The 72,089-nt window shown below is 33.9% G+C and overlaps 3 protein-coding genes and 1 long non-coding RNA gene across 7 annotated transcripts in view; all 4 read left to right on the top strand.

Annotated features, from left to right (window-relative positions):
* LOC127878858 (leucine-rich repeat-containing protein 74B-like) overlaps window positions 1–10,308 on the top strand; it is a 10,748-nt gene extending 440 nt beyond the window's left edge. The window contains exons 2-11 of the mRNA XM_052425383.1: window positions 867–1,072; window positions 1,470–1,577; window positions 3,085–3,178; window positions 3,702–3,751; window positions 4,354–4,435; window positions 4,918–4,997; window positions 5,967–6,161; window positions 6,963–7,058; window positions 7,511–7,715; window positions 10,298–10,308. Of these exons, the coding sequence (XP_052281343.1) occupies window positions 867–1,072; window positions 1,470–1,577; window positions 3,085–3,178; window positions 3,702–3,751; window positions 4,354–4,435; window positions 4,918–4,997; window positions 5,967–6,161; window positions 6,963–7,058; window positions 7,511–7,715; window positions 10,298–10,308 (1,127 nt within the window). The remainder of the gene's footprint in view (window positions 1–866; window positions 1,073–1,469; window positions 1,578–3,084; window positions 3,179–3,701; window positions 3,752–4,353; window positions 4,436–4,917; window positions 4,998–5,966; window positions 6,162–6,962; window positions 7,059–7,510; window positions 7,716–10,297) is intronic.
* Window positions 10,309–11,189: 881 nt separating this feature from the next.
* Window positions 11,190–13,100, top strand: LOC127877277 (uncharacterized). The gene is made up of 2 exons (XM_052422965.1): window positions 11,190–11,324; window positions 12,717–13,100. The coding sequence occupies exons 1-2, from the start codon at window positions 11,275–11,277 to the stop codon at window positions 13,021–13,023; spliced, it is 357 nt and encodes a 118-aa protein (XP_052278925.1). The 5' UTR covers window positions 11,190–11,274; the 3' UTR covers window positions 13,024–13,100.
* A 22,446-nt stretch (window positions 13,101–35,546) lies between these two features.
* LOC127878027 (uncharacterized) lies at window positions 35,547–40,758 on the top strand. 4 transcript variants are annotated; one of them, XR_008048716.1, is made up of 7 exons: window positions 35,547–36,863; window positions 37,479–38,115; window positions 38,225–38,390; window positions 38,726–38,954; window positions 39,314–39,493; window positions 39,891–40,225; window positions 40,340–40,758. It is a non-coding gene; the product is annotated as an uncharacterized LOC127878027 (long non-coding RNA). The 4 variants fall into 4 exon arrangements; XR_008048718.1 differs by having other exon boundaries at window positions 35,549–36,863; window positions 39,891–40,019; XR_008048717.1 differs by having other exon boundaries at window positions 35,549–36,863; window positions 39,891–40,027.
* An 18,389-nt stretch (window positions 40,759–59,147) lies between these two features.
* LOC127878035 (uncharacterized) lies at window positions 59,148–64,921 on the top strand. The gene is made up of 9 exons (XM_052424427.1): window positions 59,148–59,323; window positions 59,812–59,948; window positions 60,161–60,404; window positions 60,631–60,747; window positions 61,340–61,976; window positions 62,126–62,291; window positions 62,590–62,818; window positions 63,142–63,319; window positions 63,448–64,921. The coding sequence occupies exons 1-9, from the start codon at window positions 59,318–59,320 to the stop codon at window positions 64,101–64,103; spliced, it is 2,370 nt and encodes a 789-aa protein (XP_052280387.1). The 5' UTR covers window positions 59,148–59,317; the 3' UTR covers window positions 64,104–64,921.
* The last annotated feature ends 7,168 nt before the right edge of the window (window positions 64,922–72,089 follow it).

Raw genomic sequence — 72,089 nt, 5'->3', positions numbered from 1 at the left:
TTTATGGAATTTCTTGTTTAAAGGAAGTTTCTGTTAAATGAGAATACAGTCTTAGCGGAAAGTGTCGTCCTTGAAAAGTAATTGTGGACGGTTCATGCTACCGTGGGGCGACACTGACGCACATGCATAAGGCCATTTATTAGAGAGCGATGCTCAGTTAAGACTACCATATGTAACAAGTTTAATCACATATGCCTAGCGTCTAGAAAAAGGCCTTGACAAACAGCGTAGACCCAGATGAGACGCCGCATGATGCGGCGTCTCATCAGGGTCTGCGCTGTTTGCTTAAAGGAATTTCTGTAATATAGAAATAAATATACTAGACTTTCCTAATTTTGGAAATAAATTAATCCAATTAAGAAGGATGGGAGAGTCCACTAGGCATAAATGTGTTAAATTGATCTATCTTCATATGATATGCGATTATACGGACTTCCTGTATACATTCAGAATCAACAAAACTATATACAGTATATAGAGGTTGTAATGGAAAGCCTTGACTGTCTTATACGTACAAAATAAAACATGTATATAGTCACTTTTTCAATATATCGAGTCAATATGTAATTATACGAAATGCATTTGTGAATATTTAAAGTTTGAACGCTCTTATACAGATTCAACAAGACATTATACCATTTCTTTGTAACTTGTTATAAAGTATATAGGTCATTATAAAATGTGCATTTATCAATAAAATTAGTTAAAGCAACAATATATTGATTTAATAGGATACTACAGGCCTTTATAACCTTATATTGAGTCAATATGTCATTATATATTGTGCATTTGTTAATAAGCTATGTCAAACCGTTATAATATTATAAACTACAGAGAACTATGTAAGTAACTTTTGTCCTTTACAGCAGAAGAGCCGGAGGAGCCACCCCTCTATCCGCATCTCGTTCACAAGCCGGGGACCTACGCCCAAGAAATGTATCTAAAGGCGTGCCGCCTCCAGGGCATCACGCGGTCAGCACGCTGCTACAAAATGCTCGCCGGTGAGGCCGTTGTGCTTCCTCGGCAGGGATTAGGGCCCGACGACGTGAAGGCGTGTGCAATTGCCCTAGCCGTGAGCCCTTTTTAGCGTTTGGATTTTTTATATATTATTTTATCATATTATATGAAAATTTAACATTTCCTGATTGCATGGTCAAATCTTTATCCAAAAGGTAAAATTCCTCAAGTATGAGTTTTGTGATAAGCACACAAAACATTAATTGCAACAACCTTTACCCTTTTCCTACCATCGTTATATTAAGAAATGAAGCACTTTATTCAGCACAGTAACTCAGCTTGTAGGATGAAGCGAATGAGGATTGTATTTATTCCATTAAATTAAATACAATACTAAAATAGTATTTTGCCCTTTGGAAAATACGTCATGTTTGTGTCTCAATGGTAACGCGTTTCGTTTTTGTTTGTCTTAGTAAATACGTCATATTGTCTTATTTCCATGGTTACTTCAGGAGACGATGAACATTCATACGCTGGACTTTACCGAAAACATGATCGGGACGAAAGGAGCCGAGTACATCGCATTACTTATTACCGAAAACAATTTCATTAAGAATTTGGTATGGTTTTGAACATAACATTTGTGTTTACACGTCTGTTTTGTAATTAATGCCGGGTTATTTGCGTGGTCCCCTAAATTAGTTAAAGCCCCAGTGGATGTATTTTATTGATTTACCAACAAGTAACTTGACTTAAATAGACTAACGGAGAGTTAGACCTATTACTTTATTGAGGGACGTTAACATTTTAAAAGAAAAACTCTTATTATAGTTTTCATAAAAGGTATCAATGAAGAATTAACCCATTTATGCCTAGCGTATAGAAAAAAGGACTTGGCAAACAGCGTAGACCCAGATGAGACGCCGCATGATGATGCGGCGTCTCATCTGGGTCTTCGCTGTTTGCTGAAAGGAATTTCTGTAAAAAAAATATAAATATAGAAATAAACATACAAGGTTTCCCTTATTTTTAATATAAATTGATCCAATTTAGAAGGATGGGAGAGTCCACTAGGTATAAATGGGTTAATAACCCGCGCCATCTGAAAATGGATGTAATGTCGCATGCGGTCAGCGTGGCGCCATACCAGCCTGCGTTATCCCAGTTTTCTAAGAACGCGATTCAAGCACATTAACGTCAAAACGATTATAAGAATTATACGTTTTTTAATTCTCGCTTTTCAGCTTACATGTTAAATACAAACGATTATATAAACTGTTACTATTGTATCAAAAATATATATTAATACATATTTGCGGTATTTGTTGTTTTCAGTCGAGTTAATAAGGTGTACTTATCAAAATAGATAATATTGGGTTAGTATGGAATACACAGTGGTTATTTTGTAAGGCAAAGAAAACCTGAACCATGAGTAAACAAGACCAATATATTGGATACAGGACACGTCTAAATAATTGGAAAGAAGCGATTTTTATGTGTTATACATACATTTCAAATGAATCAAAGGATTTGTAATTAGAAATTGATATGAAAGAAAATATACTATGGTATCACATTGTTTACTATTTAAGATAAATGGATTGCAAAGTGACATTATTTTGACATGAAGACAGCCATCTTCGTTGTTGTTTTCAGTTGCAATAGATGTGCAGTATACTTGTATATTGTTTATAAATTCATCATGCATTTTACGTAATCTTTTTTAACGGTACATACACAGGGTCAATATTATCTTTAAATGCATGCACCTTCGGGCTGCATTATATTGGAAATGAATACCGTAACCGTTTGACACACGTACACATGAGTCAAGTTCTGAGAAAAAGGGGGCATAATGCATAGGCGTAAAGTGTCGTCCCAGATTGGACTGCACAGGCTAATCAGGGACGAAACTTTCCGCCTAAATAGAATTTTTGATAAGAAGAGTCTTCATTTAAACGAAAAAAAGCGGAAAGTGTTGTCACTGATTAGCCTGTGCGGACTGCACAGGCTAATCTGGGGTGACACTTTACGGACATGCATTAAGCCCAGTTTTCTCAGAACAAGGCTCAAATATATTGCTAAAACGAGACTAACATATGTATACTAACTAATACAATGTTTTAGAATCTTGCCGATAACAATCTTGGTCCCGATGCCGTGAAACTAATAGCAGACAGCGTAAAGAAAACTGACTCATTGAGTTCCATCAGCTTGGCGGGTAAGAACAGTGACAGGTATTCCTGTCACTGTGTAATATTGCATTATAGTAAAAATACAAATACATGCAGATCAAATACATACCAAAGAAGTTTTACTCAAAGATATTTACACATTATATAATACAATAGTATTTTAAGCAAATGTTACTAGTTGATTCATTTGCCATAATTCTAAGCTTTCATTGCAATATTTAACCTTACAGTGGACTAAAAATACTGGTTGTGACTATTATTTCCTTTTCTTGTGAATTGTATGAAGAAAGTACTTCGCTATTTTTGTTTAACAAAAGCATGAGGTATAGAGGGCGGTCTTGAATATTTTGACTATGTCATGTGCATTTATTCATTGAAGTATTTTTTTCACAACACCAATTTCTTTCCTTGATTCAAACTTTACTTCTGAAACTGTATAATACATTCCAAATATATATATATATATATATAATATATATATATATATATATATATATATATATATATATATATATATATATATATTTGATATGTTGTTTTATGTTGAAGGAAACGGTCTGAGTGGCACGCGCTGTGTTGCTGTTAAGTCCTTAATCGAGGTAATGTTTTTACTAAGAGATTTTATTACTTAAATGAGATAACTGGTATTTAAAAACCAAAACCGTGTAAAAGTAATCTGAACATAATTGAATCATATATAAACAGGTCATCACATGTCCTGGTAGATTGCTTGTTTAAACTACAGTCTTGGTTTCGAACACAGAACTAAGAGTAACGTATGCGTGCCTGTATTCATCACCAAATGTGTCGCGTTCTGAGAAAACTGGGCATAATGCCAGTGCGTAAAGTGTCGTCCCAAATTAACATGTGCAGTCCGCACAGGCTAATCAGGGACAACACTTTCCGCCTAACCAAGATTTTCGGAAAAAAGGTACTTCCTTTACACGAAGAATACCATAAAAGCGGAAAGTGTCGTCCCTGATTAGCCTGTGCGGACTGCACAGGCTATTCTTGGACGACACTTTACACACAAGCATTATGCCAAGTTTTCTCAGAACGCGACTTAAATGCAGTTCAAACGCAAACTAACATTTTGTTAGGTAAATGAATAGTGGAGGCTTGTTGTAACAGTAAAGATGGAATTCATAGCACGTAGAGATTAAGTATACCGCATCCATCTGTACCTCGCCGTTTATTGCAGGACTCGCTAAATCTGAAAGTCCTTGACCTTTCCAACAATGACCTTGGTGACGTAGGGGTTGATATTGTGGCTGAATCGCTAGGTGAGCTACCATTTGAATGACAAGAGGAATTAAAGGAAATGATGTTTGCCACAGTAGCTCACAAACTTGGAGGCAAACACATTTAATTGGTCATGCGTTGTGATGAACTTTCACCGCGATTTTTTATTGCGGCGTTTTAAACTGCCGATGTGTCATTCTCATTAAATATGACCGTGTCATGAGAAAATGGGCCTCATACCATATGCGGAGAAATCAGCTCCCGAGCAGACTTTACGAATGCTGTCTGTAAACGAGACTACGGACCATTGCATGACTTTATAGCGAACAATGTATGTGCAATTAATATTTAAATTAAACACCTTTGCCTTTACTTAAAGTCCCCCAAACAACAATATTGACATGTGGATGTCAAATAAATTAAGTTTATTATTTCTTGATGGAGGAACACCTCGCAAATCCTATCAATACTTATCCTGGTATTTTTTAAATACTAAACAAGGGCATTGTGTTTTTGTTTTCAGCATTTAATGACACCATAGAACGGCTGGATCTTGGTAACAACCAGGTGACCAACATCACTAAACTTGCACAAACGTTGTCGGTATGTTGCAGATTGCTCGTTATTGGGGTTAAGAGTATGAATATATTTGATGAATATGTAAGTTTGTCCCATTTTCAATGTAGTTCTTGACAAAACGCAATTGTTTATAAACATATAAGTGTTCACGATAGCCTTGATTAAAGTTCCACATTGCTGTTCTGGTTATCAGGTCATATGATTAATGCGTTGTTTTGAACAAATCTGGTAGCATAAATCCAGTCCCATATATTTTTCATTGTTTATTGCTGTCACTGTACTCAACGGATTGCAATTTAACATTTTTCTTTACTCCGATCTTACTTTGATTTGAATACCGATGAACAGACGTTTGAGTTGTTTTTAAGTCGTTGAGGTAACAATGTTTTGTTTGTTTTTAGCTGTCAGTATACGCATAAACAATGTATCACTCTTTGCCAAATAATCTTTTTAATACCTTAGTGTCACAAAATGAGTCGCCAACAATAACGAAATGCTGTGGAGTATTTTTAGTTTTGTGAGCGCATACTCATACATGTTTTATAACAGGACTCTTATCAAGTTTCATAATGCATTATGTTGAATTACGCGAACAATAAATGGACGTTATCTCAATATTCGGGAAACACATGTTATCTATTCAAACAAATCCCACATTTTATATATTCACAAATTTGAAAAAAAAAACGTAAAATACATGGTTTTGGTTGACTATGGCAATGGTTAAGTATAGCTGTGTTAATATAATTGGGAATCTAAGATTTTCGACATGGTTACTAAAATCTTTTTGTGATAATGGTTTTTTTCTACTATACACAGAAATACGTTTAATTTTGAATTACATGTCCTCCAAAATTACTATGGAAATGTTCAAAAATACCAATTAACTCTACGCTACGGAATACATCAAAGATTCACACAAGAAATATATTTGTTACTTGGTATACTATATATACAGTAAAACACACTATGGAAATAATTCATGCGTTGCAGAAAAACACAGGTTTAGTTCAGCTGAACTTGTCCTCCAACGGACTACATGTATCAGGGTGCCGAGACCTCGCAAGGGCATTAGAGAAAAATACTACTCTGAGGGAGCTAAATCTCGCGAAAAACAGGATCGACAGAGCCTGTCTGAACAATCTGTTCGGAGGATTGAAGAAAAATGCATTTCTCCGTGTCCTAAAGGTGTATACTATCTCCACTTGCTGGTTATTTTAAGACATTTAAACCCGCTCGGGGTATTTAAGTTAACCAATGGCATCATATTAGTACGCATGGTTGGTAAATAGCATTCGTACCGGTATGCCCTCTTTGATGCGAGAGGCAAAAAGCATCGCACTTATCCGCCCGGACGTGAACTCCTCTTTAACCACAAGGTGGATCTCGCTAAAACGTTCACAGATGAATGACCTGAATGTGTAAATGATTGTAAATTAAATGAACTCTTGCTGTGACTTGTTTTGGTATAGCAAGCAATGACCCTTTGTATTTTTGTCCATAAAGAGGGTATATAGTTCCCAAATTTTGTTTTAAATACTTAATTGATTTTGCCCTAACATTCACAGCGAAATTACCTTAATGTTTAGATAAATTGAAAGAAAAGAATTTTATCTGCTACGTGTATTAGCAGAATTATCGCCCTTAATCTGGCTGTCTACTATTTGATATATAGTCAGACAATTGTGTGTCCTCTGTAACAGGTATGTGTATTAATACACATACCTGCTCTGTAACTACTGAATGCATCTCGGTCAATAGTTCACAATGGGATACTCATTATGTGTAGATGATCTCAACGAAAGGCATTTTAGCTTCGACCGATAAACTACATGAACTAATGATTTTTAGTTTATCCGCGTTTGAAGAATATATGTCTAGATCGATTAGGTAGATTTACAAATTGATTTAAAATGAATTGTTTCATGTAGCAAAAGAAATAAAACAACATAATGTGACCAGCAATAACTGATGGATTTTTCTTTTTAGATTGACTTCAACCCTCTTAACTCTGAAGACGCTATGCACGTGTTAACATTCATCACTGAAAATCCAGCCATCGGCCTATCACACATTTATATGGATGTATGTATTTAAAAACAAGAAATCTGTTCATCAAGATGTTAATTTGGAATCATTGTTTCATATTGAAATTACTTTTCACAGAAGAAAGTCACAAAATGAAAATTAAAACAAAAGCAATTTTTTTTTGTAAAATTAAAAATGACATTCAATACGAGCATGTCATCGTGATCTAATATTAGCAAGATGCCTATGAAATAGAAATTAACCGCGTTCTGAGAAAACTGAGCTTAATGCATGTGCGTAAAGTGTTATCCCAGATTAGCCTGTGCAGTCCGCACAGGCTAATCAGGGACGACACTTTCGCTTTTATGGTATTTTTAGTTTTATTGAAGTCCCTCCTTACCGAAAATCAAGTTTCGGACGGCACAAGCTAATCTGGGATGACACTTAACGCACATGCGTTAAGCCCAGTTTTTCTCAGAACAAGGCTCAAATATACGGGTTTTTTTCAGAGTATTGACGTTCAGGCCAACTTTGTGCAAACGTTGAATACATTGAAACAAGCACGTGAAATTACCATTACGTATGGGAAAATCATCGGCACGGACCTTGGCATACATGATCTGGACGAAGCTCTTGTTTTAGAAGCGACAGACTTTGTGGTATTTGAAGAGCTTAGCAGGGTTATTGGACTCGATATTGAGAATTTTGTAAAAGGTAGTCAATTTGTATGTGCTGTGCTTTATGCTGATGGTTTGTTCGTGTATACTTAAATACAAAAAATGCATCAAATTGAAGCCGATGTCTCAAATCGACGCTTTTGATAATATATGGAATTGTCACAATCCGGTGGTGAATGCAATCTTATTTCATTTAAACTGTCTATGAACTTTTAATATAATTTACGTTTGCTGAAAATGTTCAATACGTATTAAAACTTGTTCTCACAAGGGTTTTGAAGACAGGGTTGTTTAAGAACGTGTTACATGATTTGTCAAGATTTAAGGTGTTGCTAGTATAAAACCTAAACAAAAGTTCAACACATTCACACGTTCTTTTCGACGATTTCAAATTAACATCATTCATAAAATGGAACGTTTTTTGCAGTTGTATAATATGTTATAATACAGTTCATCCATTGGTATTTCTAGATTGAGTCCTTAAATTCAGGAAATCTCATATACAATGTTGGTTTCTGTTTTTTACATCATTTGTCAAGATTTAAGGTGTTAATAGTATAAACCTAAACAAAAGGTCAACACATTCACACATTCTTAGTCGACGATTTCCACTTAACAGCATTCATAAAATGGAACGTTTTTTTGCAGTTGTATAACATGTTATAAAACAGGTCGTCTATTGCATAAATTCAGAAAATCTCAGATACAACTGTTGTTTTCTGTTTTTACATAACCTTTTTAAAATACCAAAATGTGTTTCAGAAATGTTTATACAAACGTAATTTTAAGAATGTCTACATTCACATTTGAAAAGGTTTCTTTTGTTGAATATGTTATAGATGTAAAATGCTCTTAACAAACTATTTATCAAGCAATAATAAGTTATACATATGAGCAGCGTTCTGACAAAACTGGGCATAATGCAGGTGCGTAAAGTGTCGTCCCAGATTAGCCTGTGCAGTCCGCACAGACTAATCAGGGACGACACTTTCCGCTTTATGACATTTTTCGTTTAAATGAAGTATTTTTTAGCAAAAATCCATTTTAGGCGGAAAGTGTCGTCCCTGATTAGCCTATGCGGACTGCACAGGCTAATCTGGGACGACACTTTACGCACATGCATTATGCCCAGTTTTCTCAGAACACGACACATATATTGTTCAATTGAGATAAAAATGTTTCTACAAGAAGGTAAATGCCAAATTGAGTGCGGTACATTAGAATGTTGTTTTGACTTATTAGAACGATATTTATTGCATGGTTAAGCTCTATCAATCAGTGTTATCATATTTATTGAACACCGTAAATTGAATGAACCTGAAAATTATGAAATGCAGGATCTACTAAAATGCTATATTTAAAAACCAAGATCAATGGATGACCTGTTTCACAACATATTATACAACTGCAAAAGCAATCGGCTTATAAGAATTTCATATATTAAATTAATTTCTTTGTATATCAAGTAAAGTATGAAGGAATCATCAGGTCAGAAACTTGCGCTCCTTTAAGACTGATCTTCACATATATAAGTTAAGACATGACTAACGATTTTGAATTATGATATGAAAACACTAATTGTCATGCAGTCGAGCTAGCGCGGTGCTTCAATACCCGTTCCCAGCGTACGTGAGTTAGGCTGGTGGTCACCATATCGAACAAGTGGTAAGGTGATCCGGGTTCCCACTATAATACAAAACCACTGCTAAATTGAATATATTTTAATAAAATAAGCCGAAACTTGCATAAATGATAACATTGCGTTAAACACAAACAATAGACTTTCAATTGATAATAACATGACTGAAAAGACGGCGGTTTTTCGACCGTACTCTCCGTAACACTCATTGATTAGATGTATTGAATAATAGTAGTAATAATAATAATAAAAGCTTTATTTAAAGAAAGTTACACATACAGACAATGACACATTATAAATATTATGCAGATGAATCAATTCTTTTTTACAATGTGGCCTTCTTAAAATAACATACACAAATAGGTCGATAACAAGTAAAACATTCAAACAATATTTTCTTACACCCATACATAACACACATTTTGCCTTTTAGACGGACACACATGAAATATCATTGATTAGAAAATAACATGACATATCATAGATTAGAAAATAAATGTACTTTATATTGCCTTTTAAACGCAGAGATAGAGTATTCCATTTTTTTCCCAATTGGTATACTGTTCCAAATATCCATGCTATGGTATGAAAAAGCTCGTTTCTTATAGCTTGTATTCGCTTTGGTATTAACAATATCGTTATGGGTGGCAGATCTTACGTTATATTTGTGATTTCGAGAAAAGTTATGTCATTTAATTATTCTGGAGTCTGCTCGTTGACACATTTATATATTAATATTGCCGTGTGGTATTTACATCTATTATTAAACGAGAGCCAATTAAGCTGTAAAAACAATTCTTTGGATGGTGTTCTATTTGGCTTTTGTAAAATGACTTTCGCTGCGCGTTTTTGAAAAACATTCACTTTGGTTAAATTGGTTTTATTAGCGTTGCCCCAGATGTTTGTCGATATAAAGTATTATTAAAGTATAAAATATTATGACTAGTGACATTTTCAATACCATTATTGTCTATTTTCAGATCAAGGTTGATATTCTTATTTTGTTTTGAGCCAATAAGCATGCACTTTGATTTCTTAGGGTTTATCATCATGTTATTGAGGGTGCACAATTTTTGTATGGAATAAATATCATTTTGTAAGTGAGTCTAAATTTCTGAAGGATTGGCCCCTGTAGCATATAGTGTCAAGTCATCAGCATACAAGTCTATGTCTGATTGGTTTAGTAATAACTCAATATCATTTATATAAATTAGAAACAAGAGAGGGTCCAAATTAGAACCTTGAGAGACACCACTCCTAATAGTTAGATTGGTAGAAAAACTACTAGATTTAGCGATCAAGCATTGTTGATCGCGGTCAAATGTCTACTCCTTGGAATGGAAAACACATGTTGTGTTCTTATAAAAAAGCAAAACTATAAAACAATCAACCATTTAAATCGCCGAAATGTCAACAAAGGCCAACATGATTATATGTTTTCGTATGGCTTATTTCGTTGTTTGTTTTCTCAATTAAAATTCCAGGGAATGACTGTTCTCTTTTTGCAGATGTATCGGCTGATTTACAACGCACAATTTCTTCTTCAGACGTTTCATTTATTTTAACGGCAAGTATTTTTTATGTTATACTTGTTCATAGTCAATATTCCTTAAGTGTGACTGTTTGACAGTCTTAATGATCTCGTGAATGTTTTTGTGTGTGTTTGGTAATCGTTTCATGAAATTAATAAATATATACCATGTAAGATTCATCTCCTGCTGGTGCAGCTAAAGTTTTACTTTGATTTTATTTATATGGTACATTTTATTATGAAAAATGTTCATAAGCCAAGTTCAATTCGGTTTCTATCCGTTTGTTTGTGCGAACACTGCTTCTTAACCGAACTGGGGCTGGTAAAAAGTGTTACATAACGATTGAAGGTGTAATCTTCCAACAAAATGTGTATGTTTTATAATTCGCCCTGCAGTTGCTTCACGTACCGTTTAGTGATAGAACTATGGACATATTTGTGAACAGACTGAAAATCAACAACGTGCTTGATATAAGGTAGGCCTATATTGACATACTAGCCACAAAAATTGTGTGACAATATGTCACATCCTGCGGAAATGGGTCTTATGCCATATGGGTCAATCTTGTCATGAGCTACCTGGTCCGCTAAAGGGACTACGGAGCCGTGCGTGACTATAAAGTTGACAGGGTAACTCCTGTCCAGATTGCGCGAAGTTGCAAACTTGTTTGGAATGTAGCTGGCCGCCTACGGCATGATACCTATTTTCGGATGACGTTGCTAAACTGATTTTTCCGTGTAGGCTTATAGTCTTTACATCTGACTCAAAAATACTACGTTTTACCATTTCGTGACAAATAAAATGTTCATGTTTAACTGAAACTTGTTTTAGCATCGTTAAATCCTTAGAGCGCTATTGTTTCCCATTTTCCAGTAGTTGTTATACGGGAATGTAATTAATTATTTAACGATACAACTATTGTTTATATTGTAATGTAAAAGCTATTGAGTGTAAAATATATCAAATGTGTTATAATATGCATATATTTTGCTTGTACACTCTGTACGGTGTGGAGTGGGATGCCCTCGACCCACAAACACCTTTGGACGAGCAAAATAAAATATATTGAACGGAAAAAATCCTTATAGCGCTCTTGTACAGTTCAAATTGAGTAACATCACGTCACAAAGACGCGATGTTACTCAATTTGAACTGTGCAAGAGCACAAGAGGTATACATGTATACATTTTACACGAAATGTGCAGTTTAAAAATGAAAAAAAAACAACAACAGGTAACTGTTTGCCTGACGAAGAGACCAATATTAATTTTAATCGTTGTTCTTATACATTTTAGACGTAATTGAACACACGTTTACTGAGGTTTACTTAAAAAAACTTAAAGTAACATTACCACTCAAAATCAACGAGAATTTCGTACAATATTTCGTAAACTAAAGCTAAATAATTAAAAATCATTGTTCATTTTGGCAGTTGCCGAAATTTCAACGCCAGATGTGGTCTGTTAAAATAGATGTTTGTAGAAACAAAATGCTCGTTTTTATTATTGTTTTGTTTTGGTACCATTTAAGTGTTCGTGTGTCGTATGAATAGATATATTCGCGGGAAATATAAATGGAATTAATTGTGTCACAAATAAATAAAAACGTGCATTTTGTATCTACAAAAATCTATGTAATCATACCACATCCAGCGTTGAAATTGTGGCTCTAGCTATAAGGAACACTGATTGCTTAGGCGTTAACTTTATTTTACGAAATTCTTTACGAAATTTTCGTTGATTTTGAGCGTTATAGAGACTTTAAAACAAAATTATGTCTGTGCCAAATGTCCCTGATATACTTATGGGAAACATGCTAGTTTCTAACGATTTTTTATATAATTTTTATTGTATTGCCTGAATTGTAGCCAGCTAGATCAGAGACGTCAGAAACGTGCCAAAGAGCGGGAACATGAGCGTAAATGTAAAATGGACAGTTTGCAAGACACCGGCGAGCTTACACGCGCAGACAAGATAGACGCTCAGGAGCGAGCCGATGTCGCATCTGAGATACAAAGAATTCTAACACGACGTAAATATGGAAGTAGCGTGTACAACAGAAGTTTTGAAGTAATGAGACGCAAGCTTAAACATCAGAGACGCGATGGAGAACTGCGTCTGAGACGTTACGTTGTTGAAATGGTTCAGAGAAGACACAAAGATAACGTTGTCTAATGTTAAATGTTTTCAATATTATGTCAATGTATTTATTCTTGTGTTTTGTTTTAACGTGGGCTTGTTGCACAATTTAACATGGACTATTTTGAACATTTTTAAGAAACATATTTTCATTAACAAAAAATAAGTAAACCTTATATTTCAGTTAAGTTAATTTTATTGGTTCATTTCATTACACTGGAGGTTTATATTTACTACTTTTGATTTAAATGTGACGCAGATGTTTCTGATATATTACATAGTTTATGTTTGTGTTAAATTACTGTATTTAATATATCTTTTGTAAATGAATTAACTGCAAAGGTGAAATTTTGCAATACATGTATATATTCAATTATTGTGACAAATGACTTTAAATGAGTTTAATATCAATTTGATAATCTGCTAATTTTTATTTGACAGTAATGCGCAGAGGAGCAGCATATCATTCTCTAGACGCGGTAAAAAGTGTTTTGATGTTTACTGCGCTGAGTATCGAACTAGCATTGTGTGTACATGTACGTGCTGGCTTTAAAAGCTGGAGTGTTGTAGCGCTATAAACACATGGGTGCACACAGCAATAATGTAACATTACACTTTGATTACGATTTTTGAAAACAAAACAAAGTCAGCTTACTGTCTTCTCATCCACAAATTTCAGATCCCAAAGAAATAGTATTCCAATGTTAAAATTGTACTGTTGGCTCGGAAGACAATACTTCCAAAAGTATTCTACACACTCTTCCTACGTTTGTTTTGCAATCCTACACAATGCACTTAACACACAGGACGTTTCCTAAACAACACTAATGCAGTCATGCTAGTTTATCTAAATGCGTTTAGGTAGATGTGTACGGATTAGCGTTAATTGTTAAAACCTTTCATGGTCAGTGTGTGTAATGTGTTTTCAATGGATTTTGTATTTCTATAAGCTAAACGCGGCGAGTTGTGGATAATATCGGCAAAAGCCCACCAAACTGTGACATATTTTATATTTAAGTTCAGTGTTATGTTTTTAGCTCTACTTGCCGAAGGCCTGAAGAGCTCATGTCATGGCGTGGTGTCCGTGCGTGCGTTATACTTTTTCTTGTTTACGCGATAAAGTCCACAGTTTTCATCCGATTCTTTTCAAACTTGTTCAGTGTCTTTATATTAATGAGGACTCGAACCCTATTGAAAATGGGTTACATCACATTAAAAAGTCTAGAATTATCTCCCCTTCAATTTGAGAAAATTGTGAAATAAGGCTTGTTTACGCAATAAAGTCCACAGTTTTCATCCAATCATTTCCCAACTTGCACAGTGTCTTTATCTGAATGATGAGTCAAACCCTATTGAAAATAAGCAATATCGGAGTTTTAAGTCCAGAATTATCTCCCCTTGAATTTGAGAAAAAATTACAATCTTTAACATTTTGCCATAACTTTTGCAATATTGAAGATAGCAACTTTATATTTGGCATGCATGTGTATCTCATGGAGCTGCACATTTTGAGTGGTGAAAGGTCAAGGTCATCCTTCGAGGTCACAGGTAAAAAAAAGTAATTCAAAGCGGCGCAGAAGGGGACATAGTGTTTCCGACAAACACATTTCTTGTTTGTTTACATATAAAGTTCTATCCTTTTGAAACTTCAACGGATGTTTTATATCATAAAGGACCAGAACCACATTGAGAGTGAAGACAATTTGTCCAACTTATTGTTGAAAAGGAGCCATTTGAAGTTTAAATTTTACGTTTCTTCTTGTTTATGCGATAAATTTCCCATTTTGGGTCTTATTATTTAAAACTTACACAGATTGTTCATACTTTCAAGGGCTTGAGCCCTATTGATTCCAGCCAGTAGAGCGATTCAGGCCCTCATGGGCCTCTTGTTAAGTTATCGTAGCACTTGAGGGGTGCGATAATGTTTGTATACTTTATTTATATAGGGGCCAATATATAGCATAATTTAATAGGTAGAACACTTGAGCACCTTTGGTTGTAAAAAAACATATTTAGCAACCTCAGGCATGCCTTTGTGTTCATTACTTTATTCTTTCTGTTTCTGTAACAGTAAAGTGCCTCTTATGGAATATTTATTATGCTGAAATGTTTATAAACATTGTAGTGAAAACACAAAGTTATGGTTCTTAGTCAAGATAGTTGTACAATGTTTACATTTGTTGGCATTTTAGAAAAGACAATATACTTATTAATATTATAAAGGTGTTGCCTCATGTACGAACAAAGGCTTATTAGATATATGTCACCTGTGTAAGGTAGCATAGATTTTAAATTAAACGTTATTAAAAAATATAAAAGTATGATGTTGATGGCACTTAACTTCTGTCGCTCTGTTTTATAAGTTTAAAGTTTCAGTTGGAATTAATGTATTTTTCCTTATACAGAAGACTAGAACTCATTACGCAAAATATAATAAAGAATCAAGTTTCTTAGTCCTTACTGGACACATGTTTTGTGAACAGATTTTTTTTGAAGAAATCTAAATTTCAGGTTATGACATATGACATATGACAAACAACTGTCGTTCAGACAAATGACTCTCATTTGCACATAACTGAAAATTAGGTTAAGTCGCAGACAACTGACCAAAACTTCCAGACAGCTGTCCGGAAAAACTGACTTGCAAGTACCAGACAACAAATTAATATTTCAGGAAGCCTGACTTGCAATGCTGGTCGTACTAAACAACTGAGTCACTTATGATGCATAATGTTAAACTAAAAATGTGTATAGTGTCATTGTGAATTACTTGTATCCATAAAGAAGATATTTATACTGTGCATACATATAAACGCTAACACACATGCTTATGTAACATATTGAAATAGGTGAAGTCTTCTCCATTTACAGACTATATTCAAAATAGGGTATAATATTTATCAGTTGAATGCTTTTAATTACAACATCATCATTTAAACAAATAACTCCTCATTGCAGAAAATTATTACAAATGAAAAACAAACGTTGGCATTTATTTCCTGAGAAGAACGAATACCTGGTGTTTTAGAAGGAGATACCTGCACACAGAATTTGAATAAACTATGGCGATGCTTTAAAATTAAGATGCAAATAAATTGACCAACACGTTCTTAATATTCTTCGAAACCGGTACTTTAATTGATAAACGCCGGTTTGAAAGACAGAGAAGGTAATCACGTGATAGACCATGATGAAACATGTACTTTTTGCAGTTTTATACCCTTTATTAATTTGGTTATTTTTTTTAAATGCCGCTAACTTTCCAGCCATATCAGTACGAAAGTTATAAGCGCTGATTTTGTATAAATATTCGCTCTATATCTCGACTTTATTTGCTACGAATTTTCTTAGCGAGAGCCGTAATTTTGTGATTTTGTAAGTCGAGATAGCGAATATAAATACAAAATACACGTAAATAACTTAACCGATAGCCTTCTTCAAGCGGAGGAAACATAATCAGAGCAAAGGTACACACGAAGTGTTTTATCTGGTACATGCTGAAAACTGAAGCATTGTAAGGCCATTACAACTAAAGGCAATGGTTGGTATTATTACGAAGGCTATAAGACGTAGTAGCAATACTCCAACTACAGCACATACGCGACTTTTTAGGAATATTTATTCCGTTAACGTTACACATATTATAGAGGCAACTTCCACTTGCGTTATTTTTTCCTAGTAAACGAAAGCAATCGAACTCCGAAGCTTGTCATTGTTGAGTGTCTTAGCCCATCCCATGTTGCTTTCATTCTCTGACCTTATGGTATTATTACATAGCGAGACTCATATAGTGGCAACGGCACTATCAATTATACCGGAAACTAGTGCAGCCAAAAGATTGTAGATCTGTTTTATGTTTAGTTAAAACTAAGATAGACCGCCTTCGTAAGTAGACACCATGACCATCATGCCTGCTTATACTGCGACATGTCTTGATATACAGAATATAAATTACTCATATGAAACATCATGCATATGTTTTACTGGATTAACGGGGCGTCGGTACAATAAAGTACAATTCTTAAATATATGCGTAAAGAAATCCCCAAATTATTATCAGGAGATACGTGTATATGTATACTAATTTAGTTTTTAAGCAAAGTTAGCCATGATCAAAATACATGTATCGCAATATTAACATAAAACTGATTAAAGCTTGGGACAACGCCTATATCCAAACAGATCAGTATAATTGACAGTCTTGCTCATTTGTTTTGTTATAAACGACAAGAGAGTCACAGAAATCGACGCATAACAAAGCCCTTAACATACCTGTCGACTTTTGCGGTTTGGCATTTGTGGCCATTTGGTCGATCAGTTGACATTCGTGTCGGTGTAAGATATGAAAAGTTCGTACGGCACAACAAGAATTACAGCCCACACCATATAAGAAGATAACGTGGACAATATTAAAGAATGCAGTAATGTACATTATATTATTTAAGCGTTTTAAAAAAGTCCATAAAACACTCAAAATCAACGCATATTTCGTGCAAATATTTAGAAAAATAAAGTTTACACATACCGACATACCAAATCAATGTTCATTATAGCAAAAGCCGAAGTTTTAACACTAGATGTGGTCTGGTAACATAGATTTAACGCGATACAACGCGATTTAGACGCGATACAAAATGATCTTGTTTATTTTTTTGTGTCACAATATATTCCATATATATACAAAATTGCAAACCAATATGGAATTTTCCCTAAAAAATGCTTAGCTATATGATTTGCAATTGATAACTGGATCGGTTTGGAACATTAAGTTTCTAATAATCGTGTGTCATTAATTCCGACCACGAGCGTTATACTCATTCATATGCAGTATGTGTTTAATATATGACATCCGGTCTTTTCTTATTCGGTTTTAAGCCTAGAGATTCTCCACTTAAGCACACGTATCCGGGTTTGGTAATAGATCTTCAAATGTTAATCAGATCCTGAACATAACAAAGCAACATTAAGTGACATGATCCCAAAATACAATCATTTGGTCTGGATTTTATTTATATTATTTGCATTCTATGCATATTTACCATACATGTAAACAATCCGTTTCCAGGATTGCCATACTTTGTAACGTAAACACGGTTTATTTTGTTCGCAAATAACATGGCCTTACATTAATGCAAAAATCACATAACCTCTACAATGAACGTCATGTGTACCAGAATTTAACTTCCAGTTGTAACAATAAAGGCATCTGAATTTAAATGAACCTTTATTAACTCTTTATATGCTATAACATGTATTTATTATTATAATGAGCGTCGTTCGGACTTGTTTTGACAAATAAGCTTTTATTTAGCAGAACAGACACACCGATCTGCATTTATTTAAGTAACCCGAAACTTTTATGCCCAGTGAACTGCACAAACAATTTAAATTACGTGTACTTGTTTTAACCCATTACTCAGGAATTACTTCAGCATACAAAAATTACAGAATTAACTATCAAAACTGAAATTTTATCTGTTCTTTTTCGTAAATAAATTAATTAAAAAAAATGCCAGTCTCTTTTTTTGTTATCAAGATGCAGAATCACGTGACTTTGTGGTGTTCCCAATTAAACGTTAATGGATGCGAACACACCGGTAAGAGGTGCTTTTTGTCAAATAACTTTTCAAAACATTTTTGTTAAGAATTTCAAATAATGCATAAAAGACTGATTGGGTGTAACCTAACTTAAAGGTTGAAATACTTTTCACCGGAAATAGAATTATACAAAATGTAATGCAGTGATAAAATAAAGTGGATTTTGGGAATACTTTTGACTAAAAGGTATTCTGTGACTTTATAATAAATGATGCTAAATGATGCTTAATATAAAAACATAGAATCTATAGAGAAAACTGCGTTTAATAAATACAGTTCTGGACGTGTATGTCCGAAACTATACTGTGCAAAAACAATAAGGTAACACAACGAACATCGACGAGACGATTACAAAGACGATAACAAAGGAAAGTAAAAGCAAAAAAGCAAAGCGCTGTCAAGCACACAGGTGAACTAAAAACCAGTATGACAGAACAAGCGTCGCCAAATAAAGCAATCGAAAACAACAGCAGAAGAAAGCAAAAAAAAAAATCGTTGATCCGATAAATGAACAAGATATCGAACCACAAGTCGTTGATGATGAACTGACCGAGGTCATAAAACATATGAAACAAATGAATAGCAAGCTATAATGACTAGAATCCGCGATGAAGAAAATGGAAACCAGGCTAGAAGGTAATATTAAATGAGGTGACGGCACAATTAGACAAACAATGAAAGACCTCTTATTAGAAATGAAAGAAGATCTTTTCAAGTCACTGGTTAACAGAATAGAAGTTTTAGAAGGTGAACTATTCGAGAGAGATATGGACCATGATAAACTAAGAGCTTGAGTAGAAAAATTGGAAAAAGGCATAAAAGACATAAAACAGGAAAGCGACTTAATTGTTCGCAAGGCACTAAGACAAGAGGAAACAATATAAAGATCAAAGGAATACCGCATCCAAACTCAAATGAGCCAGCTTCAGAAACAGCGGCAAAAGTGATAACTTTCTTCAAAGAAAAGAAAATGGCAGAGCTCTCAAAGAATGACTTAGATATCGTACATACAATACCAAATAGAGAAAACAAAAATTAAACATTATTGTTAAGTTTGTCTCCAGATTCAAAAAAGACCAAATCATACGAAACAGAAAAGTACTTAAAATTTCAAACGTTTACGTGAACGAAGACCTGACGAAAGTAAATTTGCTAGTCTTAATGTGCGTCAAGAAGAAAATGATGGACGAGGTGAAAGATGCCTACATCAGCAAAATGGTAATCAAATACCGGGATCACATGGAACAAATACACACTGTGAAACACGAAGAATACTAGGAATATCTAGACTTGCCAAGGCCATACCGCATACAGAAAGACAAAAGAGTATACTCCTTTTTTTAAAGGGATCTTTTCACGCTTTGGTAAATTGACAAAATTGAAAAAAGTTGTTTCAGATTCGCAAATTTTCGTTTTAGTTATGATATTTGTGAGGAAATAGTAATACTGAACATTTACCATGGTCTAATATAGCCATTATATGCATCTTTTGACGATTTTAAAACCTAAAAATTATAAAGCGTTGCAACGCGAAACGATTGAATAATTTGGAGAGTTCTGTTTTTGTCGTTAAATTTTGTGAAACTACGAAGATTGCTTATATAAGGTATAAAATACTTCAAGTATATGTACTCGGCGGAATAGCTCAGTAGGCTAGAGCGTTTTTACTTCAGGAATCTGGCAGGACTCCAGGGGTCACTGGTTCGAAACCTGGTCCGGGCAATGTTCTTTTCCTTTTTTTAATTTTATTCTTGATTTTTTACTGGAGCTTTTACGATCCAATGTTTACATTTATCGATATAAAGCATTTAATGAATAAATTAAAAAATGCCAAAATCTGTGAAAAGGCCCCTTTAACAGTAAACATGCACGAATGTTCTTTATGCTCGTGAAAGATCATGTGCGTTATACATTCACGAGATGCTCGTGCAACATTCTTAACCAATCACACATAAATACCGATCTGTATAAAATGTAACTCGTTATTGTGCATGGGCTAACCACACAATAAGCAAGTAATTCTTAAGGGGCTTTAATTATTCCGTGTACTACTTAAATATTTATTGATATGTGATTACATTAAATCCTTTTTAATGTTTGATTTATGAATGTCAAAAAACTAGTTTAAAATATATGTAAAAGTAAAATAATAATTTATTAAAACATACCCATTTAAATCAACAGTGGATTAGTATGACTCCATAATATATTTAAATGTACAAAAAGCCTAGTGAGAAGCTACTTTTGCTTTCGACATTGTAAGCCCCTACACATGGGCTGTCGTGGTATTTATTAGATATTGCTTATCATGTAATCATCGAACAACTTATTTAAATTATGTGTAAAAGTAAAATAATAATTTATACAAAAATACTCAATTAAAACAACAGTGAAGTAGTATAACTCCATAATGTGTTTAAATGTATAAAATGCCAGGCGAGAAGCTTGATAGTTTTGCATCGAAAGTTTAAGCCTCTACACACAGGCTGCCATGGTTTTTATTTATTGCTAACCATGAAATCCTTTTTATAATTTATGGAAAACATAAACTAACTCTTCAAAAAAGAATTTGATTATTTCGTTTTCGCAAAACTCTTAAACATTTGTTGTAATTGACAAATTACGTTCAAATAAAATAAAGCAAATGTTATCTATATGAACGTTTTGCAATTGCTAACGATATATTATCGTAAAACTGCTGGGTGTGTGTTAATTTTTTTGTATAGCTGTCTTGTGTGTATATTACCATAACTGCTGAGTGTTTTGTACATACATATGCGTGTTAATCTTTTTGTATAGCTGTCGTTTGTGTATATTACTAAATGAGATTATAGACTGTCTGCCAAAGCTCATTACATCTAGAAAACGAAATGTGATTACATTCCGTATGCCAAAGTTCATTATTTGAACTACCTTCTTTCTTAAAATGTAAATAACGAACCCCTGGATTGTAACTGCAAACAAGATACGTAGTTGGACCTACTACCGTACTAATTATACAAAACACATGTGATTTGTATACCTGCGCAAAGTGATATGTACCGAATGTGTTTTAAGAGTTTGTTTTTGTTTTGTTCATAATATGTTCTTTGTACCACAGCCTCGCTATTTGCGATAAAATACTTATTCGTTATTTTTCATGAGAATTACCATATTAAATACCTTTCAAGGTTACGGAATATCTTAATAGTGCAAAGCTCAGTTAATATGTATGTTGCACAAGTATGTATGTTAGAAAATTGTATTTACATGTAACGATAATTCTACAAAGTAAACAGCTTAGTTACTATGAGTTTTGCAAAATTGTTTATGTTGTAAAATTGTGTCTACCTGTAAGACGTAAAATATTATTTTGATCTGCACAGCTGACATACGTACATATGCACACACGCACGCACGCACGCACGCACACACGCACACATGCACGCACGCACGCACGCACACATACAATCTTACACAGCCGCTTACATGCACAACACGCAAAGGATATTAAACAAGAGCTGTCAGAGGACAGCGCGCTCGACTATTCGAGTGCTTGACAGTATAACGTAAGCCATCATGGAGAGGGGGGCGGGGTATAATGTGGGTGTGTGGTCATTTAATAGATGATCTTTCAAAAATAAGGAAAACAAATATTTATTTTTTTAAGGGGGGGGGGGAGATTCTGGGGTGAGGCATTGGGAATGGTTTGGGTGGAGAGTATTGTGGTATGTCAGGTAAGTGTTGTTTTGTCAAAGTATGAATCAAATGTGATCATAAGTAAAGAAGTTATGGCAATTTAAGCAAAATGTTCAATTATCTAAGTATAAAAGGGGCCATAATTCTGTCAAACTGCTTGATACAGTTGTCTGCTCTTGTGACAAGATTGGGATCATGTTGGTAAAGAAGTATGCAAAATATGAAAGCAATATGTCAACGGACATAGAAAATATTTGGGGTAGTACGCAAACTTTAACATTTGCACGCTAACGGGAACGGGAACGCTAACGCCACGCCGGGGTGAGTATGATAGCTCCACTATATTTATTTCATATATAATAGTCGAGCTAAAAAAAAAGGTAATAAACGTAAAATCCGCATCATATAGCAGAAGCCAAGTATTTCCAAAATCCAGTTTTACAAAAAAAGACAATGTTAAAAATAAGACAACTTTGTAATGAAACACATAACACAAACATACAAGACAATACAACGTTACATATTTTGAAGCAGTGAAAAATTATAAGAAGAAAAATTCTAACCAGATCCCAGTACAATGCATTAATACTAATTTATTATACTTAATATGCAAATTGTTACATTTAATGTCAAGGGTTTAGGGACTAAGAGTAAGCGTGATAAAGTATTAAGCTTGCTAAATCAAAATGCATTCTCTGTTGTATTACAAGAAATTCACTAAAATACTCAGAATGATTATACAAATTGGAAAGCTTCTTGGACAAGGCAATATTTTTTTAATGGGGACATCTCCTATGGCAATGGCGTCGGAATTCTTATGAATAAAAATAAAACAATAAAACAAATAACAATTGATGAAAACAAAATAGAAGAACATCCTAAGAAAATTATACACCATATAAAATATTTTTATCAAAAAATAATTTAAAAAATATAATACTATCGAAGAGAGCAGCCTTTCAAAAAATATTAACAACCATGTAAATAGGATCAATTATTCAGATAATATAGAGCATCTTACAAAATACGAATGTGGAGAAGCCTTAAAAGATATGAAAAACAACAAAAGCCGATTGTAAAACTGCGGATTTTTATAAAATATTTTGGAGAGATATAAAGAAATACCTAGTAAATTCACTTATTATTCTTATGATAATGGAAACTTAACAGAAAGTTAAAAAAAGTATCATAATTTTACTTGCAAAAGAAGACAAAGATCTGTTAAGGTAAAATTATTGGAAAACAATTTCTTTTCTTAATTGTGATTACAAAATAGCTTCCAAATCAATTGCAAATATAATTTTTTTAAACTACCAACCCTTATCGGCACAGAACAAGCTGCCTTTGTGAATGGAATGTACCTAACGGCCACCTGAGAATAACGGCCACCTGCAGACAACGGTCAGTCCGGATTCCCTCCGACGAAAATCACTCTATATTACACTTGAGAATAACGGTTACCTGTCCTTAACGGCAAACGGCCACTATATTTCACTCCGAAATTCATGTTTGAACTGAAAACAACGGTCACGCGTCACTCGTCTCGAGTCGCAAACATTAAAAACACAGCAAATCATTTGTCTGTCCGCGGGTAAAGCGTCTGATAGCGGTAATTGCCTTGATATTATAAAAGCGGCCCGCTGCGAATAAACAAATAATAGGTTGTTGAGAAGGTTTGTTTTCCGGGGATAATTATGGGGCTATCTTCAAAAGAAAATATGTCAGAGTTCGTGACATGTTTAAAGTAATTATCGCTAATTAAATGACCGCTAATTAGAACATTGTACTTACAACCTTGAGTATGGATTTGAACATAACATGTTAAGATCATTCTTTAGAAGAGCTTTCTAGCGTACAAATCACTTTTAAAAGCAATCGGAATAATAAATAACGGAATAACAATGAGTGGTAAACGTAAGTTCCTCACATAAGAGGAGCGAGTCAAGTGTTTGAAAATTTTTGAATCTGCAAAAATTTCGCAAGTAATAGCAAGTGAGCTCTGTGATGTGACGTCAATGGCACGTGACAAGCTTTATTTACTGAATGAACGAGATGCATGAGTAAACAATTATATAAGCGTTGATAAAGTTGTTGATTTAGTTTAACAATATGAAATTAAATCAATTCATAAGATATTGTTCTGTATTATACAATGTAAGTTAACTCTGTTATAATGCTTACTTATTGGCAATGAGCCTTTGTTTTACACTGTATGCAAAGGACCGGGTGGGTAATGACATAGCAATACTACCCACTGACCAAACATGTTCAAATTGTGATCCGAAAACAACGGTCACCTGTGGACAACGGTCACTTTGGTAATTTCCCTTGACTGACCGCTGTTCTCAGGTTTGACTGTATATAGGAGAAAATTTAAGATGCTTGTTAGAAGCTATTGAAAAAGTGAATATTTACAATGAAATGGGCTTTTATTTCTCAGATTTAAATAAGGCATTCAACAGTCTGGAAAATGCTTTCATGAGGAATAGTTCGGTTAAATTTGGTTTTAACTCCGCAATTATTAATTGGATTAATTTGTTTTACAAAGAGGCTAAGGCATGCATACCAATGGTCACTTTTCTGAATATTTTAGCATACAAAAAGGTGTTAGACAAGGCCGCCCGCTGTTTCCTTACATATTTATTATTTTTATATAATTATTTGCAAATGAAATAAACACACATAAAAATATCTTAGGTATAAGGGTGAAAATACAGAAATTAAACAAACGCTATTCGCAAATGACGCATGTTTCCTCCTGGATGGACCCAGATTATCATTTTAGACCCTTATTGCAAACCTTGACCATTTTCCAAAAATATCATTCCAAAGATTAAGGACGTATGCTGCAGTTTTAATGCAAATTTTGCTCCACTTAGATTTCGATAAGTTTTGGCATTTAGGTAGAAACATCTGTTGTGCAAAGAAAAATAAAATAAAAATCATGGGTCACCGGTGTTGTTCATTTTATTCGCACTTGAACAACAAGCATATTTCAGCACAAGAACAATTCACCAATAAGGGAATAACATAAAAACTTGAGTAAATTAATGAGAAAAGTGTTGAAAACAACCTCTATTTATCATAAATATATGTAATAGTGATTTAATTTGATTGCAAATTATTATTTTTTAAGATGAATCGACTGATTTATGATTTTTTTAAATCAATTTTTAAACATTAACAAAAACAACAGAATTTCACATATGAAAATAAATAAAATGCATCAGAGTCATTTTTGTTTTTACGTGCCTTCCTGCACCTAGATTTTTTTCCAAATTTTCCTAAATGTTTAATGAGTTATAACTTAATACAAATATAAAAAGAAAACAATAGGTCACCGGGGTCGTTTGTTCACAAATGCAGTTTAATTGCATGTATTTAAATACAATTTAAAAACACAGTGAAAACCATGTACATGCATGTAAAAACACATACTAGTACATGTATTGCTGTATGCCAATGAAAAATTTGATTTAAATGTAAATGAAAACACCTGTTATTTGTCACAAGGTCAGTTAATATAGGTAAATACAGCATCCAACTTTAAAAAGATGCATACAAAACAATTAAAGGGGCATATCGACGGTATAAGTTGTAATTCTTGACATGACTTGGTCAATGTTTTTATGTATGCCAATGCACCATTGTACATGGTTTTCATGTTTTTAAATTGTATTAAACTGCTTTTGTGAACAAACGACCCCGATGACCTATGTTTTCTTTTTATATTTTTATTAAGTTATAACTCATGAAACATTTAGGAAAATTTGGAAAAAATCTAGATGAAGGAAGGCATGTGAAAACAAAAATGATTTTGAAGCATTTTATTTATTTTCATATGTGAAATTCTGTTGTCTTTGTTTATGTTTAAAAATTGACAAAAAACATGAATCAGTCGATTCATCTTACAAAAAAAATTGCAGTCAAATTAAATCATTATTACATATTGTAATTAATTTACTCAAGTTTTTGTATGTTATTACCTTATTGGTGAATTGTTCTTGTGCTGAAATATGCTTGTTGTTCAAGTGCGAATAAAAATGAGCAACAGCGATGACCAATGATTTTTATTTTATTTTTCTATCCACAACAGATGGTTCTACCTAAATACCAAAACTTATCAAATTCTAAGAGGAGAAAATTTGCATTAAAACTGCAGCATACGTCCCTAATTCTAACTGAATGTCTCAAAGGATGGTGCCGCGCGAACTATAAAGAAAATCAGACAATTATAGGGAAAGATTTAATTTATTTAATAAACATTTCTTTACAAAACATGGTTCGGTCGAGGTATTACACAAATTGAACATATCTTTAACTACAGGAACAAACATTTTCATACTTTTACAGAACTTCAAGAATTATATTATTTGCCCCGTTCTGATTTTTAAATACCACACGTTAGTTGGTTGTATACCAAAATGCTGGAAAGAAAAAAATGATCAATGAAGACATTTCATACGTTCCACACAATTACCTAATTAATAAAATTACCCTGACAACAAAAATATGCAAAATTGCAAACGAACTGTAAATAGAGAATACACATATAAAAAAAATTGGAAATGCTTTTAAATAAACAGTTACATTGTGAATAAATATTTACTAATTATATTCAAATCACAATCTATTCCTCGTTTCAGTATAAATATCTGATGAACATTGTTCCCAACAACGAAAATCTGTTGTGATATGGCGGTGTAGAATCTAGTCTCTGCGATTTATGTTCTATGTCTGTTGACACAAATATGCATTTGTTTTGGTATTGTCCTAATGTTCACATTTTTGGAACAACATTGAGACATATCTAGAAACTCAACTTAGCATTTCTACTGATTTCGAAGTGTCGTATGAATGTATTCAACTTTGTGATATTTTAGCAACAAAAAGAATTGCTCAAACTGTGTCAATTTTATAGTATTGCTAGGAAAATATTTTATATTAAAATGCAAATATCAACGATGTCCACCAATTTTTGATTGATTTTTGGAATATATCAAATGCAAAATAAAAATCGAAAAGATTATCGCAATCCTGAAGGGTAAAACTGAAAAACATAAACATACATGGAATTATTGGGTTATTTTATTCTGAAGAAGAAAAATGTGTTAATATTTCTACTTAATATGCTTTTTCTCTTGTAAACGTGTGTGTCCTCTATTGTTCAAAATATACCACCTTTTACATTTTTATTTATTCCATAAATATACATATATGTACTTTTCTTTGCAACTTGATTGCATGTGCATATACTACGTTATGAATAAAGTCATTGAAACGGAAAAAAAGACATATTTATATGCTGCTTATTGCAATTTGAAATACATTACAATAACTTCATTTAATAAGCATGTGTTCTTGTTCAAAAATTCCTTGTGTACTGCACGATTATGCTTTACGCAACGTGAAATTCGGTCACCGATTTCAGACGTATGCAATGAGGTATTCTTATAAGTAAAGATATCGGAAAAACTGCAATCAAAACTGAATTGTTTGCACTTTGCACGTGTCTTCCCTTTAAGTGTGTATGCAAATAGAGAATGAACCGAATGTCAACGCTATTTGCGTTGAAACAAATTAGTATTCAGTTCAAAACGAAAACGAAAAAGCAAAGAGAAGGAGATATGAAGGTAAAAAAATTTGTTATGAGCAGTGTTTTAGACATGAGATTATATTGATCGTTTGTTGGGAATTTAACATATTCCGTTAATGGTAATTTATTTGAGAATGTTTGTTTAATTGCTGCCGTGATTAAGAAATTGTTTCATGCAATGTATGCTATTAGAAATTCCCAATGTATTCTGTTTTCTTCAATCACAAGTGTACTCACGAACCACAAAGGACGTCAAGGACATCAGCCAATTAAAGAATTTGGTTTCCTATGTCTTAAATTTATTTAATTTAGAAAATACAATGTCATGTACTCATGAATAGTTGATCTACAAAACCGAAGGAAACATCAGTATTCAAAGAGGATTTTAAAATGTATTCGCAGTTGGTTACATAATAATTTTAGGCATATTCTTCATAAATATCTTTGCATAAATAAAAACGACATGTGATCAATTAATCAATATTACTACATTTTATGCAAATCCGCTATTAAATTTTGGTTAAATCTCATGCACTCTTTGTATAAAAATTCTCGATTCTTCATTTAAATAAATTTCATTTTAATTGTTTAATATACATATATATTCAGTTTACATATCGACGAAATGAACACTTAAATATATGTAAAAAGTCATCCTATCAATAGTGTTTTTGTTTCATTAATTAATTCTGTTGAGCGTTATCGTAAGGGGGACGCGTAAAGCATTTTAAAAAGCGATAACTGCACATCATTATATTTAACATCCGTTGCCGCGTGTAACCTCAGAAACGTTCAGTTTTATCTGCCACCATTGTATGTAGACAAACACTGGATAATCAGGTCGTTAAATCGTTATCATTTTTAAAAAGACGCCAAAATCGGGTGAAAGTAGAAAGACTTGATTAAGGGATATTGGTATAAAAGTATGTCCACAAAGATTGCTTCACGAGTAATACTTGCTTGATTACAATGCCCGTTCCATTTTAATGTTAACTGATAAATGTTTCGTGCATGGTCAATGATTTTAGATGATTTTCTTATTACTTTGTTGAAAGGAAGTTTCATGCCATTAAAGCTTTTGAAAACGTTAAAATACATGTATGCAACGAGTTTAACATGCGGGCATGCGATATACAAATTTCAATTAATTAATAAACATGTCCTTCAATGAGGCATATCTACATACTTTAACTTTTCATTTTTTTAAATAAGTGTTTTGCATACTGAGAGATAAAATCTAAAAGAAAATTGCCAAAATCGACCTTATTCTCGCATGCGTTAAGCATGAAAAATTATGAATATTTGTTGTTGTGATGAGATTGAAAAATTCATACATTATAGGATCATTGTTATATAGGGATTGGAAATATATGTAAGTGCAGGTAAATCAAGTTTTAATTTATAATTAAACAGAAACGAACCATGATATATGGTATCCTTTCACGTGAACGGGAATAAGTACTATCGATTAGGCAATATAGTCTAATAAACAATAGAAAAACTATTTGTAGTAATAAATTATCCAGATTAATATTTGCTCGTTATATATGTATCATAAGCATCATACATTCTTAATTTGAACCCATTCGAAGCGATTTGCTTAACTTGCTATTTTCTCTATTTAAGATTTTCTTGGATTGCGATTTGCTTTATTTATAACTAAAACAATAGTTTGTTCTGTTACTAAAAAACAGTTTTTATGGAAATGTAATTGACCGTGGTATGTAATTTGTAAGTTGTATAAAATGGCAAACGATTATCCTAGAATTTAAGTCAACAAGTTATAGTAATTTTCGAAATCATAATTATGTTTTCCAGAGACAGTACTTGCCTAACACATTGTTGGATCATGTCAATGAAAGCACCTAGTGAATACATAGTTTGCATTAAAAATAATCTCGTTTATAATACTGGCGAACAATTAACTTTTTTAATTTGGTTTCTTACCAAAAATATTAAAATTATGTTTGCATCTTTTATTTTCACAGCAAAGCGCAAACCCTCTGTGCTTTATCACGTTTTACAGCATGTTATAGATCTGCTTGCAGTTAACCTTGAAAATCATTTTGCTGTTGGGTTGTTGTATATGGCTATCGGGGTTTGTGGCGCTTCAGTCTACCCCTTTCCAGTCAACACCATCCCAACAGTCGTTTTGTAAAGTTCAACTAGAGGCTAACACCGAATCATCAAAGTAACTTCTTCATGCAGAATACTTCTTTTTATAAGTTTATTTTTAAAGGCATTGTTGGAGAGCCTGCAGAAGCAAATATATGTGTGAGGCACTTTAAAGCAACATACAAATCCAAAATCACGGACTATTTCGTATAATATTTCTTAAAATAACGTTTACCTTTAAAAAAATCAGTGTTCCTTATAGCAATAGCCAAAATGTCACCGCTAGATGCGGTATGGTAACATAGATTCAACGAGATTGGTCCGAACATTTACGATCGAACACGAGATTAGCTTCGGGAAGCTCATGAGAATAATGTCGTGCTTCCGACGCTGCCCGAAGCCTTTCTCATGTAAATGTTCGGATATCGTCGCGGGAAATTCACGTGGAATATAATGTCACACACAAAAAAATGAAAAATATTGTTTTCGTCGTTTGAGCACGTGCGAATTAGACGAAAACTACTTTCCCTTGTCAATGTAGTTTCCGATAGGTGGCTCTGTAAGAGAGCGTTTTACTCGTGGCCGAGTAACTCTGTTCAGTCATTCAGCGTTGGGATTGACTGATCGATACATGTGTTAATTTGCACGGGATAAACTTGCATATGAAAATGACCACGCGGTCTGGCGAAGAGTGTGCTTCTCAGGAAAATATGGACTTAAATAGTTCAATAATGGAACTTTTAGTAGAAATGCGCGAACAGAAAAGAGAAATAAGTTCTCTAAAAGAAGAAGTTCGAGGGAATTCGCTTTCCGTGCGTTCTGAAGTTAAAAAATTGAAGACGGAACATGAACTAAAATGGCGATACGAAAGCAACAAAATTCAGCACGATTTCAATTCGGAATTGCACGAGAACATTAGCCAGGTGCTTTGGGCATTTGAAAACAACAAACAAGAGTACGCTCGAGAGCTAGTTAATGACGCTTGTGAACAGTTAAAGCGACGAAACAAGCTTATCCGTATAGCAGACACGTCTGAGGGCGGATGGGAGACGGTACGCCAATATGAGGCAAACCCCGTGGCTAGCGACTCGAGTGATGAATCAAGGATCAACAGAGCGGAGGCAAGAGCAGCAAAGAAGAAGAAGGCGAAGTCAAAGAAAAGTGTTAAGCCTTCCGCTACCGTCACTTCCGGAAGCTTGCCACGTGGCGGAAACACGTTTTCGTTTCCGGTGCAACAGCAGCGCTCAGGACCCATGCAGCAACTGCATTCTTTTCATCCCCATTATTTCAAGGGCAATGCAAGAGACGGAATTGGTCCCTGTTTCGCTTGTGGAGAAACCACCCACCTCAGACGCCACTGCCCCTACACCCGGCGGATCCCGCAGCTTGACGTCCCTACCAAACAGTAGTCACAGACCGCAGAACCCGGTTATACCAGACGTAGATTTAAAAGATGAGTATTTATCGTTTACTGATAACTTTGCTAACAGTCAGGAAATATTTACTGACGACTATTATGAGTACGAACAAGGCCAGAAAGAAATACTGGTTAAAAGTAGATTAAAAAATCATGTGCAATTTTGGAAAGATATTGGAGCTAACCAATTCATATTAGACACTATTCAAAATGGTTATAAAATTCCATTCTTTTCTTTACCAGACCATGTACATTGTCGAAACAATCGTTCAGCTTTATATGAAAATAATTTTGTGACTGAAGCTATAAAAAGTTTGTTAGATCGCGGTCTTATTGTGAAATGTACAAATGCTCCACACGTTGTTAATCCGCTGACAGTTTCTTGAAATAATAATGGAAAAAAAAAAAAAAAAAAAAAAAAAAAGGCTTATTTTAGATTTACGAAAGGTTAATCTTCATGTTTGGAAGCAATCAGTAAAGTATGAAGACTTGGGTTTAGCATTGATGTATATCAAAAAAGATTGTTGGATGATTAAGTTTGATATAACGTCAGCATATCATTTTGTGGATATTTTTCTGCCACACACAGATTATTTAGGTTTTGCCTGGGAAGATTATTCAGGTATTCTGGTCTATTACAAATTTTTGGTTCTTCCTTTTGGTTTGTCGTCTGCTTGTTATATCTATACAAAATTAATGAGGCCATTAATTGCAAAATGGAGAGGCGAAGGTAAAAAGATCATCATGTTTTTAGATGATGGTTTTGGCACCGCAGAGACATACGATAAGACAGTAATTATGTCACGGGAAATTAAATCAGATTTGTTGTTATCCGGCTTGGTGCCTAAAGTTGATAAATCATGCTGGGAGCCAGTGCAAGAATTACAATGGCTAGGATCTCAGTTAAATACAGCTAATTTCACCGTGCGTATATCGGGGTGTAGAATCGATAAAGTTCTACAGACACTTAGATTTTTACAAACTTCGGACTATGTTTGTGTGCGAAGAGTTGCTAGTTTTGTGGGACAAATTATATCTATGGGTATAGTATTGGGAACTGTTTCTCAGATTATGACTAGGTGTTTGAGCATTGACATCCTTAAAGCAAAAACGTGGAACTCTTATATTAAGTTGTCTGAAGGAAGTAAGGTTCAACTTTCGTTTTGGAATGATCATTTACAAATTATAAATGTTAGAACATTGGCAATCAGTCATGGCTGTACTAGAATTGTTTATAGTGACGCTAGCAGCACTGGTTTAGCAGGGTATGAGGTCGAAATGCAAAGCGGTGTAGTGCACGACACGTGGTCGCCGTCGGAAGCGGCACAATCCTCCACGTGGAGAGAATTGTGTGCTGTTTATAAAGTAATGTTGTCGCTTGAGCATGTATTGGTAAATCAAAGAGTTAAGTGGTTTACTGATAACACAGGTGTATGCAGCATTGTTGCTAAGGGCTCCATGAAGCCTGAATTACAAGATTTAGCGATGAAAATATTCGGGTATTCTTTAGTTCATTCTATTCATTTGAAGGTTGAATGGATACCAAGGGGAGAGAATTATGTGGCAGACTATTTGTCCAAAATAGTAGAAAAAGACGATTGGGGTATTTCCCCTTACATTTTGTCAATAGTTCAGTCTTCATGGGGAAATTTAGAGGTCGATTTCTTTGCCTCGAAACATAACGCCAAATTACAGCGATTTTATTCTAGATTTTGGTGTAAAGAGTCTGAAGGAGTTGATGCTTTTACTTACCCATGGACGCATAGTTTTGGCTTATTTGTACCACCTATAATATTAATACCAAGGGTATTGCTTAAAATGCAATCTTGTGGGGCAAAAGGTGTTTTGATTGTCCCAGAATGGAAGTCGGCTAATTTTTGGCCTATGATTTGGACATTTTACGTCGTTTGTAATAGACTATATGGAATTACCAACGGCAATCAGTTATTACATACCTTGTAAGAATGGTTCTGGGTTGTTTGGTGTTGATAATCTTAAATTTCGCATGTTAGCACTTTTGATATCATTTGTGAATCATGAACATTGATAGTGTTGCTAACTGTTTGTAAATATAATGTGTTAAGTAACAAACTGTGTCAACTTTAGTGCTGTTACACATGTATTTTTTCAGAGATACGGAAGTGAAGTTGATGGCTTGCCAGAGGTCTTGGCGGAGAAGGTATCCTTGCTGCCCGAGTTGCTTAAAGTCACCAAAGCGGAAAACACGCACCTCAGTTACAAAAGGGGCTTCAATCGATGGCGTCGTTGGGGGTATGCTAATGGGCTTTCAAGCGGGGATGCCTTGCCCGCCAAGGCTTTTCAAGTTGCGCTATATTTAGCGTCAATTATACAAACAGCTAGTAGTGCAAGTCCGATTATAAATGCGTTCTACAGTATTAAATATTATCATGATTTATTTGATTATGTATCACCTACTGATTCAAGACTTGTCATTAATATGTTAGAAGCTGCAAAACGGCGTTTAGCGAAACCTGTGAATAAAAAAGAACCAATGACTGTTGATTTACTGCAACAAATGTACACACATATTTATGTTGAAAATGATGTTATGAATCAAAGATTTATTTGTATATGCCTTTTATCATATGCTGGGTTTTTAAGAAGTGCAGAGGTACTAAAGTTGAGAAGGAGTGATGTTTGTATTAACAGTAGTTACTTAAGTGTATTTATTGAATCTAGCAAGACAGATAAGTTCCGTGAGGGAGCATGGGTGCTTATTGCTAGGACAGGCACATAGTTGTGTCCAGTAGTCAATTTACAGAAATACCTTACTTGGACAGATTTTTCATCGGAATCTGAATGTTACTTGTTTCGTCGGTTAAGTTCAACGAAATGTGGACATAGGCTCAGACAGGAAAACAAGCATTTGTCATATAGTAAATTTAGAGAATTGTTTTTGATTGCGTTTAAACCGCATGTTCAAGACATAAGCAAATATTGCCTTCATTCTTTGAGAGCTGGTGGCGCAACTGCTGCGGCTAATAATGGCATTCCTGACAGGTTATTTAAACGTCATGGCAGATGACTGAGTGAAACAGCTAAGGACGGCTATGTTAAAAGCTCAGTTGATGAGAGGTTAAGGGTTTCAATGTCACTTGGATTATAACCATCAATGCATTTTATAATAAGCCAATTATTATTTGTACTATACTTACAAGCCCGTTCTTTTAATTCAGTCGGTCATACCAATGACTTACCAAAAAATATGTTGTATTTTTGTTGTTTTTCCCTATCGGCAGCGTAGTTGTAAAGGGAAATATTGTTTTCGTCGTTTGAGCACGTGCGAATTAGACGAAAACTACTTTCCCTTGTCAATGTAGTTTCCGATAGGTGGCTCTGTAAGAGAGCGTTTTACTCGTGGCCGAGTAACTCTGTTCAGTCATTCAGCGTTGGGATTGACTGATCGATACATGTGTTAATTTTTTATTTTGTTTTGAATAACAGTAAGAGTAACATTACAAACGTTATTGTTTAAAAGTGTAATCTACATGCTTTTTACCCTGGTACGAGCTAATTTTGAAATTCAGGTATGTGTTTTTTACAACAGGTCATGCGTTTATCCACATTACGTACGCATTTAATGTATTCAATTTATACATGTATACCAGTATCATAATAATTATTATTTATCCCACTGAGGGATTCAGTCTCCGGAAGAGACGATAGGCGTGGCTGCCTTTATAGTTGCTTACGAGGAGGGACTCGTGTAGGCATACAGTATGCCTGGTGATGTAGCAGTCTACGTTGTTAGGCGTGGCTTCCTTTATAGTTGCTTACGAGGAGGGACTCGTGTAGGCATACAGTATGCCTAGTGTCGTAGTAGTCTGTTGATAGGCGTGGCTGCCTTATAAGTTGCCTACGAGGAAGGACTCGTGCCGGCATACAGTATGCCTGTCGTTGTTGTAGACTATGTTGTATGTTATAACAAAGCTTTTGTGTGTATTCATGTTTTTTATGTATGTTTGATGACTATGAAATAGTAATACACGGTATCAGTCAGTCGGTCATACCAATGACTTACCAAAAAAATATGTTGTATTTTTGTTGTTTTTCCCTATCGGCAGCGTAGTTGTAAAGGGAACGAGCGTTTTGGATCTTGTTAAATCTTTACTACCCGATCACATATAGCGTTGAAATTTTGGCTATTGCAAAGTGGAACACTGGTTTTTGTGTGTGTTGACTTTATTTTTCAAAATATATTACGAAACAATCGTTGTTTTTAGTGTTAATGGGTTTTTAAAGCAATCAAGAAACAAATGTAGTCGGACACCATATTCATTGCACCACGGAAAACTGTTTGTGTTTCTTAAATGCACACACAAAGCTGTCTCATGTTTACTAAAACCTAATGTAATATACAAGTTTTCAACGAGCAATAAATTACCTTTATTAAAACGAACATATTTTTAATAGTGATTATTTTAATTAATATAAATCGCATATAGTAATACATTTAATTATGTTCAGTCGTTTAAATAGCATACTAAGCGTTTTTGGTTTTCTATATCCTGTATTCAAGCATTCTGCCACCCATCCCAAAGAGTCACGCTTCACTTCTCTTGCTGTTTGGATTCATCGGTTTTTCCCTCCTTATCGCCGGAGCTTACAAGGCATCCCAGAAGTACATTTTCCACGATGACGGAAACTTTGACACTACGTTCGACGCCGGTAGGCGCGTCAGCATTAGTCTTACCGCCGTCACTGTGACATCACAATTGTTATGGCCTTTAAATTTCTTGCAGAGCTCAACATTGACTAGCAAGGTATCACTTTTAAAATTGCACAATTGCATTATTTCAAGTCGCAATTCTGATTGATTATTTTCGGAAAATAATTGTAAAACTCCACTGATCGCTGTAAATATAACCATATCTGCAAACAAAGGCGTAAGGAACCTTTTCCGAACTTGTGTAATATTAAATTGTGAAAACTACGATACTATGAAAAATATATAATTGAAATAGTCTATAATGGTTAAAGCAGTAAAACCAAGTTGAATTCAACTTTTTGCTTTTACTGAGACTCGAACCCGAAACTGTAAGCTTTAAGGAGCGAATGCTAATGTGCTACCACTAGACGCGTTTGATATCAATGTAGCCTGGTTAACATTTGTTCTGGATTTTATAGCTTTGATTGTGAAAATTGTCATTGTGATAAAACTTGAACACGTCATTTTAAAGTTATACCTTATAGATGAAAGAAAAGGTCTATAATGTATTTGCATACTTGATTTTGATTCATTAATATCATTCATACATATGCTACAAAACTTGTTACTTGCTTAAGTGTCTGTTTTATCAGGCGCGAAAAATGAACTTTTTGTTCGTTACAGATTAGGATCGGTGCTTGCCTGTGGTCATCAATAGGGACCGTTGTCGGCATGTTTATGTTCCCTGTGTTCTCTCTGTATCTTAAAATCGCGCGGTTCCGGGAGCAAAGACGTACCCTCAGGTATTAAATACAATTTTCGACGTTTCATAGCGTATGTGTAGACGAAGTAAACAGCAGATAAACAGATCATGTAAATTATTTATTATTTATTAAATATGTCTTTCTTATCATTATTGCATTGGTAATACATAACTTCACATATTTAGAAGTTGTATTCTTTTCAGTAATTATTTAAAGAATAGTTCACATTTGCTTGAAATAATTGGGTTTTGATTTGATATCTGATTATACCTTTTTATACGCTTTCAAAAAAGATATATCTAACGCACTGTACAAAGCAAAAATTCTTCGCAACCTAATAAAATGAAATGTAATTCTAATGGGCCGTGCTCTGTGGAAAAAGGGGTTGAATGCATGTGCGCACAGGCTTATCAGGAACGACACTTTTCGCCTAAACTTGATTTTTGTTAAGAAGAGACTTTGAAACGAAGAGAATTTGAAGGGAGGAGACTTAAAACAAAAAATATCATAAACGCGGAAAGTGTCGTCCCTGATTAACCTGTGCGGACTGCTCAGACTAATCTTGGACGACACTTTACGCATATGCATTAAACCACTTTTTCAAAGAGCACGTCCCCATTCTTATACTAATTGACATTGATTATCTTCTTTCAGATAGCATACGCAAGATTTGGAAAGTCAGCGCACATTATATTCTGCCTTGTTGCGCTTTTCTCTAGTCTTATTGTGACCACAAATATGCTTATGGCCGGCAAATCCACATTAGCGGTTCTTGTAAAGGACACAAACAAAGAGTTTATATTTCTGATGTAAGCAGTACTATTTGGATCATACTGCATGATTAGTGGCCTCAGAACCAGGTTTTATATATCGTACATAAACACTGCTCTGACCTTTATATCATTGTCTGTGTATGTCCTGTACTCCGTTTATTATCCGCTAGAAGAAAATAAGGCACACACATCATTTCAGGCGTTTTACAACGCTGCAGTTTGTGTCGAAGGTCTAGACGGTAACTCTAATAATTCGTTAGCAACGTTCCGTTCAAAATCAGGAATTGTTCTTGGAGTAGTTTTGCTTTTTATGACGACCTCAATAGTTTTTACTGACCAAGCAAACTGGCAGAGCCGAATTGCAGCAAAACCATCACAGGGCGTTGTAGGCTTCTTTCTAGCAGCGTACATCTGGTTTTTGGTCGAAACCGTGCTCGCCATTACGACATCTATGACCTACCTCTCACTTAGCTTGACGAATTCAACACATGTGTTATCTGCTATAGAGAGTGACAATGGTTAGTTGATGCATTTTTAACTGGATGTTTTTTGTACCTTGCTTGAAATAAAATATGATCCAGATGATGATTATGTATGGATTAAAACAAATGTTTTCTTCAAAACAAGGTTACATCACACCGTACGTAATGCAGTTTATAATGGGGGACGCTGGTGCATATCTCTTACCTACGATGCTGATGATGACGGTAATGGCTACTGGATCTGGCCAACTGATGGGAATATCCTCTATTCTTATCTACGATGTCTACAAGACAAATGTTAATCCGTTCAGGTATTTTATACATATATGTTTAAAATACAAACTTCAGATATTGATAACATTTATTGCGTTTACTTTCATTATCTACAAGAAAATGTAGCTAATTAAACAACCGGATCTATGATAAAACCAAAAAACATTATAGTGTTAAATAGTAAAAAGTGTTCTCCATGGTTCTGATATTTATGATAAATTAACAGTTTGAATACACAATATTTGTAAAAAAATGATGAGGTAAAATCGGGTAACCTTTGTTAAGTTTACACATTTTTAATTCAATTTTAAATCACGTCAATAACTAGTTGTGTACGTTTTGGTACAATTTTGAGCTCAAATCCCTTCCAAAGGTATCTTAAAACTCCTACAAGCTGTGTCTTATGTGGCAAAGAGAGACGCCTCACTGAAACTCAAACAAATGATGCAGAAACAACGTGCACATGCACATCAGTTATTGGATGCAAAGATTGCGACGAAGATATAGAATTACGTGATAAACATGGAACGGAAAAAGTCACCTATACATGTTTGACGCATGGCGAATACAGAAAGTATGAGGATTGACTGATGAGATACAAGGTGTTTTAGAGTTTTGGTCCATCCATTTTGCAATGAGAATTTAAAAAATATATATATTAATAAGTTAAGATAAGTTCAACTCTCGGCAATGCGATGGAAGAATCGAAGATGTAAAGTGGTCAATACAATAGGTTAACACTAACTTTTAATCGCCGATCGGTTTTGCAACTTGTTGGATTTTTTTATTGTTTAAGTATTTCTTTATATATTGAAATTTTACTAAAGATAACATTAAAAAATTTTGGACGTGTCCAACAGTATCATTTCTTTGAAATAATTGATACATTTACGCACTGAAAGCGATTTTAATCAAACGTTTTTTATCATTGTTGAACATAACTTTCATATGTTTTCATCAGAGTCCTGGTGCATGTTGTGTGTTACAATTCTCATTGTGCCGTACGGTCTCGTCATATCCGAACCAAATTTGAATGTCAACTGGGCATTTCTGTGTCTACAAGGATTAACATGTCCGTTCTTGGTACCACTGCTTACTACCATATCCTGGTCAATAACAACGGCCAAAGGTGCCATTGCTGGTATGTTCACCTCTTTACGAAACAGAATTAAACAAGCAAACTCAAGCGACGACTGCTGAACAATTTTACACTTATTGTTCTGCTTAATTGTCTGTTATAATAATATGTACATGTTTATACAATTATGCTTTTAAACATGATGTTCACCGAAAGAGCCGTTTCCAATGAAAAAATGATTATATATTTTTCTTATTGGTTATGCTTTATGTACAGTAAATTATATTTTGTTTATTTGTAACAATATGTTTGATTGGATATAAACGTTTGCAAAATAGCACATTATTTATTAAGCCATATCTATTTAATTTATTAAATTATGATACATAAACGAACTTAAAATACCAAATTTATTTTTGCATTTGTTTTCTTGAAATAGTCTACGAATATTTTTTTTTAGGTTGCATTTCTGGATTGACGGCATCTCTTGCTGGATTGATGATCATGGCGTCCACCTACAAAAATGGGCTTGCGAATTTCTACGTGAATACCGCACAGGACTTCAGCCTTTTGGCCGCTACGATTTTCGGTATAGTTGTAAGCACCATGGCAACTATAGGTGTCTCACTCTGTACCATAGCATCAAATTGGACAGACGAAAAGGAAAAGGGCGAAATGGAATGGGCAAAAACAACCAATATTGACAACCCGCTAAGTGCGTTTCGTTTGGTCTACGAGGAAGAATTAGCAGAAATAGAGAGTGGGTCTATTATAACCTCATTGATTATGGATAAGGTATTCCGGAAAGCTCGTTTTGTTGCAATAGAAGGCGGGGCATTGAGTATTATGTTTTCCCTCGTAAAATTACCCGCCATTCCGCTAAATTTCGATAGTCTCACTTTTGAACAGTTTTCGTCATGGCTCAAGACGTTCCAGATATATTGCTTCGTGTGCACCTTTGCTTTGGTTGTTGTTCCTCCATTTGAAGAAGGTTATCAGATGTGGGCAAGGTACAAACAGAGTAAGGCCACCAGGCGTAAGAAAAAATGGAAACCAAATTCAACAGAACAATATCATATCAAGAAGAAGATTTATTGTGTTGAACATTTAATGGATTTTCATTAAAACAGAAAAAGTAACAAACCTGAAATCTGGCCGTTGGTACCTTTTACCGATATGGGATATATTTGTAGATTTTTACCGATATGGATCTTCATGTTAAAACGTTGATGACAACAATACATGTCACCCAGGCAGTTTCTTCCTGTGTTTATATTGAGCTTTGTCGAACTTTAAAAACGTGTGTCTGATTAAAATGTCATGAGTGACTGATTGTTTGTTGCTCAACAATGTGTGAAACGGTCGACATTTTACGTCTTATAATTAACTTAAGCTCTGTGTTTCTCGATATGCCAACATCATTATCTGTCCATGCGTTGTTCAGTTCTGTATAAAGTGGAAACCATCTCATCCGGATCCTCTATACTATGGACTCGTCTCCAAACCGGATCAATATTCCAATCCCCGTTCATTTTACTATACAGTTCAACTGTTCAGGAGTACATTAATCTCCCCATTACAGGACTTACTATTTAAACTTTTAATTTAAATCGAAAAAAAAAATTAGCAAGCATATATATTTTTAAGAGTATGTTAATGGTTTGGATAATCTTGAGTGTGTCACACTGTTCAATGGCTTTAATGTCATGAAGTTTCTTAAACTGCATCTACAAAAGTATTTTGAAAAATCCTCCCAAATCATGTATACAGTGGAACGAAACTTGTAAAAAAAGAACACAAACACTAATATCTAAAAAAATCTTTGTGGACATACCTTCATTCTGTATCCCTTAATCCTCCTTTTTTTCTCGTATTGTTTGTTTCCGGTTTCAGCGCCTATAGTATAAACCTCGATCATAGAGGCGCTATTTAAAAATGTATATTCGCGCACAAATTATACAATATTCGGCTTTATCATCTCTCATGTTTAATAAGCATGAAGATTTTTTTACAGCTTAAAAACACAATAAAACGATATACAAATGATTAATTGAGTGTTTTTATGGAAAATACAGCCCTTTTGATGAAGTATTCACAATATCTGGTATACAAAACTATTCTGTCATTAAAGGTATGACATCATGTATTGTAGTTTCATTCTTTTGAGTAGGCAAAATAACAAAAATCGATCATATCACAACTCCATCATGGTTAAGGCACGAATAATGAAATCAAACGTCTGCTCCTTTTTTAAACGGCGCTAGAATATAAAAGCAATGTAATTTGGGAAATCTTTAACGCAAACATGGGAGTATACACACTCATTAACATGAATAATTGAAACATACGTCTGACCATGAAAATAATGTTGGGGACAACTGTACGTACGAAAGCATTTGTATCCAATCCATGAATACGTTGGACATAAGTTTTGAAATCTGGAAATATAAAAAAAAAAGTTTTGTTTAAAAACTGAATTTTATGTTATCCTTAAAGTTAGTGTCACATAAGGATAAATATTCAACCAATCGAAACAATACTAAGTCATATCATTTTTGTAAATGAAATTATTCGTATGCTTAGTCTAACAACAGATAATCATAAACGGAAACCAGTTTTAATTATATTATAAAGAGCCTTTATTATAAGCAACAAGCATAAAAACCCAACACAATGCGCAGAGTCCGACAATAAAAATATAAAAGATGAAAACTACAATAGCCTCCGTTGAAACCCCTTTACAAACCATGGCGAAGAGTTAAACCTGTTACAACAATGTCAAGCCTTGCTCTCAATAAATGGAATGGGTCAAATGATTTGTTGCAACGAACTTGCGTTGTGTTTAAATGACACAGATTAAATGACACAGAGTCGTTTCTGTTACCGGGCATATTTTGTATATTGCAATATCCCACGTTGCATGGCTAACAAGTCTTCTTGAGGAGATAGTCATACGAACGACTTACGATGCATTCGGGATACATGTTCTTCAAACACTTAGCTTAATTTCAACTGCCTAATAAATATATCTGATTTAACATTTTTCCGTTTTATTCAGTTTATTGACATTGTGAATATGTGTGAGTAGGTCGAGGGCACCCCGATCCACACCGTACAGAGTTTACAATCAATATATAAATTTGCAACACATCATATACATGTTACCATTAATAGCTTTTACATGGTAATATAAAACAACTTTTGTTAAAGAAATATTTGACAATACATGATTGCTTCTGTATATTTTCACAACTACTGAAGGAGTGGTGGCAATATAAACTGCATTTCTTAAAGGAATATTTGACAAAACATGACTTCTTTTCACAACTACTTAAAAAGTACTTAACAATAGTTCCCATTCTTTACTTTGCCTCAAATCCTTAAAAAATAATTTCATTTAGTACAAGGCAATGTTAGGACAGGCATGATTTTGCTGCTTTAAGTGTAGGTTTAGTTTTGTTTATTTTACTATTATAAATATACATTTTTATCAAAATAAATAAAAGATAAGGTCTATTTTCATGTGCACGTCTCAGTATAAAAGAGGGCATATTTAGACAGTTCGAAAAATGATAACAACCAGGAAACAGTTCTGTTATTAATTTATTGACAAGCTTACATTCTCAAAATAAATTTTGAATAATTTCAACTTTCAGTTTGACAAAAAGTGCAGTTGGCTGACGTGGCATAGCCAATTGTAAATAAGAAGGAATTCGTTCCTATGATTCTATGTATAATTCTGTATTGAAACCACTGCAAATTCGTATTCCGTGTGATATCAAAAAGCATACCAGAAATATGTCGCCATTCTTTTGTTTCAATGTTATTAAAAATACTTGACCATTTTTTATGCACACTGTTGTAGACACATTTTTGGTAATTATTTCATACAAAGGATGTGTACTCATTGTGTTACCTAAGATGGATCGAATGCTTGTGGGAATACAAGGCTTCAAAATGCAAGTGTCATATGAGCTTCTGCGTTTCATATATCTTTTAACTGCGTTAATTATTCCTACGAAAAAAGGTAATTTTGATTGAAGTTAAATACTTTGCAATTTCAAGGAAACATAAATATGATTTAGAACCGGTGATGCTAATGTTTTAATAATTTGGATTCCCCTTATCGGAGTAAAACTCCTTCTTAACCAACTTTTTAATAAGGTTTTTATTTTAGCTATTTTGTCTTTCATCGGTGTAATATATAACATCGTAAATGAGTCTGGTTTCTCTCTTATGAACCTACCCTTGATGAATCATGTTTGGTCATTGCTTATAAATGTATCCATAAAAATTTTAAACCTGTTCGCAATGCATCCTGAACAATTTTTTATACAGTTTTTAATAATGTTATTGGTCGCCAGTTTTCCAAATATTGTCTAGGCGTTTCACCTTTTAGAGTGCAGGTAATTATACATTGTGTTTGGATAACAAACACATTTCCACTCATAAAAGCATGATTTAAGCTCTGCAGACAAAAGTACCCAATTTTGGCCAAAATACTTTAACACATTCAGTTGTAAAACCGGATGAACCTGGGCTTTTATTATTTATTTTATTACTTGTTTTTAAACAGTGATGAACTTGGGCTTTTATTATTTATTTTATTATTTATTTGTAAATTGTGGAAGCCTCTTTTAATGTAATTGGCCCTTCTAAACTATTTGCTTGTGTACTTAACAGTTTGGGTATTTCTATGTCATTAACGTAACTATTTAAATCTTCATCATTCGCGTTTACATTTTGCGACTGGTATAGATTTTTTTTACAGAATAATGCAATTTATATTAAAATGTCAGAGTATTCCTCTAAATACTTCACCATTTTCATAAATTAAATTTGTCATAGTTTTCGTCGTATTTTTTTTTTCAAGTTCGCAAATAGTTTCGATGATTTTACACCATGATGTATCAATTCAGCTCTTGACCTCATAACGAAGCCCAGATATGTCTTTTAATTCTACTTTTAAAATATTTAGGCTTTGAACATTTTCATTTGTGAGATTTTCTTCCAGTTTTCGATTTCAAGTTTAAGCTGCTTTTAGACTCCGAAAGGGTCTAAAAGATTACGTTTTTCGATATGCATTAGTCTTGCATTTGTGTTATTCACATTTTTATTGTTATCGTAATCCAGTAAATTATCTAGTATTAAATTAAAGTCCTCACACATAAAAAAGAATCATTACCGATCGTATCGATTTTCGTAAAAATGTTACCAAGAATTATAATTGTTAACAGAACGTAGCATCGCAAGATGGCGTAGGCCTTTAATTAATCTTGCTTAAACATCGGTTAAGGCAAAACATCATAAACTTCAAAGATTATTATCATTTTCAAATAAATCACGGACTAGCGGTACTAAAAACTAAGCGACTTTTTTAAACAATACATAATAGTAGCCAATGAAACGACTGTCGTTTTGCAGGAGTTCATTTTCAGGTGATATACTTGAAGCGAGTAATGTGCCTTTTGATCGAGTCGCCCAGTATTTTTTGCCAGATCCGCATTCGGCTTCTCGTGGTCTTCAATAACACAGAAAGTCTTTCCTTGTATTTTCGGTGCGTATGTGATCTCAAAATACTAACCCTTACTGTAACCGTGCTTGTGTTCTGGTAAGAGGAAAAACGGGCCGCCTGAGACATCCACGTTCAGCAGTCTGCACATCTTGGACAATAACAGCCTCGTTTTTGAAAGTGATGCAGGAAGGTTAATGTGTAATGTAGTAAGAAAATTACATTTTACAATAAAATATTCACAGGTAAATAATATATGGTATTATCAGTAGGAAATGTATTAAACCTCGTAGAATATAATTTGTATGTCATGCATGATGGGAAATTATTCTAGCTAAATTTGAAATGCTTTTTTCATCCCAATAGAAATATCTTTTCAGTCCCATTTGCAATGCATACTCTAAAAGCTCAATTTAAACACTGTTTTCATATACCAACAGGCCGTGCCTTTTCAGATGACATAATTATTTTCAATTTACCTTTAAGTCGGAGGTAAAAAATGCCCTGTTTGCATGTTTCTTGTTCAATTTCTTATTTATGATATTGACATGAAATACTATTACATTTTCTTTGGTAACCGTTATTAAAGGGATCTTTTCACGCTTTGGTAAATTGACAAAATTGAAAAAAGTTGTTTCAGATTCGTAAGTTTTCGTTTTAGTTATGATATTTGTGAGGAAACAGTAATACTGAACATTAACCATGCTCTATTATAGCTATTATATGCATCTTTTGACGATTTGAAAACCTAAAAATTATAAAGCGTTGCAACGCGAAACGATTGAATAATTTGGAGAGTTCTGTTTTTGTCGTTAAATTTTGTGAAACTACGAAGATTGCTTATATAAGGTATAAAAAACGTACAACTGTGTACTCGGCGGAATAGCTCAGTAGGCTAAAGCGTTTTTACTTCAGGACTCTGGCAGGACTCCAGGGGTCACTGGTTCGAAACCTGCTCCGGACAATGTTCTTTTCCTTTTTTAATTTTTTTCTTGATTTTTTACTGGAGCTTTTACGATCCAATGTTTTTATATTTATCAATATAAAGCATTTAATGAATAAGTTAAAAAAAATGCCAAAATCTGTGAAAAGGCCCCTTTAACATGTAACCTTTTCTTTTTTCTTTATTTTGATTAAAAAAAATAATATGAATACATAAATTTGTATTGCAATTTATAACACAGATCTGTTATTAAAATATTTTCAATTGTTTGACAAAGAGAAAAATAATATTATTTGGCACAGCGTCTCCAACGTCTCAAACGTAGTTAAAAGCTCTTTGTGGTCATATTTTTTCATTTGACTACGGGCTTTAGAATGTTGTTTTGTTCGAGGTGTTTTGAATTCATATCCATTCAGTAGATACAAAAATAATAAATTCAAATTTACTGTAATTTTACTGTTTTCTGAATTGTGATTCTGTGTGGCTAAATTTTAATTTACAATTATATTTTTTGTTTGCATTAAGTATTTAATGTTATGAACTGATAATTTGCATTAAAATATTCGACGTTAATTTGCAAATACAATTTTAAATAGAGGAATCGTAACATATATTATTGTTTAACATTACGGTGCACCTTTTGACAATATGATCGCACCGTGGAAATTCAGGTAGGTAGAAGCAATCGTTGTTTCATATTTCTATACATTTCCGAATATCAAATTGTGCATATGGCAACATATGTCAGTATGTACCAGACATGCTCTAGAGTATGTGGCAAGATGTCGTAACTGATGTCGAACTTAATAACTCGCTTAAATTAGAAGACTTTCAGAAAGTGTGCTTCGTTGAGCTAAGTCTAATAGTGACGACAATATTGCAAAGACATTGCCACAACAGTTAACGAGAGCATTTAACTTGTTATTGTTATAGTGTGTTTGGCGTAATTTGACCCTATAATGAAAGACATCACACATTTTCACCTATGATCAATAAATGGTATGTAATAAAACGATCGCTTAACAATGGAACACATTAAAATACGGAAAGATGCAATTTTTGGCAAAATGAAAGCATCTGGCGCACTTAAGTGAGGCTTGTCCCTAAGTTGCAAGGTCTTTAAGCCAATGTACTTTAAGCCATTAAGCGAATACTAAATAATGGAATTCGGATTGAAATAATATACAAGGGTTTATATTTTTATTTGTCATATGCATGTATAAGCAAATCGTGGGTATCATGATTATTAACTTGCAAGATGAGCGTTATTATATATGAATTATAATACAATTTGGGTTGACATGCGAAAACCCTTTTGCAGCATTAGTCTTACTTTCTAAAATATTACGGATTGCAACATTAGCGTAAGTAATACCCTCGTCTCACGGGTTTGGCGTTTGTAATGCTTTCGTAGGGAGACTCAACATGCGGTAGGATCGCTAAGTACGATGAGTGGTCGTCGTGATAGCTCGTGAAGACGGCGTCCGACATGTTCCATGTCAATGACAAGGTGTGGCGTTCTTGCTGCCTATTCGATAGATGGACACAATATCGCCCTGAGGACCACGTATACGAAAATGCAACGCGATCAACGTCGGCATGATGAAGTGCGGACGTAATTGACGTGCCAGAGTCGCCGTAAAAAAGCAATGAATACAGCTCGGAGACTCTGCGGAAAACCTATCGCGTTCTTAGTACGTCTATGACACTGTATGGATGTTATGTAGTCCCAGCACAAACGTCAAGGTCGCATTGGAGTCGAAGACGTCAAGCCAATAATGTAATGTGCACGTAAATACAACGGCTTTTATCGACGCTTGAACGCCGAAGGTTCGCAGTATAAGGACTATGAAAACGCTTAGGACGTGGTGAAAGCATAGCGTTAACGTCAATAAAAGAAGAAGAAAGGACTCAGACGAGACGGTTGACGGTAGATCTCTAGGAAATTTAACCCAATGACAGGCTTACTACAACTAACGGCCTTTTTCTAAAACTGACAGTCTTGGTCGCAGTGAGGATGCGAGTTCCTTGCGACGGAAAGCTTCGCTTAACAAAATAAGTGGTATTGAACGTCAACGTTGATCTGGCCCTCGTGGAATCATTCGCATAATTGTTTGTAATATATTGTGCTTATATTGACATTCGGTTTTGTTTGCGCTCGTTCTGCATTATTTAATGAGACAATAACAGCACTTTTGTGTACAGTAAGGTCCGTTTAATGAAATCAAATTGCTCTTAGAACTGAACCTTTCTTATTATTCGTAACGGTACTTTAAATGTTTTTATGCAGAAAGGTAAGTCACACATTAATATTGGCGAGATACATCGCGGCTTTTAACTAGTTTTCGTAACGAATGTAAATGCATATATTGATTTATATACAATGTGTTATGTAAATAATATATTTTGACATTATGGTTGTTAAATCAAGCTCTTATTTCTCCTTTTTCAAAAAGAGATGTGTTGTGATAGGCAATTTGTCTTATTGCTATATATATATGTGTATATGTTTATATGTATATGTGTATGCATGTTTGTACGAGTGTGTATATATGTATATGTATGTATATGAATGTATGTGTGTATGTATGTGTGTGGATTCTTGATTCATAACATCATATGTAAACGTTTTACATAATTCACTCTCGTCTTAGATGTTTAACAGTATACTGGACAGATATATCATTACTGTATAACACCCCCCCATACCATTATCGTATGCCTTTATCCATTTTTGCATCTCTTTGTTTCAATTGTTTGTTGTTTTTGTTTATTTTGTTCTTTTTTTTCTAGTGTTTTTTTTTTTCTTTCTCTTTATTCCATTATATATGTCAAGATGGAATGTTTACTATGTTTGTACATACACATCACTTTTATAGCAAACACCAAAACATATAAAACTTTCATTGACCTATGTCTTATAATAAAAAAACAACTGGACAGACACTCTAAAAATTATCATGTACTCAACCATCTTTTATATCAGTATTAAAATTTGTACTTTGAATGTAAAAGGGCTAAACAATAAAGACAAACGCAAAAAAATCTTCAAATGGTTAGATGAAAAAAATAGCATATGCCTTTGACAAGAATGTCACTTAACACATACTGTAGCACAAACCATAAAAGATGAATGGGATGGAGACATCTATCTCAGTGGGCAACATACTAATAAACAAGGCATTGCCTTTCTGATTAAAAATAATATAGGGATCACAGTTGAAAACTTTAACGAAATAATAACTGGTAGACAAGCAAGTATAGATATAAAAATACACGAAACACAATTAACATTAATTAACGTTTACGGTCCTAACATAAATGAATCCAATTTTTACGAAACATTACCATCCTTTATAATAAATAACCAAGATAAAAACATTATAGTCGGAGGTGATTTCAATATTGTTCTTAACCCATTATTAGATAAAAGGAATGGAAACCTTTATACTCACTCAAAAAATAGAAACATTCTGAATAACATAATTGAAAACTACAATTTGATAGACATGTGGCGTACATTTAATCTGAATGAGAGCAAATTCACTTGGCACTCAAACACAAAACCAACAATATTTTGCAGACTAGACTATTGTTTAATATCTGAGTCACTGTGCAATATTATTGACTCATGCAACATAAAACCAGGATTTATGACTGACCACTCGCTAGTTGAACTTAAACTGCATAAAATACAACCTGAAAGAGGAACAGGATACTTTAAACTTAATAATAACATCTTATTAGATCAACAATACCAAACGCAAATAAAACAGGTAATAACCAATACAGTTCAAGATAACAAAGATGCAAACCCTCACACCTTATGGGAAATAATTAAAGGTAATATACGTAACACAACAATAAGATACACGTCATTTTAACAAAAAGAAACACACAAACTTGAAACTGAAACCATAAAAATCATTGAAACACCTGAAAAACAATTGCATGAAACAAACAAAAATGATACCGTCGCCATTGAAGATGAAATTTCTGCAAAAAAACAAATATTAGAAGGAATCTATCATACACACCTCAATGGCATAATTCTTCGAGCGCGGGCACAGCATGTTGAACACAATGAAAAAAATACATAATACTTTGCAAATATTGAACAACGTAGAAGCGAACAAAAAACGGTACACAAACTAGTAGTTGACGGCAAAGACATAACAAACAGAAATCAAATACTAGAAGAACAACGTCTATTTTTTGAAAACCTCTACAAAAGAAAGAATGTCGAAAATAACACCCTCTTTAAAAATACACATCATGCTTTAAATGAAGAGGAAAAACAATTATGCAACGGATTACTGACTGAATATGAATGTGGATTAACTCTTAAAGAAATGCAAAATAACAAAAGCCCGGGATCTGATGGCATCACTATCGAGTTTTATAAAATATTCTGGAACGATATTAAAACACATTTAACTAATTCACTAAATTATTCATTTAACAGCGGAAGTTTAACCGCGCTTCAAAAACAAAGTATAATATCACTCATTCCAAAACCCGGACAAAACTTAGAATCCTTGTCAAACTGGCGCCCAATTAGCTTATTGAACAACGATAATAAAATAGCAACTAAAAGTATAGCAAACAGAATTACAAAAAATATTACCATCAATCATTTCAAGATCTCAATCTGGTTTCATAAAAGGACGTTACATTGGTGAAAACATTCGTCTTATACAAGAATGCATAAACTATTTTAACAATTCAAATAATTCTGGTCTAATTTTCTTTGCAGACTTTGAAAAGACATTCGATTTACTTGATCATTCATTTATGTTCTCTTGCCTAGAAAATATGAACTTTGGTGAAAGTCTCATACAATGGGTCAAACTGTTCTACACCGATATTAACAGTATAATCATAAACAATGGCTTCTTCTCAAACAGTTTTAACATCGAACGAGGGGTAAGACAAGGATGTCAACTCTCATCATCGCTATTTATTATATGCATCGAGTATCTATCACATCACATCCAATCAAATAAACATATAAAAGGCATATCATCATAACCTGATGACGAAATTAAACAGTCCCTATTTGCTGATGATGCAACTTATATCTTAAATGACAATAGTGACTCATTCCATAACATAATAGAGTCGTTAACCCTTTTCGGAACGACATCGGGTCTTAAACTAAACAAAAGTAAATGCACTGTGCTACGAGTAGGTAAATTTAAACAAATAAATATTCATCTTAAAAAAGAAATGAAATTTAATTGGATATCAGATGAAGCAACAACGTTAGGAATAACCTTTACAAACAATGAAAATGAAACAATTCTAAAAAACATATTGCCTAAATTACAAAAATTAAAAAATTGTTTAAAATCATGGCAGCATCGTAAACTAACACTAATCGGAAAAAAACACCGTGTTGAAAACGTTTGCGCTCCCTCAATTAATTTACACACTAACAGTTCTCCCAAACCCACCAAATTATATTATTGAAGATATAAAATCAGAAATATTCAATTTTATATGGGACGGTAAACCTAATAAAATTAAACGAACTCAGTTAATTCAATCTGTAGAAAATGGAGGTATCAAATTAACGGACATTGACTCATTCTTGAATGCAATCAGATGCGGCTGGGTTAAAAGATACCTAGATAATACCAGTACGAGTGAATGGAGATTATTCTACCAGAAAATCTTTAAAAAATATGGTGACTCCTTACTTCTTGAATGTAATATTGACAATAATGTTTTAGATGAAATTTCAACCAAAAACATATTTCTATCGAATGTTCTATCGGCATGGTGTAAAGTTACTTATAATTTAGAAACCAAAATAAACAGTAAAATTATTTTAAAGAACAATAAAGATATAACTACAAACAATAAAACGTTTTTCTATAAGCATTGGTTTGAACAAAACATAAAATATGTAGATCAATTGTACGACTACAGAATAAACGACTTATACGACAAGTAATTTCCTGATGTACTACACATTGATCAAAAGTATACCCATACATATTAAAGCTGCTACAAATACAAATAACACACCATGTACTCAAAAAACATTCGTAGAAAAGATTACTGCAAAACAAAACAAAACGAACAAAATATTTTACACACTTCAAATTAAAAACCCTGCCGAAATCTCCAAAGCTCAAAATAAATGGCAAAAAGAATTTAATTGGAAACAAATATTTATCATGCCGTATAAAACAACTATAGATAGCACACTGTGAGAAATTTTCAATATAAATATATCCATAGAATCATAGCTACAAATAAATATCTTTTTAAGTGCAACCTATCCAACACTAATCTATGTGATATGTGTAGTGTACATATTGAAACAATAGAACACCTTTTCTGGGAGTGTAAACATATTCAATCTCTATGGAATCAATTGACAATTTTTCTAGAGAAACAACAATTAAGAATAAAACTGTCTCTCTTAAATATCAGTTTCGGTGTAAATACTTTTAAAATACCAGAAATTAATAGCACTGTTAACCACATTATTATATTAATGAAATATTTCATATTCAGCATGAAATATAAAAAACAAAAACCTACTTTGAACTGTTTTATAAATTATTTAAAACTAATGATCCAAATTGAAAAAGAAATAGCCCTCAACAACGATACACTTAACATTTTTGAACAAAAATGGAAACACATTAAATTTTCATAATCTGGTCCAGTTGGGTATCTACCCCACTTTATGCAACTCATATATAGTATAATTATTATATATTAAAAAACATTTATCACACACATACAAAGCAAAAAACCCACAAACCAACAACCTTTAAATTTGAAGAAAAACACAAGGTCAAAAATATATAAATATTAGCATATTTTGTATAATATGTTTAACATTATCATTGCTGCATGTTATAACTTTGTTCTTGCTTATGCAGATGTTTACATTATATGTTTTATATTGAATAAAAAGATAAAATTATTTTAAGTCGTTATATAATTGTCATGAAGATATTGTGTTAGGGAATGCAGAAAACCTAGATACTCGTACTACTGCGCTTCGTCTCTTTTCCAAATGCCGAAATACAGTGAAACAAATCGTCACATTTACACACAAAAAACGACAGAAAACGGATCCACTTAACACATAGCTGACCATCTAATGGCCCTTATTGTAAATCAATTGATTAGAATTATACTCTTTTAACATTAAAGACCTTCACACCAACCAACTTTTACGAAATAGATGAAATGCAACACACAACCACATTTTGACCTGGTGACCTAGTTCCTGGTCGCACGTGAAACTTATTTGAACTCTATATAAGCCTATAAAATGTCGAGATAAATATTCTGACCAAGTTTCATCAAGATGGAGTTTTAAATGTGGATGTTTAAGTGTTTACAAGGTTGATAAACACTACATTTCATGTATGGAAGTGCTTTCAGTGTTTTGTTTGTGAATTCCCCTTTAAGTCATAAGGCTATGAAGCGCAATTATTGTATCATCGATAAAGTATTTTATTGCGATTTTTTAAACTCAATAAGAATGATATTGTAATGTGATTTGGCCATTGAACACTTTTGCTAAAGGCCTCGGAAGTTCTTGTCTTTTCTAGAATCGATGTGTCCGATCAGTTTTGTAAAACATAAATATACATCATAACTTTAGCAATATTGTTTGTGTTATTTTTATCAAGTGAGAATTACATTAAATAAAGCAAAAACATAGAAACCACTCTTACCAAAACATTTAAGATTCAGATTTTATAAAACTTGATCAGACTGTTAATATTGAAACTGTATATCAGGGGGTCATGCAAATACTAGACCTTACCGGGTTTAAGTGAGGTTAGTTGTAACTCACTTCCAAGATGGCGTCGTTTTCGTGTTTCTCGTGAAGGAATTGTTAATAAATAAGTTATTGAAGGAAAGCCCTCCACAAATCTGTTGTGACGTTCGAGAAATTGGATGTACAAATATCATTTTCTCTTTTAATACAGAGTATTGACGCACATGTACAGTCAAATAAACTTAACAAAGGTTTATTTCATTTTCCTGATGCCGTTTCATCTCTGATAACTAATGAATTGCCTAAAAATGGTTTAATCCCCCTTTTGCAACTGACTTTCTTTAAAGCACATTTTGAGACCTGACTTTTAATTAATCAAAAAGCTTTTTCATGTGTCAAAGAGCTTGAAACCAAATAACTACTCATATTTAATAAAGTTTAAATGTGTACTTCAACATTGTAGTTTTATAGCATGTTATGTGGTGCAATATAAGAGTTTTCTTAATCACGTAACTAACTGTAGAGTTATAAAAATGTTGTACGAAACACCTGCCGACCAACTGAATACATTCTCCTATGTTCAAGAGTATGGGTTGTGTGGTGGCTGATGTACAAGACAATAAAATGTGTATCGCCCCTTTTTTTTGTAATATTTTGAATTAATTTGATGTATTTTATGACGTGTCGACCTAATTCTGATACGAATTTTGTAGTGTTTTATATTTTACTTTATTAAGTCTAGATAGACAAGGCTGGCATATAATTGTTGAAAGTGCTTAAATTCACGTTTTGTACCGTATATTGGTATATATTGCCATCATGCTATTTTCTCACGTTTATTTATTTAAATAAACCATAATCTGTGTGACGACATGTGTTCCCACAATGTCTCTGCATACATGTTCAAGCGTTTTTAGCACTTTCATACATGATAAAAATGCTTTTGGATAGGAATGAATTCATTATGCATTTGACATATTAACATTACTTAAGGTTACATGTTTCGTTCCGTATATGTCATGATGCTAGTTTCTCAAGATTTTTATTTAAATAAACCATTATCTGTATAACGTTATTTCTTCCCACAATGTCTCCACATACTTTTTCAATTATATTCAACACTTACATACAAAATAAAATATGCATTTGAGTCGTAATGAAATCGTTGTGCATTTGACATAATAAGACTACTTGAGATAAGAAGACAATATTCGAAACAAACGAAATAACCTTTCTAAGTGAGCCAATACTCTATTTTCTCAATGCAAAAGTCTTAAATAATATGGATTCACATAAGTATGAAAGAGAAAAAATATACATGTATATTTCAATCGCTTGTATTGAAATCATATCGTGTATTGCGATTGCACAAACCTTTATATCCACTACATTAATATCAAACTTACCTCACTTGAAGCCGGTAAGCTCCCGTAAACGCGTGTCCCACCCTCTGGTGTAAGCTTGACTCAAATATGTGTCACATGCGTCATAGATTCTACTTATGAACATGAGAGTAAACTCAAGGTTTGACACAGTTACTCACCTTTTACTGCTTTATATTGATAACAATTCCGTTGACTTTAGTGTATCATTTGTGTGTTATTGTTTTAAGGGGTTCTATTGTTTAATGAACCCGATCAAAAAAGGCGGAATGTATTCTTTGCAATGTCAGTCTATGCGGAATGTCCTGTCGCAGTCTTCTGAAGTCCATAGATTGCAACTGCAGGTGATGAACGCTTATCAAACACATGGACTTTCATTCTATATTCAGTGGACTTTCAAAGTTATAATTTTCCTACCAGAAAAAAATCTGAGAAAGTTTCCGTGTTTCTGAGCCACACGAAACTGATTAAACATGTTCTCAATGTCAGCAGTAATACCAATGGCACCTCCTCTAAATCTTAGTAGAACGCCTACTAAATTATTGATCAAGTCAGGGCCTGGTAACAAAACGCTGTTCAAAGAAAAACCTTCAAACTTGGCTGATGAGTAGAACACAACTCTCAGTTGTTTCTTTTATGGTGATATATTCCAAAAAATTGCAGATACCAATGTTCTTCTTTATCACGTAGTGCGGAACCATTTCTGCATAGTTTTCAAGAATATCTCTATGAATTTCAGCATACCAGCCTTCCTCACAGTATTGTTCCGTAGCGAGACATTCCGCTGGAGAGCTCTTTTTTAGCATGTGGTCTGACGCTTGGTAAAACAGGTCTTTGAATCTGAAATGACAAGTGTACTGACCATCGTCCATCTTCATCTGTTAGAAATTATGATTTCATGATGGACGCACATTCTTGGTCATCTAATGAAGGCCCGATCTTTTCATTTTGTGAAGTTTTCATGAAGGGGTTTTTTCACTGTGAAATGATTTTAACATTCTTCTAGTAGAATTGGTCTTCCAGACTTGTTGGTTTTAAGTCTGCTAAACCTATTCGGCAAACGTAGTCCATCAAGGCAAACCTGTCCACTAACAGTCTAGCCTTGTCGCAGTCTCTGCGCGAAAGGCATTCCTTGAAGACCAATACGCTGATCAAGTATGTTGTGTGCTTTAGCAACACTTTAGCATCCTCTTGTAGTGGTGGGACTTTCCCACCTTTCACATTTTCGAAGTTTTGAACAACTTCAGGGGTAGCAACTTCACTAGTTACATCCGGGAGGTATTAACATTCATTCAGAGTGGAGAGATGTAAACTGTATTAGCCATCAAGGGAGATAACTACAAAGTCATCTTAACTGTCTCACCGTACTTTTGCTGTATATTTTGCCATAAGATAAGACAATTTTGTTGCATGCCGAAGTTCCGATATTACTGATGCATGTCTCGTACAGTTATTTAAATACAAACATTTTTGATATTTGTAAGATTAGTTTTAAATCAATACAGTAATTGAAGCAATATATTTGGTTATTTTCCTGTGGTTGTATGGTAAATCCTGTATCAATGCCCTGATCATCGGTCTCTACAGATATTAAACGTCACGCAAAATTATGTAAAATACCTCCAATATGAATATACGTTGCTATGATCATATTGTTTGTGCTTTATAAGTTTTCATTTCTATGTTTTGACGGGCAAACCAATTTATGGGGATTTACGTGGCCTACCATTTATCCAATTCATAATCTTAGTTTCTAAATAGTATTCTTGATTAATTTCGATAGTAAGTTTTGTTTCGTTCAATTAGCTGACCGTTGACCCAAACAAAAATGGGGATGAAATCATATCGCGTTTATATGCACTTTATACGGTTGTTGTGTGTTTTTTAACATAATAAGGATTACAATTGGAGGCTGAAAGGATTTCTTTTACTCCTTTATTTAAATAAACTTTTCCAGATAAAACTATAAAAACGTATCTTATTTTACAAAATGTATAAGAACAACTATTTGCACCTAGTAACCAATGCATATGCTTTGCGACTTCACCGGACGGATGTTAAAATCGGCCCCTCACCATATTGACTTTATTTTTATTTTTAGACAATCTTAGTTTGTTTTTTTACCCCATTTTGTCAATCATGATATATTATCAAGCGTACAAAACACGGTGGACTTTTGATGATCTAAATGTATAACAGACTCTCACGTTCCTTAGTTTAATCAGATTATATAAGCGACTTAGTACACAACTATGGTGTCAACTGGTGCACGTTTGTTTATATGTTAAGCGTTTTATCTATAAATAGGTTTATATATTTTATGTATTTTATTAATAAACACACTGATTTCTTCAAAATATGTTTTGGGTCAGCACTGTTCAATACAACAAAGTATTTACATGTAGACGTCTAGTTCTTGTTAACATTTTACAACGTCTTGATCGACCGAACGTGGTTATAAGTATTGCTCCAGACAATATATAATATAAATGAAATTGCAAACCAAAAGATATTTTTTCCTTAAAAACCTTCTTTGCTATATGATTTGCACTTGATAACTGGATCGGTTTGGAACATTAAGTTACTTATAATCATGTGTTATTAAATTCCGACCTCGAGCGTTATACTCATTCAGATGCAGTATGTGCATTTTCTATGACCTCGCGTTTGATCTTATTCTGTTATAAACCAATAGATTCTCTACTTAAGCACACGAGTCCGGGTTTGGTTATTGATATTAAACGTTTATCAGATCCTTTACATAACAAATCAACATTAAGCGACATGTTCCCAAAATACAATCATTTCGTCTGGATTTTATTGGCTTATTTTCATTCTAAGCATATTTACCATATATCCGTTGCCAGGTTTGTCATACATTTTTAACGGAAACACGGTTTATTTAGTTCACGAATAATACGGGCCTCACAGTAATGCAAAAATAACCTCACCTCTTTAATGTACGTCATGTGTAACAAAATTTAACTTCCACTTGTCACAATAAAGGCTTCTGAATTCAAATTAACCTTTATTAACTCTTTATATGCTATAACATGTATGTATGATCATTAGGAGCGGCTTTCGGACGTGTATTGCCAAATATATATTTTTTTAGAAAAACAGAAACACCGGTCTAAATTTCTTTAAGTAACCCAAAACTTTAATGGCCAATTAAATGCACATACAATAACTTGAAATGTTGTAATCCATTATTCAAAATTTATTTCAGTAGAATAACCAATCAAAACTGAAATTTTAACTGTTCTTTTTCGTAAATAAATTTATTTAAAAAAACATAAAAACATACCAGGCTGTTTTTAGTTAAAGCTATCAGTAACAAGTTATACGAAAGTATTTCGTATTTAAACCACACAATAATTTCAACAATATAAACTATTTACGAACAAAATATGACCAAAGTATAACTTCCTCTGCACCAACTGGAGAAAAACGTTATGATAGCATGCGGTCGTTTATTTATGGAACGAAAATTATGTTTACATTAATGTCGACACGAAAAGCTTTGTGCTCAACAATCAACATACTGTTTATTCACTTTGTATCTTGAAGCCGATACAAATTTTAAAATCGCGTTACATTGATCTACACTGCTAAATTGCTGTATGTTAAATACCTCCGAATACAAGGATAGAGTTTATTTTAATCAAATTTCAGATCGCACATTCAAGATTTGGCAACTCGGTTGTGTTTTTGTATTTCGTCTCTTGCCACACGTATTATAATGACAAAAACTATGTTTCTAATACGCCTTGTGGGCATTTGTGTTCGAGAAGTTATAAACATGAATTTCGATTCAATTTTATTCATTCATGTGATGATATATATTTAGAAAAAGCTGGTGATCCAACCAACAGACGGACAAAACCCCTTAGGTGTGTAATTTAACATTTCATTTAACGTTTGTATGTACTCAACACATTACATTCGATTCTGCGCTTCATCATAACTAAAACAAGAAGCAATAATACACAAAAGCATAAGCCGTCGATGGTGAATTTTCGTTAGGAGACACATTTCTGAGTGAATTGTAACTCAAAATGCGGCGCATGAAGTAACAACTTAAAAGCACTTTATCGACGTTGCTTATCATCACTTAGGTGACGTACAGTTCGCAATGTAATGCTCGCTGATTACTTTCGTTGTTAAGGTCATGTGTCTGCCCATAAGTGTATGTGCAAATAAAGAATCAACCGAGTGTAAACGCTATCTACGTTGAAAATACGTTTATAAAGAACAAAACGAAAACGAGAAAGCAAAGATCAGGAGATACACTATGAAGGTAAATTTTACTTGTCTTATGAGCAGTGTATTTAACGTGTGCTTATATTGATCGGTTGTGTATTGAGGAATAAACACATTCCTCTAATGGTGATTTATTTGAGATTATTTGTTTAACTACTTTTGTGATTAAGAAACTGTTTCATGAAATGTATGCTATAAGAAGTCCCCAATGTATTCTGTTGTTTTTTCAAACACAAGTGTTTCCACAAATCACAAAAGACGTAAGCATTGTCTAAAACACATTTAATTTTGAAAATACATGTACTCGTTAATAGTTCACATCGTAATTAATTTAAGTGGTCTCGTTATGCCTAGTGTAAGCCACAGAGTTTATACTGTCAAAACATCCAAACAAAGAGTTACCACCCGCTTGAATAAAATATAACGCAACTAACCAATATGCTTTCATACATATTTAAAAGGTCTAAGCAATCAAATATATTGTTTAAAGGTTCTGTCCAGTTTGCGATACATTGTTTTATTCAGACGAACTTAGCCTTCGTGTTATTGGGACTCAGCCTGTGTGTTCAGGGTGTGGTCTCGCAATCTGCTATACCACAGACGACCTCATCTGACGAACCTTCATGCAAAGTGAAACTCGAGCGGTACTCCGGAATCTCAAAGTAATCATTACTTTTTTAAATAATCATCAGTTAGTGTACATTTGAATTTTCAAACTGAAAGACATACTCGTGTGCGTACTTCTAATGCTACAATGATACTAATTGTATTCATCCCTGATTCTTCAGACATTGGGTAGACGTAATATCATGTTTAATTTGGTTCATTTGCATTTAAAGCTGCTTAACCCTCAATTTACTGTTTCTCTGCATAGCATTCGGCCGTCTATTCCAAAAAGTCATGCCGCACTTCTTTTACTCTTGGGGTTCGCCGGATTCTCACTTCTTATCGCCGGCGCTTACAAGGCATCCCGGAAGTACGTTTTTCATGACGACGGAAATTTTGACACTGCGTTTGACGCAGGAGGACGCGTCAGCCTTAGTCTTACCGCAGTCACTGTGACGTCACAAATGTTATGGCCAGCAGATTTTTTGCAAGGCACAACGTTGACAAGCAAGGTATGGTAATGTCGACATACATGTTAAATGGGACATATGCATATCGTAGCAATCGTTCGCACAATATGAAATGTCATAAAATTAGCATCACGATCAACATTATAATATATATAATTTCAGTTGGTCTAGTGACTATAGAATGGTATAACAAATAATGAAAACTAAAAAATGTTAAATGTTTAGCAAATGTTACAACAATGCGTAATGTGTCAATGTTTTTTTCTAGACGGGTATCGGTGTCAGCTTGTGGACATCAATTGCCATTGTTGTCGACATTCTTCTGTTTCCAATGTTGTCGCTTTACTTGAAATCCCGTGCTCCAGGAGCGAAAACGTACCCTCAGGTGTGTCGAGATTTTATTTTTCGAATGGCTATTTAAATAAGAACATACCTCGTTCTCTAATTGAGCTAAAACCAGGTGCCCGAATATATGTTTTTGATTTATTATCAACCGTTAGTTTTTCTCTAAGTAATTTCTCAAGCAGGCACTTGTGACAATTACATATTCATGACATCTAGAGACCAACTACCATCTTATTAGCATATGACAACGTTTGAGTGTTTTTCATATACAAGAAAAGTTATGGATGTGTTTGCATAATAACTTAATTAAAAAGCACCTATGCAGAAATACAAAATTAATTAGCTTAAAAGTCTATGCGTAATATTAAAACCTGTCTTCCTCATTTACATCTGTATGGTAAAGGTAGAGACACTAACCTTTATGCTTAGTTTGTCATTAACTTCTATTATATAGTTAAGTTAAGATGTGTTGCATACGTAGTTATTTCATCTCTGATTGCATTACATTCTTGTTTTATTTTACATATCGCCAATGCATTTGTTTGCAATCTTAAAAAAGAATGTGTTGAAACAAAATTTTGAGTTTTGTTTGAAAGATCACTTGGTTAACAATTGAGTTTATATTCTTTCAGATTGCGTATGCTAGATTTGGAAAGTCGGCCCACATTTTGTTCTGCTGTGTTGCCATTTTCTCAAGTGTTATAGTGACAACAAGTGTTCTACTTGCCGGGAAATCAACATTTGAGGGTCTTGTTAAGGACACAAACAACGAGTTCATATTTCTCGTATTAGCCGTTCTGTTTGGGTCATACTGCATGATAGGCGGTCTCGGCACAACGTTCTATATATCTTACTTGAACACAGCTCTTACCTTTGTGGCTTTGTCCGTGTATATCCTGTACTCAGTTTATTTTCCACCGGATGAAAATAAGTCAATCGCGTCAATCGATACTTTATACAACGCCGCAGTTTGTGTCGAAGGACCGGACGGTAACTATAGCAACTCATTAGCAACGTTCCGTTCAAAATCCGGAATTGTCTTTGGCGTTGTTCTTCTTATCATGGCAACTTCGATCAGTTTCACTGACCAAGCCAACTGGCAGAGCCGTATTGCAGCCAAACCTGCTCAAGGAGTCATAGGCTTCTTTCTAGCAGCGTACATCTGGTTTGTCGTGCAACCAGTTCTTGCCGTCACAACAACCATGTCCTACTTTTCGCTGAGTCTTCCGAATTCGACCCATATACTATCCTCGCAAGAAATTGACAGTGGTATTTATAGTTACATCTTGAGTTGACTTTGTATTATCTGATTAAAATAAGTGCTAAAGATATTAATAAAGTTTTATAAATAATGTATCCTTAGTAGACTTTCTTTGTTTATTTTTTTAATTATGTTTGTTTTTAATTTTACCTGAAAGGTTATATTACGCCGTACGTGATGAGTTTCCTAATGGGAGACACTGGTGCATATCTTTTGCTGACTATGGTGATGATGGCTCTTATGTCTACCGGATCTGGGGAAGTAATGGCAATATCGTCCATCATAGTTTACGATATCTACAAGACATACATTAATCCCTTCAGGTAATAATATTCGTCACTTGTTTGCATACGTAATCCCAATTGTGTTGGTTTTCACTTTTAAAACACTTTGAAAAAATGTTAAACAGTTTAATGCTTGAATCGAATAAAACACCATTATGTGGTATTAACCATGTTTGATAATTATTTCTGTAGTCATGAATTGTATTACATTGTAACACATATCAAAATGTTGCAAATAATGAACATATGTACGTTAAATATTTTATAAACGATGTATTGAATTTTCTAAACAAATGACCGTGATAAATAAATAAGTATAATTGGGAATCAACTTAAGGAAGCTAAACTCCCCATCATGCTGTTTGCTTTGCGGTAAAGAGAAGCAATTAATAGAAACAACGGGGAGTGATTCATCGATGCTGTGTACGTGCACCTCAGTTATTGGATGCATGGCATGCGAAGAAGATGTAGCAGCTCGCGAAAAACAGGGAGCAGAAAAAGTCACGTACACATGTTCGATACATGGCAAGTACAGAAAGTATGAGGACGGGCTTATGAGATACAAGGTAAGCCCCGATGCATGGCATCTTCAACAGTTACAGCAAAAACAACTACAAAGGACCAACCACTCATTGAAATGCTATAAACAAAAGCCATTGATTCACAATCATCCGTTTAATACGTTTATACAATTATCTGATACGCAGTGTAAATTAACCTGCCGTTGATTACAATTTAACTATTAAGTAAGTTTTACTCACGTTAGTACATAAGCGTAATGATCATTCTTATCCAATTGCCGTGTATGTAGACACACGGCAAAACAAACTATTAGCTTTGTGACCGTAAACATCATATCGGTTTATCTTGCCTTTTAATTTGTTTCCAGTCTTGGTGTATGGTGTGGGTCGTCATTTTAATCGTACCGTACGGTCTTCTTGTATCCGAAACCAACATGAACGTCAACTGGGCGACTCTGAGTTTACAAGTGTTGACTTGCCCATTTTTGGTCCCTCTGATATCAACGATATCTTGGTCCAAAACAACTTCCAAAGGCGTCATTTCTGGTAAGTTGTTTAAAGTATGTAATAACGTGTGTTGCTAAAACCTAGAATTCCACAGAGATTAAATTTGCTATTCTAAGACTTATATTTATCATTTACATGCACCTAATTTATTATTTGGACAATTTTAGGTTGCGTTACTGGCCTTGGTGCATCTGTAGCTGGTATGATGATTATGGGGTCTACTTACGAAGGCGGACTCGTTAATTTCTATGTGAACACCGCACATGATTACAGTCTTTTGACTTCCATGATTGCCGGTTTAGTCACAAGCGCGATTGTGACAATAGGCGTATCCCTCTGTACCAACACAATAAGGTCAGAAGAAGACAGCGACATGGAATGGGCTAAAACGATTAGCATTGACAACCCTCTGAGTCCGTTTCGTTTGGTCTACGAGGAAGAACTGGCTAAACTTGATGTCAATACCATAATAACAGCAAGAATTATGGATAAAGTATTCAGAAAAGCTCGTTTGGTCGCAGTGTTGGGCGGGGTACTGAGTCTCGTCTTATTCGTCGTGATACTTCCGGCAGTTGCGCTTAGTTTTGATGTCCTTTCGTTGGGTCAGTTTTCATCATGGCTCAAAACGTACCAGATATACTGCTTCGTGTGCACATTTGTTGTGGTTGTTTTTCCTCCGTTTGAAGAAGGCTATCAAATATGGAAAAGATGTCAAAAAAACAAAGCAAATACATCCAATCAGAATAGGCAAAGGGCCTGTTATTCAGGAAATACGAATGAAATGAACACCTATTTAGAGGTCGAAAAGATTTATCGGTTTTGATAAGTTTGAAACAATCCAGCTTGAAGTTATGATGATGATGATTATTATGATGATGATAATGATGATGATGTCCATGTCGATGATAACGTCGATGACGATGATGTCAAAACTTGGCATATTACGACACAATTAGTCATCGTCATGATTTGTTTATGCCTCATGTTTAAAATTCACGAGATTCTTTTATAACATAAGAAAGGGAAATCTTGTTTTCTTAAACATACCAAATTCCTCAGTACGTACCACTATACTTTCATGAACATTCAGTCATGACCTGAATTGTAATTAATCACATTAACAACGGATTAAAATATGACCTTAAAATTACTTCAATCACATGATTCATCTTTGCGCTCCATAAAATTATTCAGACCGCACGTTCGTAGCTTAAGGGGACCGGTTCATTAACGAGAGCGCCGACGGCGTTGAAAGTCTCTTGGCAAAATACCGGGATGTTTTTTGCTGAAATAAATGTTAAAACAAAGTACACATAAATGAAACAAGAAGAGTTGAAATATTGCTAACCCTCCTATAACAATCGGAAAATCAGAAATATGTATCAAGGGAGCTTGGTATTTTGCGAGCAAGTAAATGCCCGAATGTAAATGTTATTTCTGATTGGCTAGACGTTTATTAATGCTCTTGTTTTAATTAACGTTATAATTACATCATTATTATTTACAAGACTGAACGACCTTTTTTTCGGAAGCTAAGGTCAAAGTTATATATTTGTTTTTATTATTTTGTTACTATTCATTTATTCATGATTATATTTTGCTACGATCGCTTCATTTTCATTTAATCAGAAAGGAACACTTCCTTGTTGTTGTTGTTTTTGTTATTTACCGACGTCTTTACATACACAAAAATATTACATGTACGCTATATTTTAAGCACACTTTGTTCATAATACTTATTCAAATTATTAAAATAATTTCAAATAATATGCAAATTACTGTAATTTGACCCCCTCTCTCGCCGTCCAAAATCGCAAGTTAAATGTTTGCCGTCACAAAGTTCAACGATATTATAGCCCTGAAAAAAACTCGACAATCTTCTTCAAGAACCAAGAAAATTATTAATCTGTTAAAACGTTTCAGAGTAACTTACCCCATTATAAATACCTTGAACAAGTAGGTTATATCAAAATCAAATACGAAGAGATATACTTTGGAAAAAAACAACACATAACTGAGTATGCAAAAAATAGCAAAAAATGTTAGGAACATATTTATTGGAATGATAGCATATATGAAACAAGTGGAAATACGATAATTTAATCAAAATCTCGTTCCAATCAACGTTTTAAGGGAATTGTTAACACATTTTGGCATTTTTATAATTTCATTAGATATGATTGCCTACGAATTTGAAATGTTTTTAATAGATTGTTTTTTGTTAGAAAAAAACATACGTCACCGGTATTCGAACACGCAATGTCTTAAACTGTAAGCGGATGTGCTACCACTTCGCAACGCAAACTTTGACCGTTCGGTGTGAAACATGATATATATAACAGAGGGGGTAATAATCACGTGATAGTCGAGATGGCAACGTCCATTCCGAGACAGTTATTTTTCGCCGATGTATATCCTTCATTTCGTTTGTCTATTTTTTCAATGACGTTCAATTTCCATCCTTATCAGTAAAATGTGATAAGCGATATTTTGTATAAAAATACGCTCTATATCTTGCTGATTTAGCTTGAACGTGTGAGGCATTTAAAAAATTAATACAAGTAATACATGGTATAAACCGGCGAAAAACCTGCCTCGGCATAGACGTCGCCATCTTGACTACCACGTGATTACTCCGCTGTATAGTAAACGTTAAAAGCTTTTGCCAATAATAATTTTTCTTTACGAACGGCAAGCCATTGGACAAAAATGAATGTTAAAGCATACATGTATGCTGTGCAACGATCGACAGTGTGTTGAAATGCTGATTTGATTGCAGAAATTTATTGTTGTTTTTATTGCAGCAACATATAGGAACAAGCTTCAGTTTGAAATAAAAATTAAAATTAATTTAATAGATTTGTGTGTCTAAATGATTTATATAGGAAATAATAATTATATTCGTAATTGTGTTTGTAAGATGAATGTTGTCACGATGTTTTTTGGCTAAGATCTCTGATATCATATTGCATCACATTTTGCATGAGTGTAATTGTTAAACCAATATATTTAACTAAAATTAAGATACATAAAAATCCAATATTCAATTAAATATTTATTTCAGATCAAACGATCGATTAACGAAATAACCAGGCATCTTCAATGTTAAGTACATGCAGGTTTTTCTCGATTAAAATTCCGCTTGAACATGATTGCAATTTAAGGTACACCTATAAAAGATGTTTCAAAGTCGCTCAAGACACCAAGTCGCATTGCATTGCAATTGGATGAATTTTTTTATCGTCGTTTTGTATACACAGACTATGTATGCAATTAATTTACTGATTTTTAACTGTGTGTGTCCGAAAAGACAATCTGGCTAGGACGGTCACAGCTACAGTACATAAACTTTGATGTATGAACAAAATGAACTAGATGTGTTAATTAATTTTACAACATTTCTGACTTTGGCGTCATCAAAGAGCTTCATAGATACAATTGTATTAATCGGAAACATCGCAATACTAACATTCTTGATTAAACATTTAAGTATTTTAGTATTTATTGAAACAGCTTATGATGTTTGTTTTTACTTGTTCATCATTTATATATCTGGAAACAACATTACAATGCTGTTAGCAGCAGCATTCTGACAAAAGTGTAAACAAGCAGTTCGCACTCATAGCATACACGTGGAATCGAAATCGCAAAGGCGCTTATATATTTCGAAATGCTCTTTTTCCTAAGCGGTTGTTTTTCATAAATCCCCGTTATATACTTATTCGAACGGACTGATAATTGTTAGTTAAGTGTCCTCCACATAGCAACATTAAGGTTCCGTTATTGTAAATTTTTATTAAACCCAGGATTTGGACACCCCTTATGGGTCTGACATCACATTCCGTTTTATCGGGGAAAAAACACCGAGTATAACCATTGTTATTGTTGTTGTTAACTTAAACAAAAAGTGTGAATGGGGGTTGGCTTTAAATGCTCGAGTTAAGGTGAACTTGTTCACTTCAAATGGTTTGTTTTTCAATACTAGTAAATAATAGTTTGGTAAAACAAATATTCCTGCAACTCTGAAGGTGACAGTGATTGGCATTTGTCAGTGAAAATAGAGTCCCGTTAGACATATGAATCGTTTACTGAATCTCTTTACATGTAAAGACATCGATTTGTTTCGGACATAATTTACCATGAGTTAAATTCAATAATACCTAAAATCTGATAAATTGCAGAACAACGTTATTTGTCTTTTTCAATGATATCATATATTAACCGAAAATACATGTTTAAAATATATATCTATGTAATTAAACAGTAAAATAGTGAAAAATTGTTTGTTTCTATTTTTAATTGGTGCTGTGTGTTTTTTGCTGTTTTCAATAGTATTCGGTCATACCTCATCGGTCTGTTTAACAAATCCCACTTTTCACAAAGCGCACAAACTCATAACTGCTCCACTGGAATCAGAGACAGGGGGTGGATAGGTGTAGAAAAGATTTCATGTCCAAATAACCATACACGTTATGTGTCGTATTATATGGTTTGCAGTCCAGCGCTCCAGCAAGTGAGCTCGCCGGTTCGATTTGTTTATAATTAATTTTGAAAAAATAAGCGTTTTAGAGGATACCATGAGATCACTAAACGTTGAGCAGAAAGTACTTCATTTATTTGTCCAGAAACGTAATTTCGTTTACAAAACATATTGTTCCGCATCTCAAACGTATTCAATCGCCACCGAAATGTGACAATGAATGTTGTTGCCACAATATTATCACGATTTGACAAAAATAAGAAATTAATTATATTCAAGTTCAAAAGTATTAACGAGACATGTATTTTAACAGATTAATGTGACTACAAATAAAACAGTCTTGACTGAAAAACAAACAGTTTCATTATACCGTTTTAATGTGATAATTTATTAGATTAATTAATTTTTAGAATGTTTATTTATCAATAAAAAAATAGTTCGTTCCTTATTTAAAAACCGGATGCAAGTGGTATTTAACTGATATCTTCTATGCTTTTGTGCTTCAGATTGTGCACGAGACACAACTTCAACAGTGTGACATTGTGTGTTTTACAGTCATGATATTGGAATATCGTGAAACGCAGAGCTCTATTTAATTATTACACGTAAAATGTCGACCATTTGACACATGTTTGCGCAACAAACAATCAGTAACTCATGACATTTTAATCAGACACAAGTTTTCAAAGTGTGAATAGCTCAATATAAACACAGGAAGAAACTGCCCGAGTGTCATGTATTGTTATCAACATCGTTTAAACATGAAGACCCATATCGATAAAAATCTGCAAAAACATCCCATATCGGTAAAATGTACCCACCGCCGGATTTCAGGGCTGTTATTTTTTCTGTTTTAATGAAAATATGTAAAATGTTCAACAAAATTCTTCTTCTTCTTGATATGATATGTTCGATTTCGTTTCCAGTGTTTTCTTGCGTCTGATGGCCTTAATATGTTAATACCTTGTCCACATCTGATAACCTTCTTCAAATGGAGGAACAACAACCACTGCAAAGGTGCACACGAAGCAATATATCTGAAACGTCTTGAGCCATGACGAAAACTGTTCAAAAGTGAGGATATCAAAATTTAGCGCAACGGCGGGTAATATCACAAGGAAAAAGATTAGACTCAACGCCCCGCCTACTATTGCAACCAAACGAGCTTTCCGGAATACCGTATCCATTATCGTGGAGGTTATAATAGACCCGACCTCAATTTCAGCTGACTCTTCCTCGTAGACCAAACGAAACGGACTTAGAGGGTTGTTAATATTGATTGTTTTTGCCCATTCCATTTCGCTTTTTTCGTCTGTCCAATTTGACGCTATGGTACAGAGTGAGACACCTATAGTTGCAATGGTGCTTACGACTATACCGGAAATCGTAGCAGCCAAAAGGCTGAAGTCCTGTGCGGTGTTCACGTAAAAATTGGCAAGCCCATTTTCGTAGGTAGACGCCATGATCATCAGTCCAGCAAGAGATGCCGTCAATCCAGAAACTCAACCTTAAAAATATTCGTAGACTAATTCGAGCGAACAAATGCCAAAAGAAAGTTGGTATTAAAAGTTCGTTTATGTGTCATAATATAATAAATTAAATAGTTATAGCTTAATTAATACGGTGCAATTGTGTAAACGTTGATAATATCCAATAAAACATACGGTTACAAATAAACAAAATATAATTCACGGTACATAAAGTGTTTTACAGTCGTCGCTTGTATTTCCTTGTTTATTTGTTTCCTTTTGTTTTGTAAAGAGGTGTACATACCAGCTATGGCACCTTTGGCCGTTGTTTTTGACCAGGATATGGTAGGAAGCAGTGGTACAAAGAACGGACATGTTAACCCTTGCAGACACAGAAAGGCCCAGTTGACATTCAAATTCGTTTTGGATATGAGTAGACCGTACGGCACAATGAGAATTGTAACACACAACATGCACCAGGACTATGATAAAAAAAGTACATTACGTTTGATTAAAATCTCTTTCAGTGCGTCAAAGTACCTATTATTTCAAAGAAATGATACTATTGGTCACGTCCGAGATTTTTAAATGTGATCTTTAGTAAAATGTGAACAGATAAAGAAATACAAAAACAATAAGAAGTCCAACAAGTTTGTAAAACCTTTCGGTGATTTAAAGTTTGTGTATACCTCTGGTATTGATCACTTAACAACCATCGATTATTTCATCGAATTACTGAGAGTTGAAATTATCTTAACTTATTAATATGTTTTTTTAAATTCTTATCGCCTAATGGATGGGCAAAAAACTGTAAATACCTTGTATCTCATCAGTCCATCCTCATACTTTCTGTATTCGCCATGCGTCAAACATGTATAGGTGACTTTTTCCGTTCCATGTTTATCACGTAATTCTGTATCTTCGTCGCAATCTTTGCATCCAATAACTGATGTGCATGTGCACGTTTTTTCTGCATCATCTGTTTGAGTTTCAGTTAGGCGTCTCTCTTTGCCACATAAGACACAGCTTGTAGGAGTTTTAAGATTCCTTTGAAAGGGAGTTGTGCCAAAAATTATACAAAACGTACACAAACATTTATTGACTTGATTTAAAATTGAATTACAGTTGTTGTTTTTTTTTCAAAGTAAACACAGTTAATTTACCCGCGATTTTACCTTATCATTTTTTTACAAATATTGTGTATACCAACTGTTTATTTATCATAAATATCAGAATCATGGAGAACACTGTTTACTTTTCAACAATATTATGAATTTGGTTTAATCATAGATCCGGTTGTTTGATTAGTTACATTTTCTTTTAGATAATTACGGTTGAAGAAAAATGTTATCAATATCTGAAGTTCTTTTTTAATACCTGAATGGATTGACGTATGTCTTGTAGACATCGTAGATAAGAATGGATGATATTCCCATCACTTCGCCAGATCCAGTAGCCATGAGCGTCATCATTAGCATCGTAAGTAAGAGATATGCACCAGTGTCCCCCATTATAAACTGCATTACGTACGGTGTGATGTAACCTTTTGTTGAAGAAAACATTTCTTTTAATCCATACATAATCATCAATTCGAGATCATATTTTATTTGACGCAAGGTGTAAAAAACTTCCACTTAAAAAAGCATCAACTAACCATTGTCAATCTCTATAGCAGATAACAATTGTGTTGAATTCGTCATGCTCAGTGAGAGGTAGGTCATAGATGTCGTAATGGCGAGGACAGTTTCGACCAAAAACCAGGTGTACGCGGCAATAAAGAAGCCTACAACGCCCTGGGATGGTTTTGCTGCAATTCGGCTCTTCCAGTTGGCTTGGTCAGCAAAAACTATTGATGTTTTCAAAAAAAAAAACTACTCCAAGAACAATTCCTGATTTTGACTGGAACGTCGCTAACGAATTACAAGAGTTACCGTCTGAACCTTCGACACAAACTGCAGCGTTGTAAAACGCCTGAAATGATGTGTGTGCCTTCTTTTCTTCTGGCGGATAATAAACCGAGTACAGGATATACACGGACAATGATATAAAGGTCAGTGCAGTGTTGATGTACGATATATAAAACGTGGTTCTGAGACCACCGATCATGCAGTATCACCCAAATAGCACTGCTAACACCAGGAAAATTAATTACTTGTTTGTATCCTTTACAAGAACCTTTAATGTGGATTTGCCGGTCATAAGCATATTTGTGGTCACAATTAGACAAGAGAAAAGCGCAACAAGGAAGAACATAATGTGCGCTGACTTTCCAAATCTGGCGTATGCTATCTGAAAGAAGATAATCAATGCGAAGTATTGGAATCAGAATTACATTTTATTCTTTAAGTTGCAAAGAATTTTTGGTTTGTAAAATTCTTCAGAAATATCTTTATTGAAATCGTATGAAAAAGGAAGAATACAATATCATAACTTGTATTAGCCATGTATTTTATAATTAGAAAGACATATTAAATAAATAATAAATAATAACTATTTTCTGTTTGTCTGCTGTTTACTTCGTATACAAATACGCTATGAAACGTCGACAAAAATTGTATTTTATACCTGAGGTTACGTCTTTGCTCCAGGAGCGCGAGATTTAAGATACAGAGAGAACACAGGGAACATAAACATGCCAAAAACGATCCCGATTGATGACCACATGCAAGCACCGATCCCAATCTGTAACGAACAAAAAGTTCATTATTCGCGCCTGATAAAATAGACCCTTAAGCATGTAATAAGTTGTGTAACATATGTATAAACGATATTTATGAATCAAAATTAAGTCTTCAAATTCACTACAGAGTGTAAATGAAACTTTCATCTATAAGGCATAACATTAAAATGACTTGTTCAC

This window comes from Dreissena polymorpha, chromosome 4 (assembly GCF_020536995.1).
Source record: "Dreissena polymorpha isolate Duluth1 chromosome 4, UMN_Dpol_1.0, whole genome shotgun sequence".
In the NCBI taxonomy this organism is placed as follows: domain Eukaryota; kingdom Metazoa; phylum Mollusca; class Bivalvia; order Myida; family Dreissenidae; genus Dreissena; species Dreissena polymorpha.
The sequence above is the reverse complement of the archived record's forward strand: the minus strand, read 5'-3'. Positions and strand labels throughout refer to the sequence as shown.

Coding starts and splice junctions, on each gene's coding strand:
- LOC127878035 (XM_052424427.1), top strand. Junction 59,949..60,160: donor CGGTACTCCGGAATCTCAAA/GTAATCATTACT, acceptor TTCTCTGCATAG/CATTCGGCCGTCTATTCCAA. Junction 60,748..61,339: donor GAGCGAAAACGTACCCTCAG/GTGTGTCGAGAT, acceptor ATATTCTTTCAG/ATTGCGTATGCTAGATTTGG.
- LOC127877277 (XM_052422965.1), top strand. CDS start 11,275: ATGGACATATTTGTGAACAGACTGAAAATCAACAACGTGCTTGATATA. Junction 11,325..12,716: donor AACAACGTGCTTGATATAAG/GTAGGCCTATAT, acceptor CCTGAATTGTAG/CCAGCTAGATCAGAGACGTC.